At 32.7% G+C, this 72089-nt stretch overlaps 1 protein-coding gene across 1 annotated transcript; it reads left to right on the top strand.

Moving 5' to 3' along the window:
• Positions 1-61373: 61373 nt before the first annotated feature.
• LOC143078633 (uncharacterized) lies at positions 61374-62156 on the top strand. The gene is made up of 2 exons (XM_076253481.1): positions 61374-61992; positions 62024-62156. The coding sequence occupies exons 1-2, from the start codon at positions 61409-61411 to the stop codon at positions 62154-62156; spliced, it is 717 nt and encodes a 238-aa protein (XP_076109596.1). The 5' UTR covers positions 61374-61408.
• The last annotated feature ends 9933 nt before the right edge of the window (positions 62157-72089 follow it).

Below are 72089 nucleotides of genomic sequence, written 5' to 3'. Positions count from 1 at the left end.
GACTCCTTATTCAAAGAGTAAGTAGTTGAGCATAGCAAATCTTTATGTTCATTGATGAACAAATATTTAATGTACGCCTAATATATATAATAAAGTTGGTAACTGCAAATCAAAAACTATTCACACATAAAACAGGTATGTTTATAAAATGATCTCAACGTTAGTAATTGTCTTTTATAATATTTTCAGTTTCCAAGTAATTTGACCGTCCATGTTAAAATACCTTTGTCCAAATTTCGTATATAGAGACACATTTTATATAAAGACAGAACCAACAAAAACTCAGTTACGGCAACATTGTAGAAATTGAATGTGCTTATGTACAGTGGCATCAATCGCCATGCATATTTTAAATAATATCATAAATGTTTAGATTGAAATGATAGTTAAGATAATAAAGTCAGATACCTTGTAGGCTATGCTAAACAGATAGGATTTACAGCATGTTAGAGAGATATAAATATATATATATATGATAATACGATTGTCTTGAAAGATAGACTATTCTCATTAGATTGGATTCACAATATATTTGATATGTATCTCATTTATATACACTATTTATATATATAGTATATATATCATATAGTACTTCATTTTCCACCTTCTGTGTTCAATATAACATCTTTTCCGCAAATGTATTATTTTCTGTTTGGTATTAGATTAATAATGAAGATCTCGTTTGTTTCATGAAGTGATCCGTTTATTTTGCAATTTCCAATCGCAGTCAGCAGGGTTTAAGAAGATTCGTTGTCAACCTGCTAGTCAAAACGCTCTTTGCCACAAAACCAGGTCCAACCAACCATTTTTTTGTATAAAATGTCCTGTACTTAGTCCGGAAAATGGCCATTGTTATATTATAGTTCGTTTCTGTGTGTGTTACATATTAAGGTTGGGTCGTAGTTCTCCTCTTATATTTGATGTGTTTCACTCAGTTTTAGTTTGTAATAAAATTGAGAATGGAAATGGGGAATGTGACAAAGAGACAACAAAGAGGGACGAAAGATACCAAAGGGACAGTCAAACTCATAAATTTAAAACAAACTGACAACGCCATGGCTAAAAATGAAAAAGACAAACAAACAACAGCACACACGACACAACATAGAAAACTAAAGAATAAACAACACGAACCCCACTAAAAAACTAGGGGTGATCTCAGGTGCTCCGGAAGGGTAAGCAGATCCTGATTCACATGCGGCACCCGTCGTGTTGCTTATGTGATAACAAATCCGGTAAATAGTCTAATTATTTTCAACCCGACCATAAAAAAAAACAACAGCAGAAGGTCACCAACATGTCTTCAATGTAGCGAGAAATTTCTGCACCCGGAGGCGTCCTTCAACTGGCCCCTAAACCGGATTTGTTGGTTTTTTTCTCAATCGCTTTATGAATTTCGAACAGCGGTATACTACTGTTGCTTTGATTTTGCAATGTTTTGTTAAAAAATAAACTTTAACCTTTTTGTTTTGGTTAGGAAATGTAATTTTTGCTGTATTTATACCCTTAAACCAGGAAAGTTGTTTTGCATGCAGATGTATACAAATTGCGGTTTTTATCAAACACAAGCATAGGTTGAAGTTTTATTTTAAATTCAGACTTGTTAAAAAAGAATCGCGAAAGATACCTAGGTCAAACTCATAGATTGAAAAATCTACTAATGCCATGGCTAAAATAGAAAAAGACAAGCAGACAAATAATAGTACTCATGCCACAACGTAGAAAACTAAAGATTTAGCAACACGTACCCCACCAAAATTTAGGGATGATCTCAGTTGCTCTGGAAGGGTAAGCAGATCCTGCTCCGCATGTGGCATCTTTCATGTTGCTCATGTTATTACAAACCCGGTAAGTAGTCTAACTTGGTAGGTCACATTCATAAAAAAACAAGAAGGAAATTGTAGTTACGACATAAGGAACATATCTAAAATCATCTGTGAAACAGTTATTCCATAACGGGCAATCAACTCGTGGTGGCGTACGTAAAACTTACGAAGCCATGATTTCAACTTTACCATTTAGAACTCTTAGTTTAATAGCTGCATGCCTTGTGAGCAGCACCTCTCTATCAAGGAATTCATGATAGGAAATACAAGCACGGGAGTATCAATAGGAATGTTGCTACTTAGAAATGGAAAGTTCACAATTGGAAAGCTGAAATTATCTCTTTTGTTGTAAAATTTTGTTTTCAACCGACCCTGATTGTCAATTTCTAGAAGTAAGTCAAGATATGAGTACGACTTAATTGTATCTGTAGTATCCTTTATCTCTAGTTCGATGGGATAGATGCGATTAACAATAGTCACCAAGTTTTGAATTATTTAGTTAGAGAACATCAACTATACAGCGGAAAGTAAAGTTAAAGAATATTGCTAACTTCTTATCTTTTTTCCTAAGAAGTTAATGTATAAATTCAGTCATAATAATACAGAAACAAGTCGGCAAGAAGAGGGACACAATCGGTCCTCCAAACGTAACAAATATGTTGTCTATCAGGAAATCAAGCATCTTGATAATGTCAGTTTCAGAGATTTGTTTTGTTTGATACTTTACAACGAAATTCACAATTGGGAAGCTAAAAACATCTCTTTTTGTTTTCAACCGACCCTCATTGTCAATTCCTAGACGTAAGTCCAGATATGAGTCTGTTAATATACATTTATATATAAAAATATTATGATAAAAATAATGATCGGGTCGGATAGACTATTTTCATAAGATGAAATTCACAACATGGAAAGTATATATTATAATGTCTAATAAGATTGGTTTTACAATATAGAAAATATATATACGATTATCGTGTCAGGTAAACTATTTTTTTCAGATGGAATTCACGACATGGTAAGTATCTTTAATATCATTTTCAATCATCCTTATAACTTGTAATATTAACCCGATGGTGCGAGTGGTCAATATAGGAAAGGAAGATATCAGGGATACTAGCAAATATTCAATACGCACAAAGACGTGGAGACCAGACACTTTAATTCACCTACGGTCGAATATGGTCATATTCAAATGTAATAAGCAATACAAAGATGAACGTGCCCGAAAATATTTATAATATAACTCGATAAATCATACATATTATTTACTAACCGCCTACTTAATTAAAAGATTTGCAAGCAAGGCATTTAAGATGTCAACGGGACTTCCGCAATATGTTACACACCATGCATACATTAACTGTTTACATGACTATAAAACCGAATGTTCTTCCCTATCATTCCCAAGTTACCATAGGAGCAGATTTATCAATTTAGGAAATTTGAAGACCAGGTGAGCGAACAGTTTTATTATAGAATTAATCTAAACATTAAACGGGGCAGTAGTAACTTTGCTAAGTGGTATGAATTAAAATATTATAGACTTTTAAATATATATATATATATATATACATATTTACAACTCGTCTAAACATCAACCAAACAATGATAGATCTGTAAATTTGCTTTCGCAAAAAAAGCACTTTTGATTTTCAGATAACTGCCTTTTAAGACGCGCAGTTTTTATAATTGACAGACAATGTTCACGCACATTGTATATAAATTTAACGAAAAAAAACTCATGCTTCAAATAAAAATTTAATAACAAAATTATAGAAGATCACTTTGAGCGACGATTGTGACGTTTTATTGTTAATGCTTCTTTTGATGCAGCTTAACGGTATACGTTGAAAACGAATGTTAAAAACCTGATCAAAACAAACATTGTGATTAGTCTGTCTGCATTATTCATGATTACATTCAATGAGCAAGTTTTTATTTGTTGACTTGCAACACACACCTGCCACTCGATACAACATACCAAAGTTCTGGCAGGTGTAAGGGAACTGTGAAATATAATGTGACATAGTTTTGAGTTACAAATTTCTAAAATATCATAGCTATAAAGTACTCGAGATACTCAATTCAATAATAGTTTTACGTTTATATTTGAATTGTACTGCTTTTGTTTACGTACAACACAAAACTCGCATGTGTAACATAAAATTTTGTCTGCGGACAAAATATCATATAAAATAGTATCCTTGTTTATGAAATTTTGTCAAGTTCTTCTGCTCAAAGTTTTCATATAAAATACTATCCATTACAATATTTCACTATTAAATTCGGTCCATGCTCATTTGTCTCTGTTAATAACTGTCCATGAAATAATTTATAATTCTAATTATGTCATCACTGATCATGAAGGATTATATACCCCCTCCCCCCCCCCCCCCCCAAAGCGCCTGTTTTGATTTACATTGATTTCCAACGCTCATTGTTGAATAGTTGACCCTTCTCCACATTCATTGCAGTGTTTGAGATACATTTCAGTTTTGATTTGATGGATTTTGAATTCATCTATGAATTGTTTTGTTGATATATTTTTACTGAATGAGATTTTGTTTTTCAGATACTCGTACAACCTGTCCTTGTCAATGATGATGAATCATGTTTTTACATGCATCTTCTTTGTGTTGATGTTTAGTGCAAGTACAGGTAAGCTAATTTGAAAGTGTTATATTTTCGTAGTTTTTTAAAAGTTTTTTTTATTCAATAACAATATTGCACATGTTGTTAACAGATTCCTTAACTGGTACAGCTATTTCAGTGGAAATCCCTGTATATTAGTACCCTAAGACCAGGGTATCCTCAGGTACATATTAGTAGTTTTTCACACTGTATTTACTTTCTTAAAAATTGTTCTAAAATTTTATTTTTGTTTATTTGAAATGTTTTTGTTTTTCATTTTGCGTCAAAAACGTTTCTCTGAGTTCACATTCATCAGGTAGGATCAATGAATTCATTTGAAAAGTTTAGATATACAAACAATTCAAGATTAATGCATAAGACAAAAAAAACCGTAACAAAGAAACTTATCATAGATAACCATGAATGAAATATTACATTTACGCCAGACACGCTTTTCGTCTACAAAAGACTCATCAGTGACGCTCGAATCCAAAAAATGTTACAAAAGCATAACAGGTACGAAGTTTGAAGAGCATTGAGGACCGAAAATTCCTACAAGTTTTGCCAAATACAGTTAAGATATTCTATTCACCTTCACTGAGATAGCTGTGTCAGTGGAGTAATTGTTAACAGCGAGCAATACTGTTGTTGAATAAAAAAAAAAGATATTCTATTCCTGAGGTAGAAAATCCTTAGTATTTCAAACAATTCAAAGTTTTTTGTAACAGTTAATTTATAATTAAGAACATATCAATGATAACTCAAGTCAGCACCGAAATGCTGACTACTGGGCTGGTGATACCCTCGGCGAAATAAATCTCCACCAGCAGTGACATTGACCGGGTGGTTGTAAATAAACTCATCATAGAGAACCAGGATTGTAAAATTATTTTTACGCCACACGCGCCTTTCGTCTACAAAAGACTCATTTGTGACGCTCGAATCCGAAAAATATCATCTAAGGTCAAATTTGCCTGATGGCGTTGAAACCTATGTTTCTTCAACATTTCTTGACTATCAAAGTAAATTTGAGAAAATTTTGTTAAATATTCTGTCAATACCTTAGACAGTATGTAATTGTGCATTAATGTGTTTATTTTTGCATTTTGCGTCTAAATTGTTTTTCTTAATTTACCCACGGCAGTAAAGATCAATAAAATATATATAACACATACACGCCTTTGTGGTCTCAAAAACAAATTGAATATTAGTACTTTATTTTGAATTTGTTGGATAGGTTATACGAACGCTACTCTTTGGGGTTTACAAAACGGTTTCAAACAACAATAACTATTTTGTTCCTAGTGATTAAACAATAATACAAAGTTGTATACTGTCAATTAAATCCTAATTTAAAAATTAAGTTACAAAAGGAGGGCCGCATTGTGACCTTTCCAGTAAACTTCTTATTTTAATGAGGATGAAATATCAAATTACTAGTATATTTAATATATTAGATATAATAAAGATAACGGTAAGTGTTGTTGAATCAATTGAATAGAATTTAGATTGATCTTTACTGAGTTTGACCATTAAACATAAACGGAAAAAGCAAAGTAGCCATAAACATGAACAAAAAACAGCTGACTACTGAATGATTTGTTCTAGAGATTGAGTAATGAATTTGCATCATGAACTGCATGGTTATGGATATATCAACCATTTCTAAATCCATTACACTTTTTTTACAGCTGCATTTATGGCGACATTACCCGGCGGTTATAATACGGCTAATCTTCACCCATGTATCCAATATAGCATAGTGCACTGTCCGGATCTTGATTACAATTCCACGACGGGTGTTTTTACTGCAACTACAAATGGTTCTTACATTGTGTCTGTTACCATGATGACAGGCCTTGTTGCGGGTCACGTTACTCTAAAGAGGAATAAAATAATTTATGTGTGGCTATATACTGGTAAAGAATATGATATGGGAACCCAAGTTATCTGCATATATCTAGTAATTGGAGACACGATTGCGATAGACATCGTCCACCCGACATACACTCTCTTTGATGTCTATAACACGTTCAGTGCAGTTCGAGTGCCTCCTTGATTCAGATGCAACATTAAGTTGTCAAAGATGTTGCATTTCTGCAAAAAAAAAAAGAAAAAGGCAGTGAATACTTTTTAATAAAGTTTACCATTTTGTTATCGTAAGACTTTTTAAAATGAGCAATAAGCTAGCATACGTTTTCAATTTATTGTTTTTTTTGTCTTAAATGTACCTTATACCTAAAGCAAGATAATATTGGAAGTATGTTTATCACACATGTCATATCATCATTCAGTGTAGCATGACTTCAACATGGAGATACGTGTATATCTAAGACGTATATACATTAAGATATGGGGAATGAGTCGATGAGACAAACTAAATACACATCCGATATATGTTGAACAATATAAAATTTGATTGATTAAAAGTTAAATCACAAAAATATCGAAATCGGAGGAGCATTTGAAACGGAGACGTCCATATCAAATGGCAGATTCAAAAGTTCAAACACATCATACGAATAGATAGCAACTGCTAGTTTATAATTGATAGTTGCATTTGAACCAGGTGGAAATACAAAAATTAAATATGGTATACTAACATGCTTATGTGTGAAATAATTGATAAATTTAGTCATTGTTTGTTTTTAAAGCATCTTCACAAGGTAATATTTTGAAGCCAAACGTTTCAATTAATCTTTGCACCTGCATTTTATATTCTTTCACTTGCTTAAAATCGAATCAACATTCTAAAAGACTAGATATAAGTACGTAAAAATATCCGTCCAACAGTATGTGTTAAGACGCTCTTTTTTCAAATAAAAGAAATGGTCGATGGTGTATCAAAAGGAAACGAAAAGATACCAAAGGAACTTAAAATTTTCTGTCTTAAATCATTTGACAATTTTACAAACTGACTACGTCATGGCTTAAAAGTACAATGGTTTTAGATCCAAAAAGAGCGAAATCATACCGCTATTTACTATAAACACAAATAAACCGTATCTGTATGTTTCATATAGTATCTATTTAAGTGGTTCTTTCCAATGACTAATTTGAAGCACATTGTTGGCTAAGGAGCATACCCCTGTTGTTGAAGATTGTGTACTGTGAACATGCATGAGGCATCATTCTACTTTTTCATCATTTTCTTCATTTTTTCGTTTTCCTCATTTTCTTAATTTTTTCATTTTATCATTTAATTCATTTTATTTAATTACATGTATTCGGAAAATACAACTTATGATCTCGTTCTTACCCTGAACCACTAAGCAGACTTATTGGTCCAGTTGTCTTATCAATTGACTCCTGATTGTTTGTTTACAAATGTCTGTTTAAATCAAGTTAACACCTGTCGATAGGGTATGCCTACGATTTTAGAACAGCTGATATGACAACCTTTTACAAACATACTTCTACTAATATCAATTGATCAATTAATTGGTGTTTACAGCCTCTTTGGAACTATTTTTTTATTTCGTGGCGGGCAGTTTTTAATTGCAGTGGAAGTCGGAGTATCAAGGGTGAAACTAACAATAACTCTGTTGGCAATCTAGTCACATGGTCAGACTGGTTCTTCTTTTTTGCAAAATGAGTTATATGTCGACGGAGATTTATATACTGAGTGCCAATGAAAACGCAACACTCTTGTTTTTCAAAAAACATCTTATATTTTTTATTTTATTTATATTAGAACTTTGTATGGTTGGTTAAAAATGACTTTTAAGACAAATGTCGACAACTTGACGGTTGAGTGATTTATGGAACAAATGCGCAGTAAGGGTTATTTTGAACGAACATAAACCATGTTCACCGCTTTTTAACATACACACCATTTTCACGATTTTGTCATTTAAAGCTCGGCTTATGTCATGAGTTTTTCCGCCCTTTTTGTTAAGAAACTTCAATAAACATCTGAGTAAAAGGACTTCTGACAACCATCGACATGCAATTTAGGGCACGATCTAAGGAAGCCTTTCACAGCATACAATTACGAGAAGAATGAATTTGTAGCCTCAATAACCAAAATCATCCACAAATTCAACCAAAATGGATCATTTAATGATAAGCCACATCGATCCTGGGGTACAAAAATTAAAAAAAAAAAAAACGCTTAGCAAGACCGACACATTTGGTCTTTAATATATCCTATTTCGACTCTGCCGGCTGTCCAAAGGTCACGAGAGTTCAATAGTGGTCACGGACGAACCTTTGGAAGAACTTCAGTAAAGCACCATTTGCGTAGAAATTGTTAAAGAGCACCACAGTCTTTCCTTATTCACATCTTAACGGCCGTCTGGCGTAAACATCGAATTCTGTAGACCAAAAATCATTCATAATTTGCCAAAAAACCGTCATTGGTGGTCATATAGACATTGGGCACCCGCCTTGGTCGAAATTCATGTTTTTCGCCGGATTTTGGTACGATCGAGCAAATTTTGCATCAGCTTTGACATGGTTTAGACGATGAAAACCACCACCAATATCATAAAGTCAGCTTGGGTTTGCTTAGCGGGACAAGTGGAATGAAATTTCACGGGATCACATTGAACGTCCGGGATGATCAATTCCCTGGCGCTGTCGAGATTGCGCTGGACCACGGGGTTGTAACATTTTTTGTTAGGACTGTGAGTTGATGATTCGACATTGGATGTTTCGTTTACCTATTGCGCCCGAAAGATGACAATGAAACATTTTTGTTTGATATCGATCTATTGCTAAAATTGTAAATTTTCAAGAACAATTTCTTTTGAAAGATAACCATTTCTAATATAAATTTTATTTTTGAAAAACAAAGTGTTGCGTTTTCATTGGCAATCAGTATAGTTTTCATAGTTTTGATGGTTTTGAATAATTGTCAATGAAAAAACCCTGAATATATTAGGAAGAAAAAATTGTTTATTATCGAATTACTTAACTTCTTTTTCAATATTTATTATTCATACTTATTTACAAATAAACATCCGTTTTTAGAAGCACACAGTTATATTTTAGATGCCAACAATAAAACAGTACAATATTTCAATGCAACACCACACTAGTAACCCGAATTTAACTTGAACGGACAAAAACGTGTTAACGCTATTTAAATGAGATTGATCGTTTATTGATAAAGATTGACAAAAATTAAAAATTATATTTAATTCATATCAATTCATATCAATTCATTTTAACGCCAGTCAAATAGATTTCTCTGCGGTGAATCAATTGAAATCAAGTTGCTGGTTAGTTGCGTTAAACTAATAGGCCACGCCCCCGTTAAACTATTTCAAACATCCATTAATTCGTTTTAAACATGGATGAGACCCGAGCTTTTTACAGGTAAATCACCCAAGCAAAACGACCTCGATGTATCTATCGTTTTTTGTTTCAAACTTTAAATGCGTAGTCTTATTAAGTCACATGCTCCACAATTTAATTAAACGAACGTATAATACACGTGACATTTTCATATATAAGGCATTTAAATAAAAACATTAAAATATATATGCACGCGTGGTTTAAAAATGTCAAACTAGGGAATCTGTTGAAAATAAAATAGTTAGATGGATAACATAAATTTAATTTGCTCAAATGCACTAGATCTTTATCGCACATATATATGTGCGTTTCAAAAATTACTGAATGCTATGAAACCTCATGGCATGTAAGTAACATGTGGTCCTTTGCAACTATTTACGAAACTTTATGTATTCCTGTATATTTACCGTTTCTCTTTTCTCTTTTTATGTTTACTATATTGTACTCGTAAATCAAATGTAGACATGGAAACTACACAGCAATTATTTATTGTGTACATAATTTAAATCGATGTATCTTATATTTCCAGTAAGCAACAAATATTCATTCTCTTGCCGTATATTGATATACGGAAAAGCTTGTAATGAAAAACAAGGTTTTGATGAATTGAATAATAAAATTGATGAAGACAATGTTGACGTATGTTGAATATGATAAACAGAAAGTCATACCCAAAATTATAAATGAAGTAGCAGCCCACTGAACTTTTAAAACTGTGTTAAATTGTAATACCGGTCACTGGCCAAATCGGGCGTTAATTGTGGAAGAGAAGCAAATATCAAACAAAAATATTGTTCTTACGATTCTGTAAAAAGATTATTGTGCTGTCATGCACCCTGACGTACTTGTCATAAATGAACATATATATATATGAGATAAATTTTAGTCTGCGATAACGATGGGTAAGTTGATTTAAGTTTAACGACCTAGACTGGCTATTTATCGGCATACTCTCACGTTTTTTAATGTTTTAAAAGAAAACATATATTTACGTTTTGGGCATTAAATATAAGTCTACTTACCAAATTGAAATGAACATAAACATTGTTAAAAAAAGATGGAAAAGAAACATTCTGCATTGTTGTTTTCATATAATTTTATTTCCTATATATTTGAGCGGAAATTTCTAAGTTAAAACTGATTGTAGTATAGATAAAATATTTCATCTAGGTGCTCTCGTTGAAGTTCGGGTTACATATTAAAATGAATTTCATTGGTCGGAACGTTTGCAAACTTTCAATTCAATACACAATATAGAGTCCAGTTCGGCAAAAAAAATCAAATTAAGACTCTACTTTGTCCGATTAAACAAACAGAATTTAGAAAAATAACACTTTTACGATTCTTTCAACCACGACCAAAATATCTATCTTTTTCTCCGCTGAAAATCATTACTATTGATATTAGAACAAGTCAAAAGTTGCCGGAGCCGGTTGATTTATGATGCATACGAAACTTTAATAATTAATTATACGGTTTGTATTTTTCCAAATAACTACTATATCCGATAAAAATCGAAAAATAAATTATCGGTTAAAACTACCGATTTTTCTATGAGACAAACATTATCCTTATATGAGTCAAATTTGCAATATAGATTCATAAAGGACAAACCATATCCTCATGTTTTTTTTATGCAACACTAGTAAGCATAGTTCGTCTGTTCTCGCTTCAAACCAAGCCATCATAAATACACCAGAGATGACTAAAATGAAAGTCTTTTCGCTCATTGAGATTTTTTGGTAGGTATTAAGCTTCAATTCGACCATTAATTACCGTAAATTTTCGATTTTTGCAAAATTACGAAAAATATGTTATAATCCTTGACCTTCCCGAAGCTTATACTTCGTTTAGTCGATTGTATGAAAGTTTTTTTTAAGAAACCGGTCTTTTACTGCAAAAAAAAAAAAAAAAAATAAAAGCGATTTTTGTTTGAAGTAACGAATCTCATTCTTACAAGAAATGAAAGTTTTCGTGTTTTAGGTTGTGCTGAAGCAAACGTAAAAGTTGAAATAAAAATTACACTCCGAGATTACACTAAAGACATTTCGCTAGCACACATGGGACTAGATTTATTAATTGTTCATTTGCAAGTCAAAATTAATAATCAGGCAAAACAAATGATAAAACTTCCCAATTTAAAATTGAGAAAAAACCGACAGGAAATCAAAGTACAAAGGTACGGCATTTATTTAAAAACAATCTCCATCCAACTTCAAAATGTGAGGTAAATCGATTAGCTTACGCTAGCCAAGCAACCAACAGACAAAATAAATCTTGACTCTCCGATCAAGACTATCTATAGACACGGAATAAAAAATAACGGAAAATAATAGCATGTTAGAAAGGTTACAAACACATTTATACAAACATGAAGCAGCTGTTTTTTTACTGAACTGGTCAGTGGTAATACAAAACTAGGGTTTCAAAAAGATGAAGAAAAAGAAAAAGACATTTAAACATGCTAAAGTTTCTGAAAAAGCAAATCAGACATAGTGTTTAACTGAAATTGAAAAAAAGGATCATGATAGTCTATAATATGTAAACATTTATTTCAGAAAGCCAACAACAAAATGAAAGGAAACTATGTATTGCTTAAAAACATTGACCAGGGCCGTAACAGCCTCATGTTTGAAATTTTAAAACAAAGTCACTGTACAAAGGCTTGTCTTCATATCAAATTGTTTTCACGGCGAATGTCTTGCAAGAAGCAAACTCCCATTACTCCGATGTCGCCCCTGCTTAATTTTGCGTGATCCATGCATTCCCTATTTCCATTCTCAATTTTATGTTTCTGAATTACTTGTCTTTTGTTCATTTACTTCCCTACTAAATGTCTATAGTCTAAGTGTTAATTTTCATTTGTAAATGTCTGGTTTCGCAATAATGCATGTCCACCAATATCCAGACATTGTGCGAAAAAATATAGTTTAGAAGATATTATTCTATGCTGAATACAGAAAACATATAGTCGTTTCTTCATGAAGATTTGAACTCTAACATTAAAGAGAACCAAACTGGCTCTCCTTTTTGAGTATTTCCATCTGGTGGGTTTAACTAGTATTAACATGATTAAGTCGTGTCAACTTACTGTCAAGACAGACGCCTTTATAGAAAAATAAAGGAATATGGGGTAAACATACACGGGACCTAATCGAACACAAAGTCAGAGCTTAACAAAAATACAAATTATCAATGGTCAGCGTTTTTATTCCTGTTCATCTTTATAGTCGCTAGAGGGTCTTCAACGATGAAAGAATCTGAGAGTTCTTAAGTTTCTGACAGCTAGTTCACACTGTTACGTTTGGAGTCTTCCTGTCCGTCATCCCGCAATCTGATAATTTGATTATCTGTCTCAGGACCTGCGCATATATAAAATACTTGCCACTGAACATTGAACCAAGTAAAATCAATACACATCGTTTCATATATAAAAATCAATCTACAGATGATTATGCATTTCTTAGTTGGTTAGATTCCCTTTTGTGGGAGTTGAACACTTTGCGGGACAATTTTCTTCTCATGGGAAGATATATTTTTCCCATGGGAATATTAGTTTTTTCTTCTTTTTTTTTCAGAATTTGTAAAAGTGCTATGAAATATCGAAATGGACTGACAATCATGCACTAGTAACCAATGACTGGAACAATATAACAGGCATTTCAATAAATTAAAAGTATTTCTATCATACTTTTACACTCAAAAGTCTTTTTATATCGTTGAATGATTGATAGAAATTCTACCGTTCAGCGAATGATTTTACAATTTGAATCTTTCACCTTTGTTTTCGGTCAATATCATCGTGCATTTCATGTAATAGTGTTCGCTGAACTGTCACGTATCAGAAACATGCCTTTTGAATTTCAGAATTAAAATTATAATTTTGTTTTAATCTATAATTATACATGGGGAATGACGAATCGTGTTTTAGATTGTTTTCTAATTATAACCTTTTAATTTCGTGAATTTACATCATAATTATTATGAATGTAATTATTCTTTTTCGTCTACGTAACTCGATATGCGTGTTTTTCACCTCTACAAAGATGAGCACGAACTTTTTTTGTTCAAATTTCCTAATCATGCTTATGCAATGTTGTAACTCGTCTACACAAAAATCTTTTATTTCAATTCATTTTTGGTCTTTTCTAGATCTTTTATAGACAGGTAATTTTCAAAGAAAATCCAGAGTTTTCGGCATTTACAAGGACGCGTACGGATGAGGATTAAATATAATCTTTTTGTGATATATTCACTTGTACTTTACCCGTAGGCTGTCTTCGTGTACTGCAATTTATGGTTTACATGTTTAAAGGAATACGAATACTTTATTTCTCATAAAACTTCAATTACTAGTTTTCAAGAACATACATACACATAACTATAAGGTAAAATTAGTACATGCATGTGTAAACGATACAATTAAATTAGCTTGGAGGACTGACTTTCACATTTATAACTTTTACATAGTTTTTCTAATATTACAATATTTGATGAGTTTAACTGTTGATCAGCTTTAAAGATATAAGGGTTTGACTAACAGTAGTTCCTTAAACATTTCCTTCTTTTTCTATAGTTTATATGTTCTACAATTCATAATGTAATGGTACTCATCATCAATGTTGTTTGTGTCACAGAGACGACAGATTCTGTCTTCTCTGTGTAAATCCTGACACCTTCTGGACTCAATCGGCAACTACCACATCTATATCTGCGTAATATATGAATTTAGAAATGTAAAAAGGAGTTTTCTAATTGATAATTCTTTTTGAAAATATGACAGCATTATGTTTTATGCGATTCTGCATAAAAGCAAAGAATTCTTCTTGAAACTGGTCTTTGGGTTTCTGTTTAATACATTTTGACACCCATTTATCACAAACTGTGCACAAGGACGGAAAACAAATATACGTCCTTGCTGTGCACTATAATTCGAAATAGTTGTAAATTGCAATTTTTTTTAATTTCTATTTTTTCCTCACTAGATAGGTGAAAGTATGTATAACATTTATTGTAAATCGCGAAAATGCATTACTAGCATAAATTTATAATTTTAAGTTAGAATTTAGAGTCTCAACTTTTTTCAAAATCTCTGTAATATTACTCATGTATTATTTATGTTTATGTCAAAGGCGTTTGATTGGATAATAGGTAAAGGTAGGCGTGGTTTTTGGTAACTTTCCTCCAATCAACTGCCCCATTCGAGAAACCTGTGTGCGCTGATGCGTGTAAACTGGGTATTGTAACGGTACGTGTCTTACATCAGAACCTATCGTGCGTGACCAATGTTTATTGTATAATTTCTTGTCACGTGGTCAAATTATCTGAAATACAAGTTCTAAAGGTGCACTACAGCAGAATTACAGTTTCAGTTGTTATAATTCAGACACAAATTAATATGGTTATTTTGAAATCTGCTGCATGGTTTATTCCATTGGCAATCATATTCACGAAAAGTTGTAAATCTTGAATATTCTGTAATATCTTTATGAAGCGTGATTGAGAAGTAGATTCACACAGATACTGCAATCATTGTCATCTTTAAAATTTACTTTGCATGCACTAAATATCTAATCCATTTGTTTAGAACAATAAAATATGTTTAAACTACTAAATTTCTAAATGAGATTACATAGGAATAACTTGTGGTGTATTCATGTATACTAGTATGTAATAATAATAAAAAGAAACCAACAGCACTATTTGACGAAGACGAAATAAAGGATTGAATTTTAACGTTCAGTGACATATATTACAATGATGTCGAAACAGAACTTGAACTTGACAATAGGTTTTCATAGAACCGTCGCTTTTCCAAAGTACGCTTAGCTGCGATTTCACAACTTCGGGTTCGCATTATAGTTATACATGTACAGAATAACTAACAATATACAAATTCTGATGATTTCTTCAACTGTTCGAGGACTTTCTAGTTGTAATATAAATCTGTGATTTTTCTATATTCGTACTTTCGACGAAGCAAAGCAGTTCGATCTAGATCTGGACATGTATCATCATTAAACATTTACAATATTCAATAGTTGTACATTTTTTTTGGTACATGTAGAACATGTAGAAAAATCCGTCTTTTCGAATAAAATCTTAATTTACGTACCATTGTAAAATTGAGAATGGAAAATGAGGAATGTGTCAAAGAGACAACAACCCGACCAAAAAAAAAACCAACACTGAGCAGAAGGTCACCAACAGGTCTTCAATGTAGCGAGAAATTCCCGCACCCGGAGGCGTCCTTCAGTTGGCTCCTTAACAAATATATACTATATATATATATATATATATAGTCCAGTAATAATGAACGCCATACTAATTTCCAAATTGTACACAAGAAACCAAAATTAAAATAATACAAGACTAACAAAGGCCAGAGACTCCTGACTTGGAACAGGCGCAAACATGTTTATGATCTCAACCTCCCCCTATACCTCTAGCCAATGTAGAAAAGTAAACGCATAACAATACGCACATTAAGATTCAGTTCAAGAGAAGTCTGAGTCTGAAGTCAGAAGATGCATATACGGACCCTGGATTTAAATCAGATATGATCTGGCGGTTTTTGTCTTTTTTTCAAAATACATATTTTTAATTGTGACTATCTTTAGTTTCGAATCTTTCTTTCATTCTAATTAATTTAGTTTAAATGAAAATAAGGAAATTGGAATTAAAACACTGTTGAAGAGAAACTACATATTCGGGTTAAATTCACCTTAGTTTGTTAATTCAAGTTTGACATCTAACATCTTAATCCGTAATCCACATTTACCCGACAACCTTAAATTGTTTATTGAATTTTATCAATCAAATATCCTCACACAGGAAACTAGACAAAATAAATTATTTGTAATGGTATTTATCAAAACTAAAATGATTGAAAATATCTTTGTAGAATATGAATTTGCCTAATAAGCGAATAATTATAATACATATATTTCAACATCTTCAATAGAGAGATTACTGATAAGATGCCCAAAATATATGTACATGTATACATATTGCGATTAGTGCTATATAGTATGTCAATGATATCGAATGCCCGCTGAGTGTTAAACATGTTTGACACTGCTGGTTTTAATTTTCTGACTCAAGTATAAATTTAAGAAAAGTTAATAGTTTCTGAATATTTTTAGATTCAATATTTTATCATTATTATTATTTTTTAAAGTCTCACCACATACAAACATAAAATGAGAATCACAGAACTAAACAAAACATATGCATTTAAACATTTGCATTGTGTGCATCAATCTTTAAAAAGATAAATGAGACGCGTATAAGACACAATATATAAATATAAACAAATTTTTACTCATTTACATTCAAAATTTACAATGTCCGTATATAACAAATGAAATGAAACATCTTTTTATTTAAGAACAAGTGAAATAAAATACCGTTTCTTTTCAATAAAATATTGTTGATGTTTTTGGCATCTATTGCAGCAACATTGTCGTTATTGAATAAATATATAATTTTTTCGCTATTTGATATTTATAAATTGAAATGTTAAGCCTAATGTATTATTATATGTCTATAATGGGCATTTTAAAAGGAAAGGAATATAAAAAAGAAGATGTGGTATGATTTCCAATTAGACAACAGTCCACAAGAGACCAAAATGACAGAGACATTAACAAATATAGATCACCGTACGGCCTTCAACAATGAGTAATGCCCATACCGCATGGTCAGCTATAAAAGACCCTGATATGACAATGTAAAAACAATTCAAACAAGAAAACGAACCGCCTTATTTATATAATAAACAAAAAATGAATGAAAAATAAATATGTAAAACATAAACAAACGACAACTACTGAATTGCAGGCTCCTGACTTGGGACAGGCGCATACATAAATAATGTGGCGAGGTTAAAATTGTTAGCGGGCTCCCTATCCTCACCCTAGTCTCGGTCAGTGGTATAACAGTACATGTACAACATAATAAAAAAAAGAGGGTTTGGATGGGGTTCAATGATTAGAGAATAATGCCCTTGAAAAATGAAGATTAGAGAATAATGGGCATAAAAAATAAAGATTAGAGAAATGCGTGGTCTAAAAATATAATGAACATTGAATGATCAATAAAAGAAAACGTTAAAAGATACCTGAATTTTATTGCATGATTAATAAAAGAAAATGCTAAACATTATCTGGTAACAGAATTTTCTCTTCTTAAAATTTAAAGAAAATTATCAAAGTTATCATTGTAAAAATATGATAAAAGTGAAAACAAACTTGGTAAACCTTTTTTGGTTTCGTGGTAACAGACTATAGGATTCAGTCAATATGAACTGGTTTCCGATACTTCTACTCGGGCTTTAAATTCAGTGGCGGATCCAGAGGGGGCGTAGAGGGCGTACACCTCCCCTTTTGCTTGGACTTTTTTTTTAAATGATTAATCAGACTAGACTTCGTGAATTAATAGGGAGATACAGCATCTAAAATGTCCAACCCTTACACCTAACCAGCAACTACAAAATATGCATGCCCCACGCCAGGACTGACCGTTTAAAAAGTGCATATTTCACTTATTTTATGTTTTAAGTCCTAAAAAGGGGCAAAAAAAAAATTTCGCCTCGCTCCCCTCGTTACAAAACTACAGCCCCTCTTTCAAAAAGCCTGAATCCGCCCCTGTTTATATCTGACTATGCGGTTGGCTTTAGCTCATTGTTGCATGCCGTACAGTGACCTATAGTTGTTAATTTCTGTGTCATTTGGTCTCTTCGAAGAGTTGTCTCATTGGCATCTTCTTATGTGTAGTCAAAATCACTGGAAAGAACTGATGAAAACTTGGACTTGTTACTTCATAGAACTAGCACTTAAATCGTGCAGAACAATACACACCAACACGTCATTGTTGAGTAACAAATGAAAGCCTTGCTGTTGTTTGGAAATCACCGTTCTCATTCATTTAAAAGAATGATTTTTACTTTTTTTTTTAAAGATTAAAGAAAACTGGGGAAAAATTAGAGAACAATGCGTAAAAAATTACTTTTAAAGAATAGACTTATATTTTTTGAAGATTAGAAAAAAAAGGGGTGAAAATTAAATGTTTACAGAAAAACAGCCCCCCCCCCAATTCAGACCCTCCTACCTCCTATAAGAATCATTTTAAATAGGATGGACAAAAAGATGGAGGGGTAGAGTGCAATATTTGTAACTGGGCGTTAAGCAATCATGAATCATTTAATCTATTCTTTATATTTTCATCTCTTTATTCTGTAATTTAAAGTGCTTATTCCACTATCATCTTTATTTCTGTAAACTTACTTTCATAGCCTCATATATGTACATGTACATGGTATTTGATACAGGAACAATATACCGTCGTATATTACAAAAATTGAGAATGAAAATGAGGAATGTGTAAAAGAGACAAAAACCCGACTATAGAGCAGACAAAAGAGGAAGGCCTAAATTACGGGTCTTTAATGTAGCGAGGAACTCATGCGTATACATACATGCATTATTGTATGCACATGCTTGTTCCAGAGACATATAATACAATTATATGTCTCTGGATAAACATAATTATTTAGAATTAAAAAGTGTTTAGTTATCAATAAGTTCATTTTCAAAATCATTTATACAATTTAAAGAATACAAATCTTAAAGTTTTATTACTTAGAGGTATACTGTCCCCTTCTTTTAACCTACAAGAAAACTTCACGAGAGCCGATGATTAAATATCCACCTTGTTTTTCCGTATATATACTGAGCCAAAAAGGTTTAGCAACACTTTTTTTTTATAATTTTTTTTTTTGTTGTTTTTGGAAAAAAATATTTAAACATCATTGATATAATCCTTAGTTTTACCTGTAACAGTCGTACTTTTTTCCTGCTGATTGATTTCGCGCCATTTCAGCTTTGCACGTGTCAATGATGTTTTACCTTCTGTACCTGTTATTTTAAAATGATATTAAAAAATTCTTTTTCACTAACGTTCAGAAACACACCATTGGTAAGAAAAACACAAACACCGTTGAAAAATTTGCTTGGGACGTCAACCAGGCCACCCCGAAAATGACAGTCAGAAAGGTCTTGAAACGGTTGATGCCGGAATGAGGGTTGTTGACATCATGGCTCGATTTAATGTGCACTAGGCAACAGTTCAGGGACTAACAAACAGATATCGACAAATTACAACTGCATAGGATAGGTCGATATCTCGTAGACAAGAAAAAACTATCGTCAAGGGAGGAGCGCTTCCTTCGCTTTACGTCAACACGTGACAAGTTTTTTTCGGCTAAAAAAGTACTGCATTGACTAAGGGAAGTTGCTGGTGTTTCTGTCAATCCTTCATTGGTGCACTAAGGGCATGGCTGAGAAATTGATTTTGAGAAACACTATACTCATTTAAGCATTTTGACCCTCCCGCGCTCCATACAAAGAAAATCCTAATTAATGTGAGTGATAAACATTCATGTTGCTTCTGACATATCATAATTCCATTTTTGTGTTATTAAAATTATAGGTTTAAATTTTATGATTTTGTAATAAAACAAAATTTCACAATTTTGTTGCTAAACTTTTTTGGCTCAGTTTATATATTAAAATAACTTAAGAAGCAATTCAAAGGATATCCAATTTGTTTCAATATTGCCGAAAACTGAGGCTACTATAAATTTTATACATGTAGTCGTCTCAGCCGAAAACAATACATAATATTGATAATATAAGCAAGTGTGACAAACCAAATTGAATCACAAATTTGTTGTTTGGAATTATTCATGGTTCACTAGTATTCCTTTCACGAATTTGGCTATACTTTTGGACCTTTTGGATTATAACTCTTCGTCTTTTATATTAAATTTGCTTTTGATTTCATATATTTTGGCCTCGAGCATCACTGAAGAGACATGTATTTTCGAAATGCGCATCTAGTACAAGAAAATTGGTACCGTTAATTGTATTCTATATTAACCAGTGACACGTGTCCTAATTTTTAAGAAAAGGGATAGAAAAAGTATGAATCAAAAATATCCGGTTTTTCAAAACTATATTTTGAAAATGCATTGCATAATTTAAACCGATTTAAAGTGTTTAATTTTATTGTATGTTTGTGCGTATACGAAAAAATGATAGAAAGTTAAACTTCAATGTTCATGACTTACAAGTATTATAATATTTCTTGTAAAATTGATAAATGAGCGGTTTTCACAAATACTGAACATTAGAATATATCGTAAACGTCAATTAATGAACAAGCAACCCAACGAGAAAAATATAATTTCAGAGGCATCTACATGTACATGTATAACTAGTTTTGAGTTAGAGAAATCATTCAACATGTTCATTGCCATATGATTCTATTCAGATTTGTGAGTTTTTTCGATTTACGAATAAGTCTATAAGATACAAAAAATTAATTGAAGCAAAAAAAAAAGAAAGAGACATGAAATAACGAATTAACATAAGTTTACAAATACATACCTAGGTGCATTTACCAAAACAACATTTGAACTTATTAATACATTTTTTCATATTATTGTAATTTTATGTTTATGTACCCGATATGGAGTTCTTCTGAAATTCAAAATCACTTGAATGGGTATTTCTGGTGTATATACATGTATCACACTTGCTATCTACATGTACAATATACGGAAATGACACGGCTGGGTATTGTAAAGTTACTGAAGGTAGATTACTGGCAGGTGTATATCCCCGGGCGAAGAATTTACTGATTTGTCAAAACGGTTAGGTGTAACTTGTCATATTGTAAAGTTTTGAATCGCGCTCATCTCTTTTTTTTATTATATGTATTGCGCCAATAAATGAAACTTGACACATTCCCCATTTCCATTCTCAATTTTATTAATTGTGTCATATTTATCTCGAAACTATTAACCTACTTACACGTACATGTAACATTAGAATACCTACTTCAACTGTTGAATAACTTTATAATTACTAAAATTCAAAATTATGTACTTCTCCTTCCGTATGCTATGTTTTTTTGTGTCAATTCTATCTTTCGATCAGGTCCATAGTGCACTTTTTTTGTCAGTCTAAGTGCACCAAGGAGGCCCTTTCAGTTTGTGATTTCTGTACCTACATGAAAATACCTAAAAGGACCTCCTCAGTGCACTAAGAAGAAACATTTGAAAAGAAGTCTATAATATTTGCGCAATTAAATGATTGTTTTATTGGCGCTAATGAATGTTGCAGTTTTTATGATAAAGTTGTGCAAAAAAAGAATTCGCGTAATTAACTTGTGGCGCAAATTAATTTCTTTTTTAGCCAAACTGGATATCGGCCTTCAAAACATTGTGTATACACAAACAAAGCAAGATTTATCTTTTGCGCAGTCTAGCCGGAGAATACAAGTTTTTGCAATTTGTGAAGGATTTTAATTTTAGAATGTAATGAACAAGTAAGAAGATCGTTAAATCGGAAAATGAGCTATGCACGATGAAAGTTTGGTGCGTCGATAAAAATTTCATGGATTCACTTGATAATTGTAAAGTTTCAAGTCTTTAAAAATAACACCCATTTGTAGAACTGATTATTTCGATCCTTCAAAAATGCATGTGTAGAATAATAATAAAAAAAATATATTATTAAGTCTCTTTCATATAGATACTGTAGATTTGTATTTGAACATCGATTGCAAACATAACGTTCAGTGAGAAATATTTCATGTATTCGTACAGAAAACAAATCAACTTCTTTCAGAATACAATTGATTGGTTATTGAAGTAAATGATTTGCGACAGAATCAGTGACACTTGGCCAGAAGCTTACCTCTAAAATAAAGAAATATAAAAAAAGGTAGAGTTATTTTTAATTCTGTATTTTACTCATAAAGGACTTAAGCACTTTTTACAGTCAATGCCGAAAATATGAAATACATCGATTTAAATTATGTACACAATAAATAATTTTTGTGTACATAGTTTTCCGTGTCTACATTTGAATACGAGTACAATATAGAAAACCATCATGTTATATATTTAACTATTTTTTTTTTCAACAGATTCCCAAGTTTTGCATTTTTAAACCGCGTGTGCATATATATTTTAATGTTTTTATTTTAATTCCTTACATATGAACATGATACGTGTATTATTCATTCGTTTCAACGTTTTAAATTGTCACAGTGAAGCATGTGACTTTAATAAGACTATACGCATTTAAAGTTTGAAACAAAAAACGATAGATACATCGAGGTCGTTTTGCTTGGGTGATTTACCTGTAAAAAGCTCGGGTCTCATCCATGTTTAAAACGAATTAATGCATGTTTGAAATAGTTTAACGGGGGCGTGGCCTATTAGTTTAACGCAACTAACCAGCAACTTGATTTCAATTGATTCACCGCAGAGAAATCTATTTGACTGGCGTTAAAATGAATTGATATGAATTGATATGAATTAAATATAATTTTTAATTTTTGTCAATCTTTATCAAATAACGATCAATCTCATTTAAATAGCGTTAACACGTTTTTGTCCGTTCAAGTTAAATTCGGGTTACTAGTGCCAGCTAGATCTACTTGTGTAAATAGTTCGGGGAAATTTCCTTGTACTTGTATGCATATGGTTGCATCATTTATTAATATATATTCATGAACATATGTTTTTTTTTATATTGAATGCATCTTTCGTGTTTGATGCTACATTCGAAATTATTATTAAACTTTCCAAGAACTGATATTCATGATAAAAACTTGATTTATGTTCTCAAGTGTAAGTATATGCCTAGTTGGAACTAGTAAATCAATTGGATGTGTCAGTACATGAAGTAGTTCTTTGTTTAGTCCAATAAAAAGTTTATCAGTATCATAGCTTAAATAAGTTTAATCTGATTCAGTATGATTCACTCAATCAACGTCGAAAAAACCAAATCATATCACATTTTCCGTATCATTCTTTTGAAGACAAAAAAATAGAAAGAATTAATCATTTACTTTAATACCAACAAACTAGATGAAATACAATTTTATAAACAAGAGAGAAAATAAAAGAAGATGACCATCAGTATGCAGAAATACAACCTGTAAAGGTAGCGACATATCAAAAAGACAATTCAAACGTCTCAACCGATGCACTATTATATGCAAAAAGAGATGCTACAACTAGTCAGGAAACTTGCAACAATTTACAACAAAGAGACATGCATAGTTTTTTTCAACCATACACATTTCTTCAACTTCATGGAGTCCAAAATATTTTTAAACGCATCAAAGATCTGTCATCAACATGTTTGAATAAATGAATACAAAAGATTTGTACTGCTTTTGATTTACATAATTCATTCAGATATGATTTTTAAAACTAAAACATCTTTTTTTTTTAAAATAAAATCACTTTCATAATTTTTAATTTGGAGTACTAACATCATCCTGCAGATTGTCTAAACATAAAAACTTACCGAAAATATACATGTGTAAGGATTTCTACAAACTCTTATTGATCTGGAACATTCTGAAGAATTCCCACAATGGAATAACTAAAACTGTTGTTGCCTCAACTAATCTTATATTGGCATCAACGCTCAAGTTCGTCTTTGGAAACATTAATTTATAGATGATATCATTCAAGGTTAAATTATACTTTTGATGAAAAGGCATAGTAAATTATTAAGGATTAGGAATATCAAAAAAACGTTCTATGACGCTTGGTCCAAAACTGTAATATAAAAGCTGAAATATAGCTTCAAAGAATGAGCAATTAAAAAACATAGGTCACCGATAAGGGAAAAAAAATGTTTTTGCCTTAAAACCCAAATTTTGGCGGGAAAATGGTGAAAATGGGTGAAAGTAATTTTGACCCTTTAACAAATACTGATTATAAAGAAAATATTCTAGTAGTCACATGACTACAATGATTTAACATTTCTAATCAATCAGAATATTTAAAAAAATTATATCGAATTAACGACAAATACTTTTGTAATTCGCGTAAAATTATGCGCAGCGAATAGTCCAGAACCACCTTAAGTAACCCTCGAGGTCAAAATAAAGGTGTATATCAGAGAAAAAAAGTGACCGTGAACAAATATTGCAAATATGCGAAACATATTTGATTAGTGGAAAAACAATGAGAAGTGTTTTAATTTCTATTTTGCGGGGGTAATGTAAGCAATGGTTAGGTACACTATTTATTAAATTATTCTCTAGCAATGAATGTAGATTCGATTTGATTGATTTTGTTTTAATGCCACTATTTTCGCACTGCATTTAGGCGGCCAGGTTTTATTGGTAGAGGTAGGCGGAGTGTTTGGAGAAGACCACCAACCTTCGATAGGAAAACTGACAATCCTAGTCAATTAAGAATGGATCGAGTCGAGTGCACCCGCTCGAGCTGCTTACGAACTCACAACCTCAGTGTTGACTGGAAAGTGATTACAGTAGTAATTAATAAGACCACTCGGGCACAGAGGCCCCTAGCAATGTGTGTTTTTAGTGAACTTTCAAAAGACTTTTTGCATAATTATAATTTTAATGCAAGTTATTAACAGAGTACCAACGAAAAAAAAAGATGACAGAAATAAAGTCGAACTTTCGCATTCTGCAAAATTATACCCCCTTTCTCAATATATAAAAACAATATGCTCTAAAGAGCACTTGTCGCCCACCTTGATCCATGTGCATTTTAAACAAAGGACACAGATGGTTTCATGACAAAATTGTGTTTTGTTGAAGTTGATGTGTTTTTATATCTTAGGCCGTGTGCACACCAAACTCCATGTACACCAAACTTGTTAACAACTAGTTTAATATACTGGACATTGGTTTCACATTAAATTTGTTCCCATCTATACACCTTGTTTAATTACCTGTACATAAGATTTGTTCACACTTGTAAACTCGATGTCATTTAAATGTTCGTTACGTAGAACAGGATGCAAACTTTTCGGACAACTATTGTAGCAGTAAGGGAACGACCATTTCACTTTAAATCGGGGGGTATATTCAGAACCCAAATTGGAAAATTAATCTGATTCTACAGATGTATGATAAAATAAATTCTGAATCAAAAGTTTCCCCATACATTTTAATAGTGTTAAATGCGGAAAAACTTCTGACTGAGATAAATAAACAAAATACCCCCTCCCTTTTTGAAGTTAAGTGGTTGCTTCTTTATGAAAGCCATTTTGATTATTTGCAGTAGTTTAAAGATACTCTCGATTTAGCATTAGAAAACGTAGGCTGAAGCAGCGTGCTTACAGACGAAGAAGAAGGATATATTAGGGATCACGATAATTCTATCTTTTCTGTTTGTTCAAGTGATATTACTTCTCCAATGAGTATTTGGCAAAGGGAGGGGGTAATGTTTTTTTTTTTTTTTTTTACTTTTAAGTGTAATTTAACGGATCCGAGATGCAAGACAAATAACACATTTACCTCACACTTTTTAAGTAATGCATTTATGAGTGAATCGTTGTTTGAGTAAAGACCAGTGGCAAATATTTCTGTGTAAGTCAAGTTGATTCGGACAGATGTAAACGTGGAAAAAGTCGGACCAATTATGTATTTCTTATTTTGGACATTTAGACCTGTTTCTAAATTATTCAAATACATGTATTTCTACAAAGAACTTTATTAATAATTGTTATAAATATCAATTTTATTCAAACATCGATCCTTCCTTAAATATACACGTTGAAACTAATGTTTTAAATGATTAGTTTTGTGTACACTTGATCTACACAAGGCCTACATCGAGTATCGACTGCATGTAGACAAAACATGATTTACACTACATGTAAACATTGAGTTTTATCAATGGGAACGTAATTTTGTTTAGTTTACGTGTAAGTTACACTTACACAACACCGAGTTTAGGTCAATATGAACACGGCCTTACTTTACTAAACATTCTTGCTGCTTACAATTATCTCTATCTATAATGAACTTGGCCCAGTATAATAATAGTTGACAAGTATGGTTAACTTTGTCTTAGTAGTTCTAGAGGAGAAGATTTTTGTAAAAGATAACAAAAAATACCAAAAAATTGTTAAAAATTTACTAAAAAGAGCAATAACTCCTTAAGGGTTCAACTGACCATTTTGGTTATGTTGACTTATGTTTACTTATTTGTAGATCTTACTTTGCTGAAAATTATTGATGACTACAGTTTATCTTTATCTATAATAATATTCAAGATAATAACCAAAAATCGCAATATTTCCTTAAAAGTTCAATTCAGGGGCAGCAACCTAACAACGAGATGTCCGATTGAGAGTAGATAGATCTTCAGCTGATACACAATTTAACCCTTGTCAGATTGCTCTAAATGCTTTGGTTTCAGAGATATAAGACAAAATCTACATTTTACCCCTATGTTCTATCTTTAGCCAAAGTGGCTATCTTGGTTGGTTGGTCAGGTCACCTGACACAGTTTTTATACTAGATACTCCAATGATGATTGTGGCCAAGTTTGGTCAAATTTGGTCCAGTAGTTTCATAGGAGAAAAAAAATTGTAAAAGTTAACGAACGACTGAAAAAGGACGAGGCCAGGTGATCTAAAAAGGATTATTGTAAGAACATCTATAATACTAAAATTACGAGGTCCAATTTGTCAGCCGTCATCACGTAAAAACGACGAAACACAGAATACACTTTTATATATAACTTATATAGTACAAAGGTGTAGATTAAAAATTACACCACTCCAGGCCCTTTTGTTTTCCACGTAATTAATATTGCCAATAATTAAGAAGTTCCGGGTCGAGTCCGCTACCGATACCAATAGTATAGTTACCTGTTACCTATTACCTTATCTGTACGTTCCGCATCTGACAGGCGCACCACCAAACGTTGTATTCAGGATTAATATGCTATATATATATACACGGGTCATAACCACAGGGTTGACACTACTAAATTGTCAAATTGTTACCTATTGTTGTATTTTAATCAGTAACACCTTCTAAGATAAACAATACGAATACTAAAAATCTGGACTAAAAATAAGGCGTATAGGTACAGTTTTCAATTTGTTAGTGGGTATGACGTAAAACAGCGAAGCAAATAATTCAACTTTATTTATAACTTATATAGGACAATGCTGTTGATTAAAAAATACTCCATTCCAGGACCTTTTGTTTTCCAAATAATTAATATTATTGTTTCAGTTCGACGGGTTCAAACAGAAAGACTTGAAAGCAGAGAAAAACTGTGTATCTTATAATCGGCATGACTTTATCAGATGACAATACTAATACTAAAATAAGGCTTGCGCATAGTTATATACTTTAATTCAGTGACCCGTGATATCACGGGTGTGTTCTAGTCTCTTTTAAAATGAAAGGCTAATTACTTGCAGACCAACGATACCATTAAGAGTTGACCTTCTGTTCGTGTGAATATGAATCACAGCAAAACATGTATTCCTTACAGAAATGGTATCTAAAATAAACTCAGTAAGTTATTTGAGTTATGGACACTTCATTGATCTTATGCTCATTATTTTGGTAACGTATTAAGTGTGTGAATTTCCGTTTTACTGTTAACAATTTTTAAAAACAGAATGACCCATGATTGTAAGTAAATATGTGTAATAAAAGTAATATACATGTAAACATACATAACATGTTGACATGGATTGAACCAAGCTTGTAATTTTACATCTGAGAAAAAAACCTTAGAAATATCTAAACAAAGTAGGTGCTATGAACTTAAAGGAATGATAAAAAATGTATTTCTTGAAAGAAAATCCTTAGAACTACATTTGTTATTGTATTGTTATAAAAAAAATGAAATCCTGATGGTTATAGACACTACACATTAGCTACTTTTTCAAACAATTTCTTAAAAGACACAAAAAGTCATGCTTTTTGTGGATTAAAGGGTAGTCATATATTCAGGATTTCATGAAATAAATGTTTTTCTATCAAGAGAAACTATCAGAATTCTAAATGTCGAACTAGAAACTGCTGCAATTCATTTTATGATCTTCGTACTTATTTATTTCCATTTCAAATTTAAAAACCTACTAAACAAACTGACAAAAATTGTTATTTGCAGGCTAAACAGTATAAAAGAAAAATCCTTTTTTGATAGTTTGCAAACAGCGTTTAGAAGGCCGATATCCATTTCACTTTGTTCTTGTGCCAATTGGTCTTTATTGTATTTGTTCATTTTTTAAAAGAGGCTTCTTGTAGAAAGAGTCTAGTTTTAAACGACTCTGAATAGACAAAATAAATGAAAGATGTCTAAAAGATCGCCAAACACATAAGTAGGAATTAAACAGACAATGTCATTGACATAAACAGAAACCCGTCGAGAAAAAGACTAAAAAGTCTGAAAAGTTGACCATACATATGTCAACTGTCAACTATTAAAAAGGTTGGTATAAAATTGAACAAATGCTACAGATTTCTGCAAACTGTAACAAATAGTTGTTGACTGTGATAACGCCATAAACCATTGCAACAGTTCGCTAATGACTGTGGATAGCAAATGTTTCCCTAAAAGAGTTTAGGTCAGGCATACATTAACTGTTCAACGAAATAAAGTAACTGTCATAACCCTTATAGTTATGATGGGTTGATTTGACAGTCATTTTCAGATTAACACAGAATTAGACAAGCACTGTCACTGGTATGGGCTTTTTGTTTGTTCAGTAATGTCAGTAACACTCACTTGTTGTTGTGGCCATTGTTAATGGTCTCTAGGTACAAGACAAGTATGCACGAATGACCGTTTGAAACAAATCTGAAGTCCTATTATTTTCCTTGTTCATTTCATTGAGTATTAGTTTCTAGCTATATTTAAAGAATCAAAATGCATAAAGTCTCATTGAACTGCCGTATACATGTATTGTTTACATTTGCTCTAGTAGATGGGATATTGTGCAGAATTAATCCATCCATGGTGTCACCTCAAACTGATAGCAGGCACGACCTGGTCTCGTTATAGAAAATTATGAATGCAACGTCTATATTGTAAAACTGAAGCCATATTAAATATTATTTATCTATTACTTATTATATTTGTAAAGTTCTTTTAGTATGCATAATGTATCAAAGGTCCAAAAATAACATCGTGAATATTTGTGGAATATTAAAAAATAAAAAAAAACATTACTTCTTCCTATAAAAAGTTCTTCTTTATAACTAGTATTTATATGCAGAATCAAACACATCGATTCAAACTACAACGGGCACGTTGTGAAGATGGCTTGAAATTGGGTGTTAAAAAGGTTTGAATATCCAGACACTTTTAAAAGCTGAAATTATTTTTCAATATACCAGTAAAAAAATCTAAGGAGAACTGAAATGCAGGCAACATCCTGTTCTGCATGTGGAATTGAAGATGTTGATGTACGCTCGAAAGGAAAAAAAAGGAACATACACGATTTTCTAGTCAGTGTATACTACCATAAATCTGAAGTGAAGTCACCACAAACAATGATACTTGACCATGTTCATAAGACGTCATCTCAAGTACACGCATTGAAAATTATTCAAATACTAAAATTTGTAAAAGTTGAATGTTCGTGTCTTTACCTCGACATATGTGTAATTTATATTAGTATTTTAGACATTGTACTTTTATGACAAGTTTTGCAGACAAAGAAAATTAATGATCATCATTATTATTCACAAATATGTTACAGAACATGAGAAAAACATACTGTGTACATGTACATGATGTAATTATTTGCATTTGTACATACTTTTTGCATTTTTTTTCCGTGAAAAACATCAAATTAATTCAATGACATTTTAGGTACTTTACCTGTACTTTTATAAGGTACTACCTGAACTATTTCGTATTGTTTGTGTAGATTTTGTAAAATATTGTAATTTGCAAGTATGTATTTGAAATTCCTCAAAAGCACTAATTGTAATTTAGCTATGTTGTGCTGTCTAAAGTCCGACATGAGGACAGATTTCAACGAAATGATATGCTCTGTAATCGGTAAAACAAACCCAGACTTTGAAATCGTTTGAAATACTTTTAAGACACTTTTAATTTAGAAGTTTAGTAACGGTAGTGGTGTCTGGTAAATCTTAACAAGACTTTAATTGATGAACACTATGATGCATCAAATTGAAAAAAATAAAATAATCAAAGAACTTTTTATCAAACTCTCCACGATTACGAAATAAAATTAAACATAATAAAGAGGGATGTAACATGTATGTATTCATCTATATTTTAAATTACTAACACGAAAACAGGTCTGGTTTTAAAGATAATTTGCCTTAGCAAGTGCCGTTTATTTATGTTTTAAGTGATTTTCCCATCCATGTCCAATGGCATGTATTTAAAATTGTGTGCCTATCGAGACATATTTGATAATAAAAGTTACAGACATAAAGGTACAAGAGTTGTGGTGATAATAATGAATATATTTAATAAAGATACCCCACCCACGTCATGCTCATCCGAAATTATATTAAATGGCAATAAGGATTCTGATAGTTATGATACTTTTATCAGATATACAATTGTGATACGATATAACATGGTTAAAACACATATATGCTAGATACGATTTTCATGTCGGATAGACTTTATTTATTAGAAGAAATTCACAACACTCAAAACCATTTTAATACAATATGATAAAAATTACTGCTAAATATGGATATTCAACAAACAAACAAACATTGAACACAAACAAAGAGGCGAAGGCCAAAATATGCGTTTAAATACAATCTAACAATTTTCAAACCAAGTTGTCAATACAAATACCATGTGCCCGAATATAATCAACCACCTACATTATGTTAATAACGAGATCTGCATATTCAGCATTTAAGATATCAACGTGTCATTCGCAATATGTTACACAAACTGAATACATTAACTGTTTACATGACTATAAAACCGACTATGTCCATCACAAGTTCCAACAGGAGCAGATACTATTGAGGAAAATTAAAGACCAGGTAAATAAGAATATTGTAATGAAATTGATCAAAACATAAAATACGTAACATACGCTGTATGAACAGTGGTATGGTTTAAACAGTAATAAATTTCGCACTAAAGATGTAATTAAATAGTATTGCTTCGATTAAAAACAAATTTTTCAATAAAAATATATATACATGTATTCGAAACCCGTTTATAATCGGTTGACCGGGGTTTATTGATATGAACCTCCTTTGGTCTCCAGATTGGCATCAATGCGTTGATAAAAGAATTGTCCTTTTTAATTTAAGGGACACTACACTCCTAAAAACCTCCGTTCAGTATGTGGACGTTTTTTTTATGTATCGCGAAGATGGAACATAAGGAATGTCAAGTTATTTTCAAGTTGAAGAACTGTTTTGATTAGAGTGTCACTAGTTATTCTTGTACATAGATGATGCCTGTAGTGTGTTCTAATTTAAAAGCCAGGGGTATCTTCAATGATGTTATCAATAGAGAATAATACCGATAAAATAAAAAGCAATTTTGTGTTTTACTGCAAAAAGATATACGCTTACATAGTTTTGTCTTTCTTTTGTAACTTACAGAATTGAATATTAAAAGTAAACAATACTTATTCAGTTATGCTATTTAAACATGAATGTGTAGGAAGTGTTCCTACTTCGAACATATTCTTCTACTATATTATGATTAAATTGAATATATGTTTTTAGATTAATTTTGTATTTTACAGATCGATATAAAAACTTATCAACTATCAACTGCAATGATAATGACACATGTTTTCCCATGCATCTTGTTTGTGTTGATGTGCCGTACAAGTAATGGTAAGATGTTATGTCTAAGCACGATTTTTAGTTAAAATACTAAAGTTTTTAAATGGAATCATTTGAAAACTATATTGTTCAACCTTGTATCACCATTACTGGTGATCCAATGAATAAAATATGTCGAAGAATTGTCCCTGTTTCAGATGTTTTTAAAATATAATTATTTGTTTGACTACATCCTACACTAATTTGTAAAATCCTCTACGACAAATAATCTAGATAATCTGTAAAATTTCATCGTCATGCCTTACATATCATGTACTGTGCTACGACACTAGAAAACAACTGACATGGAAAGGCCAACGAAAGATTAATCATTGTAGAGATTAGGTGGTCGAGTAGTCGAGCGCGTGGAACATAGTGTAAGGTAATTTGATGATGGCACGATATCTCAGTGGCATGAGTTTGAATCCCGCAAAATGAAATATCTAGAATTGTTACGAACCATATATATATATGTATAACACAAAAATACAAAGACTCATTAAAGAGCCAAACAAAGGACCAAAAGGAACAATGTATTTTTTCTGAGTTAAATTTTGCCTGAAGGCTTTGTAATCTTTTTTATGATTTGCTGACTTTACAAGTGAAAATAAAAAAAATTAAAAACGAAAATCTCATTATTATAAAGTCTCTAAAACGTTACCGGATTCCGAAATCAATCGATGTTTGTCTGAATTTGTGTGAATGTTGTATAAAAATATGGAAAGTATTAATTTTTCCTAAATTTTCACATTTACTTAAACGTAATATAAACATGAATTATAAACATTTTATAAGAATGAGATAATTCTTCTGGTCGCCAATACAAAGTGTTCCGTTGTACACACGGAATAATTATTGTACATCTTCATAAGCTATGGTTTCACAGTGACCATTAATAAGTAAAAGTGTCATAGAGATAGAGTAATTCCTTTTTTTATATAGAACTGTGTGGATGTTTATATCAATGTGTATGATGTGTATATGTTTTTCATAAATTATTTTGATTTTTTCCAGCCGGATTTACAGCGACATTACCTTTGAATTACAGTCCAATCCCGGTAGGAAGTTATGTCAGATACAACCAAATCCTTTGTAATACTGCAAATGAGTATAATGCGGCTACAGGGTGTTTTACTGTTCAAACGAATGGTACTTACTCGGTTTCCGTTTCTATGATGTCAGGCACGGGAACAGCTCACGTTACTTTAAGGAAGAATGCTGATATTATGGTGTGGCTTTACACTGGTAATCAATACGATATGGCATCACAAACTATCAACTGTGAACTGGTAGTAAATGACACGATATGTGTACGAATGCAGAGTGGATCGAGTCTTTTCAGTGTCTATAACACGTTTACTGCAGTTCGAATCTCTTAGGCTAAAACACGTTATGTTTGGGCATAAAAAATGGAATAAATAAGCAGTAAATGCTATTATATAATAATGACTTTTTTGTTATTTATAGAATTTTTTCAACAAATAATACGCTTCCAAATACATTTGGTGTGTTTGTTATTGTTATAATAGGTATTGCCACTATTATATGGAACGACCTATTGTATGTGTTTTTTGTTATTTTTTCTTCTTTCGTCAAATTGAGGAACGTGTTTTGTTGCAATGCAAGATGTCGCATAGATGTTTTGCATATGCTATCGAACATTAATTGCGCTTTTAAGACTGATCATATTTCGTCAAAGACTTTTTAATGTAAGAGTTGTCTCCCTAAACACTGTTTTCTTTGTGGTTAGAATTCCTCTGTTACCGTTAAGAAAGAGTCAAATCTATTTTACAAAATTGCTCGAAATATCCTCAGGATATTTTGTTTTCCAATTTTGACGAAAGGGACACGACGATTCCATATCAGAGTTATTTCCTTTAATGCGCATTTGAAATAAGTAATATGCATTTGTAACTGGTAAACCATAAGTGAAGGAAACTTAGGATCTGTTGATTTGAGGTTCTTGGTCCAAAGAAAATATATCTCTTTTCAAAGTGCTAGATTTCTTTATTGACAACATATTTATTACGTTTGTAGGATGTGTTTTTCAACAGGATGTCGGCATTCCAATGGAAACCAATTGTGTCCCTCTTGTTGTTGACTTGTTTCTTTATTATTATGAGGCTGACTTCGTACAGGAATTTCTTATGAAGAAAAATAAGAAGTTAGCAATATCCTTTAATTTTACTTTCCGCTATAAACATGATGTTCTCTCACTAAATAATTCAAAATTTGGTGACTATATTGAACTAGAGATAACGGATATAACAGACACAGTTTTGTCTGCCTCCTATCTTGACTTAAATCTAGAAATTGATAATGAGGGTCGGCTGCAAACAAAACCTTACTACAAAAAAGATGATGTTAGATTCCCAATTGTCAACTTTCCATTTCTAAGTAGCAACATTCTAACTGATACGATATTTCCGGGCATGTACTCCCTAATCATGATTTCCTTGATAGAGGGTTGCCCCTCACAAGCAAGCTATTAATCCAAGAGTTCCCAATGATGAAATTGAAATCATTCCTTCGTAAAGTTTACGGGCGCCATCACGAGTTGCTTGACCGTTATGGAATAACCGTTTCACAGATGATATCGAATATACTATTATGTTCCTTATGTCGAAACTACAATCCACTTATCTTTTTACCATGAATGTGACCAACCAAATTAGACTATTTACCGGGTTTATAATAACATGAGCAACAAGACGGGTGCCACTTTCGGAGCAGTATCTGCTTACCTTCCGGAGCACAGGAGATTACCCCCAGTTTTTTTTTTGGGGGGGGGGGGGGGTTCGTGTTGCTTTGTCTTTAGATTTCTATGTTGTGTCTAGTGTACTACTATTTGTCTCTTTGTCTTTCTATATTTTAGCCATGGCATTGTCACTTTATTATCGAATATACTATTACGCCCTCTGGTATCTTTCGTCCCTCTTTAAATAACAATCAAAGAATTTTATAAGTTAGCATGCCGTATTAAAAAAAGCATTCTGGAAAAAGTAGTTAAATACGGGGATACGTGTGTAAACTCCCGCTGTATTTACAGCTTATTGACCGTTATTATGAAGTAATGTGATTTGTAACACTACACGTATTGAAGATAACATTGCATGCATGCATAATTTCACAACTAACTTACAAGCGTCAACAATCTGATAATTTTGAAAAAATGTTTAACAGTGAAAGAAACATTTGGTAACAAATATTTTAGGAGACCGTTTTCGATTTATCTGACTGGTGTTTGTTACTTATTGGATGCGTATAAAACAGTCCCGTGTGAAATACAGGTATCCAGTGGAGGTTCAGAATTGTTTCGAAGAGATTAGAGAAAAGAAAAAATGAATGTTATAAAATAATAATACCACATTCACCAAATAAGCGGGGACTACCAAAATGTTCAGCGGCAAATGTTTCAATAGACTATTTGTTTTTACAATCAGTTTCTTTTTGAATTAGTGTATTAGGAGGATATGACAGTTGTGTTTTTTTTATAACAACCTTCATATGTTGCAACTGAGGAAATTGTTTTACAAATAACCAAACCTATCCTGGACTGTCAGAAGTTTTGTATCCGTGACTTTTACGTCTAAAAATGAATCTCAACGTTTGAAATTAGCTATATGTTTTAATAAGGGTTGTAGCGACAACATTTTACCTGTAACATCCTTTCTGTCGTTTAAACAGTTTATTTATGGACGATTTTAACGTTGTTCGTGTTAGAACAACCTATTACAAATATATGTTACTACTTTACTATCGATGCAACAGTTGTATTATAACTGTGACAACGTTTTCTGTGTTTAAACAGTAACGTTGTGACTGGGACGACATTTTCCAAGTTGGGACAGTTTTAAACCAACTGCTACAACCTGAACATAGTTATATCGGTCATGTAATGACTGTGACATCTATTTCTAGCGTTGTTGCAGTCGATGGTTTTTTTTAAGACCACATTGTTCAAGTAAAAACAGTGGACGTAGCGCGCGGCTGGCGTACACAAATATTTTTTAACCTGTTACCTTTTGATGGCTTATATTAGTTTGTTTCTTTGTCCTATATTTTCTCCCATTTATCTGTTTATTTATTGTAATTCTGTCGTGCAATGTTGTGATTTTAATGTTATAATTAACACTGCCATTAAAGCGGGAGTTTTGGAATGCCACACAACAAGATTCAACCCATCATTTTTTCATAAAATGCCCTGTACCAAGTCAGGAAAATCGCCATTGTTAAATTCTAGTTCGTTTCTGTGTGTGTTACGTTTCGATGGTGTGTCTCTGTTGTGTCGTAGTTCTCGTAATTTTGATACGTTTCCCTCAGTTTTAGTTTGTAACCCGGATTTTTTTTCTCTATCGATTTATGAATTTGAACAGCGGTATACTACTGTTGCCTTTATTTAAGGATGATCTCCGCGATTACTGCTTTTCTTGTTATGAATACTCCGTGGCAACCGTCAAAGAAAACGGCATCTTTTTAGTGATTACTCATGATAATTTCAAAATTTAACATACGCGATCCTTAATCTACATGTGAGAATTGTTCCATCTTAAGTGTTTGAGATATCTGAAATATATTTGTAACCGAATAAAAAGGACAAAAGAAGTATACTGCTGTTCTACAGTCACTAATCATTAAGGCGAAAACAAATGCAGGTCTTAAACCAAACCCTTGTGACATTGTTACATTTATCAACAAAACCTAAATGTTGGCGTTTGAATTCTCTGAAAATGGGAATTTCCTATCACTAGAACTTGGTTAATCGGCGCTACTAAATCTTCTTTATTCTTATTACGGGGTTGAGATGATTGTTCATGTGAGTTATCTATTTGTAGCGCTTCAAATCTATTTGCCGTTGGTACATTGTATTTATAGGTTTCTTGTTGTGCCTCTGTGGAAAGTTGTCTTGGTGGTGAGTTGAAGTCGTTCTCTTTAAATTTGTCAGATATTGTCACTAATTGATTCTTAATGGAATGAAGAGAATCATTTAAGGAATTGTCCTTAAATGAAAGTATATCTTGTTCGATTGTGACGATTGCATGTTCAATATGTTTTAACGAGACTACATTCTGTGTAAGTGTTGTTTGAGGGTTTTGTTTAATTGTTCCCACTGTGTTCACAATCATATTTGTAGATTCCTTTACTTCTTCAGTAAGTAATTTGCTTTGTTCACCAATGAGACCTAAAACTTTCTTGATGTTTGTATTTTTCTCGCAATTCAATATTTTTCTCAGTGATATTTACATTAGTATGACTGAGTTTTTCCAATTCAGATTTCTCTTCATTCAACTCAGTTTTAAGATGTAGAATATCTTTTTCGTAGCTTGCCTTGTGTACATTACTTATTGCCGCAGTAAGTTTTTCCTCCAAGTTTGTAATTAGATTTTGATGGTATTCATCGCCTTTATTTATATTTTCAGGTTTTTGTTTATCTAATGAGGGGAGTAATTTTAGCTCCCACTGTTCTTTGAATTCATGTGGGATTACTGCGCATTTGGAGCATGTGTACTTTCTGTTTGTACTTGTTAGCGTGTACAACTGATACGTTGGCAATTCTGTGCATATGTAATGAGTCCAAGATTTGCAACTGTTACACATTATCAAAAACTTATCAAAAGGAATAGAGCACATAGCTGTGCAGTTTCCATTCTTGTCTGGTAAATTGACATTGTTAATTTTGTTTTTAATGTTATTGACATGTGTAGTTTTTTGCTGTCACCGTGAAGTACGTGATCTTGGGAACTGTCAACTGTTTGAGTTTTATTATTATTTGGGTCACCTTGTGCTGGTATAGATTCAATTTCTTTTACATTTGTATCTTCATCTTTATCAGTTTCACATAATGTATACACTTCATGGTCATATAAGTCACTGATAGTGTCAGTGTTTTCAGTGTTTGAATTGATTTTGTTCGTCTCTGTGCATGTTCCTTCACAGACATGATTATAACTACTAGGTGTTTTTGTTTCATTCTTTTTATACACTGGGATATTTTGGCATGAGTAATATGCGTTGCTCGAGAGGAGGAAGTAGACAGCTTCATCTATTGTTTTAAAGCCTATAAAAACGGCATTGGGGTATTTATGAATGTTCAATTCACAGGCACTCCACTCTGTGAATATGCCAGTTAATGTCCCGTTCGCCACACTATCAAATTCAATATTTGATCTGGGGGCGGCATGTTGTTGATGGTCCCTCTGCAACTCCCCTACGTCTACGGTTATGTACTAAACAAGCCTTGAAAATGTTATATTAATATGGTTGTAAGTGGTGTATAATATTTTCCTTTAAATTGAGTTCTAGGGCATTACATCTGTCAAATTAACTTGAAAATTGCTCCGTGAAAAATTGTCATGTCTTGTCTTGTCTTGTATACAACGTGCCCTCAACGTGTCTCAAACTTATCTGTAGCATTTTCAACGCGCTTGTAGCGTATCTATTACGTGCGTGTAGCGTACCGGTATACGCTTGACAAACGCTTCAGCTGGATGACATTTTTTTTGCTGCTTACAAATTTCCTGGAGTTATATCGTTCACCAAGCCTATACCTTTTCATTTCGACGTACTTCAAACTTTTGCAACGCGCGTTTAACGATTGCTTAGCGTTCCACTGGCTTGCAACTAATACGTCCGACTAGGCCTCGATCGCACTACGATCTGTGAAAAAATGCAATGTTTGATGATCGAAGTACGATCGTGTAGATCGCAGTAAGGTCGTAACACGGTCGTGGTGAGGTCTTCAAGATCGTGATGAGCGTGGCCAACTTTCAACATGTTCAAAACAATCGTGGTGCAGTCGTGGCGGAATCAGGTCGTAGTAGAAGCGTAGTGAGAGCGCACTAAGATCGTAGTAAGATCGCAAAGGTCGCTGTACCATCGTAGCAAGAGCGTAGCAAAAGCTTGATTCTATTCGGAGAGACTGCGCTACGATCTCACAGCAACGTTATTACGTCCTCACTACGACCATCACGTTTTCAACGCGACCCAACTACGCTTCCACTACGACTATACCTCGCTGTTCACGACCATATTCGATTCTAGCACGCCCTTGTCGTCCTCATCACGCTCTTCTTACGACCTGAATACGATCATACTACGACCATCATTCTATATATTAAATCTCTCCAGGTTTTGTTTGTCTGTATGTAAGGACTTCTTGTCCATTTTCTCTAACGGCTCAACCGTGCTTCTCGTTTTTATAAAGATTAGACAATTGGTTTACCCGTTTGAATGGTTTTACACTAGTATTTTTGGGGGCCCTTTATAACTTGCTGTTCGGTTTGAGCCAAGCTAAGGCTCCGTGCTGAAGGCTGTACCTTCGCCTATAATGGTTTACTTTTATAAATTATTACTTGGATGGAGAGTTTTCTCATTGGCACTCATACCACATCTTTCTATATCTATTGACACATCTGTCTCATCTCTGCTATCGTTCACTAAAATATCGTCATTTGAGCTTTATGGACCAGCAATAGGTTGTAATTTAGGTTGGATTGGTCGGTCCGACATCTCTGTTTAATCAGGATTCGTTACTATCAGAGCTCCCTCTGCCTCTACATCAGCCCCTACAACCCCGCCCACGTGTTCTAGTAGATTTTGGGGACAAAAGTGTATTGTTTCCTGGAAATCTACGTATTAATCAGAAATAGAAGAAATGGACCTGTAATGATATGGAACACGATGTTGACGTTATTGCTGAGAACGTAGTAAGATCGCGATATGAACGTAGTATAATCGTATACGTAGTAAGAACGTTCTATTATCGCAGTAGAAGCGTGGTAAGATCGTGTTGCAATCGGATAACTCGTGGTATGATCGTAGTGAGAACGTTATGAGCGTAGAAAGATCTTGATAAGCGTAGTGAGGTCGCAGAATAAGCGCCTCGAGAACGTGGTATTATCGTAGCGGGATCGTTACAAAGAAGCGTAATGAGGACGTAGTAGCATCGTGAAAGCAACGAATATTTACATTTTCAGACCGGTCATACTGCGACCTCACCACGATATGAATTTATTTTAGATCGCGATGAGCGTGGTGCGATCGTGGTCTGGTTGGTCTGGGGCTTAAAGTATACGAACTTTGTCAATTTTCTCTGTACGTCTGGTGCACGCCGGTCTATACACCAATGTGTGACGCCGGCATAAACTATATTTAAAATATTTAGTAAATAAGTAGATTAACAAAATTTTCATAAACTGATTTACATCCTTCATTTCTGACTTTTGCAAGTAAGACTCCTTTCCATAAGTAATTCGATCAACAATCTTCAACTTCGTACTTTATTTTGCCTTTTTAACATTTTTTTATTCGAGCGTCACTGATGAGTCTTTGTAGACGAAACGCGCTTTTAGCGTACATACAAAATTTCAATCCTGGTATCTATGATGAGTTTATATATAATGCAATTATCATCCAAGTTGCGAGTCATCGATGTGCATGAAATTCACACCTGTGACATATTTGCTTGTCTTCTTGCTTTATTGTCTCTCCTATGACATGCTAAATATACAGATAACAATCTTACGGCATAAACATTTTTTTTATTGAGCTTTATATTTTAAATGGTAATTGACCTTAACTGGAGGCTTCATACTGTGTGTGTACAGATGTCTTATATAACGAAGGTATGTCATATGTTTGTTGGCTTTGACCTCATTTATATGTTCAAGCGATTGGTTGAACAAAAAGTTTCTTGTTTTGTTATGTGAATTTCTCACTTACCTATTATTAGACCTACCGAATTAAGACTATACCGCGTTTGTAATAACATGAGCAAAACGATGAGTGCTACATCTTTAAAATGCTTTCTCCAAACACTTGAATTAGAAGACAAAAGTGACGAAATAAACGTTTTATTTAAATTGTGTCAAAATCTGAAAGTACTCTGTAGTCTAAAACTAATGTTTAAAGCGATTCATAATCTTATGAGGTACGATTAGTGGCTTGTATTTTTATTTTTCACCTGACTATATAGCTATCAATGAAAATTAATAATTGCAAATGTCCACAAAATTTGCGCGTAAAAAAGGTAAACAAAATAACTGAAGTCAAAATTATTAATAGAACGACACTATTGAAATGAAAGTTGCTTTTTTTACTATCTATATAAATGTTTTTTTGTGTAGATTGATTGTTTTACCCTATCTCTCCTTTAAAACATATTTAAATGTGTCTAGTTTGAAGTGTTTTTTTCTCTTAAACAAATGATCATTGAATTCTAAATCCTCACTAAAAAACAGCGTACATACGAAATTTCAAAAAGAGAGATTCAAAAAGAGAGGCGAAATATATTACTTGATTTATTTCACTAGACTGGGCGGAGTTAAAACGGTTCGCTCATCATTGACCAGTCCATCTACTGATAGGTGTTTTAGGATAAACTCATCAATGAAGTGTCCAGTTATGGTCATTGTTAATTCGTTTGGTGACACTGATAGGTGATTAGAAATCGGTGATAATTATAACGGCAATCATCCTTATCACACACATCTTCAAATAGACTGTCCTTATGTAAATTAAAACGTAAGCTCCGCCCAATCAGTTGAAATAGTATTGGTAATACCAAAGGGATATTTAATTTAAATCATCAGTCGAACACAAACAGACAATATAATGACAAAAACGACGGAAAGACAAACAACAGTACAAAAACATATGAACGAGGTACTTTTGTACATGTTATAACTTGTATTTTTGCAGTGTACAAATTAATTATAACATGTACAAAGAGTTTGTATATGTTATAACCTGACCGCGCTGAAGTACGTCCATTATTCCATTTTCATTATTCAAAATTCAATAGTGAATAAAGAAATAGTTCACTATTCACTATTCAATGTTAAGTGATGAATAATGAATGATGAAATAGTTTATGTTTCATTATTCAAGTTGAAGCGTTGAATAGTGAAATAAAAAAATTGACTGAGACTATATAGCTATATCCCGTATTTCTAAATTCGTCATTTTGGTGTTATCTAACGAATATTCAAATTTTTATAAGGAAAAAAAAAAACACCTTTTAAATCTTTAATTTTATTTATTAATTTAGTTTCGGAGGATAAACTATTTTTTAACAGAAATTCCTTCCTTAAATGAATGGACAACCTGAATACCAAAACATAAATATCAAAATAAGATACTATACGGGTTTTTTTTACTGGACCTTTGCTATTCTCGATCATCTTATTAAAGTTATCACAAGTTGATTGTGCCACAATGACCATTATAGGGGTATCGGAGGACCTTAAATCCAAAATACGCGTCAAAATTAAGATATAGCTAATTTTGAATAATGAAATGGATATTTTGAATAATGAAATGAACTGCTGTGACTCTTCAGCCCGTAATTACAGATAAACCTTACACCTCATTCAAACGCTTATTAAGCGAGGAACAAAGGGTATATAATCAATATGTTCCACAACACATATTAGAGGAGTACCGACGGACTTAAATATCGAAATACGCGTAAACATTCAGAAATAGCTTATTTTCAATAATGGAACGGACTGCTATAACCCGTCAGTTCCTAATAAAGGAACACATTATACACCAAATTAAAGCTTATTGGTAGAAGAATACACCGAGAATAAACACTATGTGCCGCAATGACCATTAAAGGGGTTACGGAGGACCTTAATTCCAAAATACGCGTGAAAATTAAGAAATAGCCAATTTTGAATAATGAAATGGATATTTTGAATAATGGAATGAACTGCTGTGACCCCTCAGTCAGTAATTACAGATAAACCTTATACATCATTCGAAAGCTTATTAAGAGAGGAACAAAAGGTTTATAGTCAATATGTTCCGCAACGCATATTAGAGGAGTAATGACGGACTTAAATATCGAAATACGCGTGAACATTTTAGAAATAGCTTTTCAATAATGGAACGGACTGCTTAAACCCGTCAGCTCCTAATAAAGGAAAACAATAATCACCAAATTAAAGCTTATTGATAGAGGAATACACTGAGAATAAACAATATGTTCCGCAATGACCATTAGGGGGTTACGAAGGACCTAAATTCCAAAATACGTGTGAAAATTAAGAAATAGCCAATTTTGAATAATGAAACGGATAATTTGAATAATGAAATGAACTGCTGTGACCCTTCAGCCCGTAATTATAAATAAACCTTATACCTTATTCGACAGCTTTTTAAGAGAGGAACAAAAGGTATATAGTCAATATGTACCGCAACGCATATTAGAGGAGTACCGACGGACTTAAATATCGAAATACGCGTGAACATTGAGAAATAGCTTATTTTCAATAATGGAACGGGCTGCCTCAATCCGTCAGCTCGTAATTATGGAAAAAATTAAACACCAAATTCAAGCTTATTGATAGAAGAATACACGGAGAATAAACAATATGTTCAGCAATGGCCACTAGAGGGGTTATAGAGGACCTCAATTCCAAAATACGCGTGAAAATAAAGAAATAGCCAATTTTGAATAATGAAATGGATATTTTGAATAATGGAATGGACTGCTGTGACCTTTCAGCCCGTAATTAAAGATAAACCTTGTACTTTATTCGAAAGCTTATTAAGAGAGGAACAAAATGTATATAGTCAATATGTTTCGCAACGTTTATTAGAGGAGTACTACCGACGGGTTTAGATATTGAAATACACGTGAACATTGAGAAATAGCTTATTTTCAATAATGGAACGGACTGCTTTAACCCGTCAGCTCCTAATTAAGGAAGAAATTATACACCAAATTAAAGCTTATTGATACATGTAGAGGAATACACTGAGAATAAACAATATGTGCTGCAATGACCATTAGAGGGGTTACGGAGGCCCTAAATTCCAAAATAACCGTGAAAATTAAGAAATGCATATTAGAGGAGGTCCTTCGTAACCCCTCTAATGGTCTAATGGTCATTGCGGCTCATGTTGTTAATACTTAGTGCATTCCTGTATCAATAAGTTTGAATTTGGTGTATAATGGTTCCCTTAATTAGGTTCTGACGGGTGCAGCAGTCCATGGCAATATTCAAAATAAGCGATTTCTCAATGTTCACGCGTATTTTGATTTTTAAGTCCGACGGTACTCCTCTTATATGCGTTGCGGAACATATTGACTATATACCTTTTGTTCTTCTCTTAATTGCTTTCGAATGAGGTATAAGAAATATCTGTAATAAGGGGCTGAAGAGTTACAGCAGTCCATTCCATTATTCAAAATACCCATTTCATTATTCAAAATTGGCTATCTCTTATTTTCACGCGTATTTTGGCATTTTGGTCCTCAGTAACCCCTCTAATGGTCCTTGCGGCTCATGTTGTTAATACTTAGTGCATTCCTCTATCAATTAGCTTGAATTTGGTCTATAATGTTTCCCTTAATTAGAAGCTGACGGGTGCAGCAGTCCATTTCATTATTAAAATAAGCGATTTCTCAATGTTAACGCGTACAGATCACTTCTAACCTCGCATTAAATCTGTCAGAATCTGTCAGGGGAACAGTTCTAGGACAGTACGTAGAACTGTCAGCCTGACACCTTTTAGTCAGTTCTAGCTAGAACAGTTCTAACCTAGAACTGATTTGGTCAGTTCTACCCTAGAACAGTTTTAGACAGTTCTAGCTAGAACTGACCAAATATTTGGTCAGTTCTACTTCTAGAACAGTTCTACGGTTAGAACTGATTTCAAATTCTACGGCTACAATTGATTTATAAATTCTACGGCTAGAATTGATTTATAAATTCAACGGCTAAAATTGATTTATAAATTCTACGGCTAGAATTGATTTATAAATTCTACGGCTAAAATTGATTTATAAATTCTACGGCTAGAGTTGTTTTATAAGTTTTAAGAACTCTTTGTCTAAATATAAAGGCTTCAGCAAAATAGCGATTAATATTATATAGAGTTTTGCTATTTATAATTTGTTGCCGGTTTTATTTCAGATTGATAATCGGCAAGAGAACCTGTTTAACCCCGCCATATTCTGCATGTATGTGCCTGTTCCAAGTTAGGAGCCTGTAATTCAGTGATTTTCTTTTGTTGATGTGCCACGGTTTCATAAATTATTTGGTTTTTTTTTTCATTCTTTGTACATAAATTAGGCCGTTAGTATTAGGGGGGGGGGGGGGCATAAATATTTGAATTGTTTTACATTTGTCATTCCGGGAGTCAGGATGGCTAGTTATCACATAACAAAATTATCTGACCTCATTAACAAAATGTAATAATTTTTTTCTCAATCCACAAATGTGATATCTGTTTACAAGTAGTTTTCATACCTCGGATGGACCTGTTTAACAAAAATCTTTTGACCGTATCAATCTAAACTGACATTATTTGCTCTTTCTTTCTGCAAATCTATATATAGCTGCACAGTACTTCAGTTATAATTTTAGGTCAAGAGGGAATGTAATATATACAAGTTACAGCAATATTGGAAAACAATTTTGTTCGCATCAATTTATAGTGCCAGCATGCAGGGGCGAATCCAGCCATTTTTAAAAGGGGGTTTCCAACTATATGCTCCCATTTAAATGCATTGATCGTCCCCCCAAAAAAAGAGGACTCTCTCTCTCTGGATCCGCCAATGAGCATGTCCACCATGTCCTCTTTTTATTTAAAATATCGAATCATAAACAAATATCAGTAGTTTTCATACTTCAGACTGAGTCGTGTAATAAATTCGTTTGACCGCAACAACAAAAACTTACCATATTTGCTTTTGTTTATGTCAATCTATATAGCTGCTCAGTAATTCAGTTATGATTTTAGGTCAAGAGGGACAGTAATATATAAGAACTGCAATATTGGAAATCAATGACCACAATTTTTTTTCCGCATCAATTGAGAGTGCCAGCATTTCCTATTTTTATTCAAAATATCGCATCAGAAACAAATATCAGTAGTTTTCATACCTCAGCCTGACTCATGTAACAAAATTATTTTTCTGACGAAATCAAAACTGACCTTATTTGACAGCATTATCCAAAACTGACCATATTTGACTGCATCAACAAAAACTGACCATATTTGCTTTTGTTTATGTAACTCTTATAGTCGCATAGTAAATCTGTAATATTTCTATGGAAGGCTGGATTGTATAATCATGATAAAACAAATGATAGAAATATTGGAACACAATGCTACCTAATTTCGTTTGCATCAATTTAGAGTGCCAGGATGTCCTCTTTTTATTCAAAATATTGCATCATAAACAAATATCAGTAGTTTTCATACCTCAGACCGACTGGTATAACAAAATTATTTGTTCACATCAACCAAAACTGACCATATTTGCACTTTATTATGTACATGAGGTAAATCCTAATAGCCGCAAAGTAAATCATTTATATTTTTATATTAGGATAGATTGTTTAATATAAATGAAAGCAGTAGTGGAAAACAAAATTATGCTCGCATCAGTTTATAGTGCCAGCATGTCCTCTTTTTAATCAAAATTTTGAATCCTAAACTAATTTCAGTAGTTTTGATATCTCAGACTGACTTATATAACAAAATTATTTGTCCGCATTAACCAAAACTGACCATATGTGACAGCATCAACCAAAACTGACCATATGTGACAGCATCAACCAAAACTGACCATATGTGACAGCATCAACCAAACCTGTACATATTTAAATCTTAATATATATATATACATGTAGCCGCATAGAAAATCAGTTATAGTAACATATATATCACATGGATTGTATAATGCAAATGACAGCAACATGAGCAATATTGGAACACATTGGCTACAAAAAAATTTCCACATCAATTTAGAGTACCAGCAATTTCTCTTTTTATTCAAAATATTGAATTGTAAACAAATTTCTGTAGTTTCGATATATCAGACTGATTCGTTTTAACAAAATTATTTGACCGCATCAACCAAAACTGAACATATTTACACTTTATCATGTAAGTATATATGGCCTCATTCATGTCATTGTAAAACAATAATATTTCTATGTCAGGACGGATCGTATGATAAAAAATGACACCAACTTTGGAACACAGTACACCTTATCACTAATCCTGGCTGACCCCGCCGCTTGAACTTTTGAAGCGTACAACAATCACTTTTCCATTGTGGGGTCAGCACGGTCAGATATTTTGTTTTATGATGTCAAAATTTTACGGGAACCTGTGTGATATCCAGTAATGGCGGACAAATAGCGATAAAGTGTATTTATACCATATCTAAAAATCTATTGCGCCGTTATTTCCTCTCTGTATCCATATTATAAATAATGAGCTGTCACTAAAGTGACTTTTTAAGTTAGTAGTTTGTGATGTATTTTTTTTAAACAAAACTATTTAACGGCATCATCCAGCACTCACATGACTGATTCATATACTTTATTTTAAAATAAAAAGTACATGTATGGGAAGTTCTCTTCTTGGAATAGTTTATTGTTAATATAATTTGAAGGCAAAAAAAAATGCATGATTTTGTTTGTAGCCGAACGTCCAGGGGCAAATGTTTCATTCATATTCAGATCGAGTATATTTTTCTGACGTTCCAGACTCCCAGATATCCTTTATAATCGTTATGGATAAGTCTGGCTAAATTGACGAGATGGTGCAAATGTACAATGTATATATAGTTTTTTACGTTCTACAACACTTTTTTCATTAATATCCCATAATTCATCCACTGTACAATTTTCATTTGAACATTTGTCAAAACAGAATCTTAAATCACGAATGTAAATCTAAGGCAAACAAGGTAAAATAAGATTAAAATTCCATGAATTAAATGCAGAGTTATATTAGGAAGAGACTGTTAAAAACGGGGAACGAAGAAACGTAAACAATGATGTTTCATATGCAATGTTATAAAAATATTTCTCCGATGAGTTGGATAACCTCTCTATCCACTTCGATATTTGTACATGTAACGTTTGATCAGTAAATATAAAAAATCTGCTATTATATAGAAAAGTAATTGGAAGTGATTTTTTTATTCTAAATTCTAAAGTGTCCTTACTGCAGTGATGTCATTTAGAACTGTTCTACAGTGCTGACTGATTTAGTCAGTTTTGCTGACAGTTCTACGGTAAGAACTGATTTAGACAGTTCTACCCTAGAGCTGATCCTGACAGTTCTACCTAGAACTGATTTAGTCAGTTCTACCTAGAACTGATTTAGTCAGTTCTACCTAGATCTGATTCTGACAGTTCTACTTAGAACAGTTCTAGGGTAGAACTGTTCTAGGTAGAACTGTTCTAGGACAGGTTAGAACAGTTCTATGACAGATTATTCTGAAGGTTCTAATGAGAGGTAGAAGTGATCGCCTCTAATATGCGTTGTGGAACACATTGACTAGATACCTTTTGTTCCTCACTTTATAAGCTTTCGAATGAGGTATAAGATATATCTGTAATTAGGGGCTGAAGAGTCACAGCAGTCCATTCCATTATTCAAAATATCCATTTCATTATTCAAAATTGGCTATTTCTTAATTTTCACGCGTATTTTGGCATTAAGGTCAGGTTTAATATGGTGTATAATGTTTGAAATTCCCTTAATTAGGAACTGACGGGTGCAGCAGTATATTCCATCATTAAAAATAAGCGATTTCTGAGTGTTCACGCGTAATTCGATTTTTAAGTCCGTCGGTACTCCTATAATATGCGTTGCGTAACATATCGACTATATACCCTTTATTCCTCTCCAAATAAGCTTTCAAATGAGGTATAAGATATATCTGTGATTAGGGACTGAAGAGTCACAGCAGTCCATTCCATTATTCAAAATTGTCTATTTCTTAGTTTTCACGCGTATTTTGGCATTTAGATCCTCTGTTACCCCTCTAATGGTCATTGCAGCATATATCGTGTATACTCAGTTTATTCCTCTCTCAATAAGGTTGAATTTGGTGTATAATTTTTTCTTTAATTAGGAGCTGACGGGTTGAAGCAGTCCATTTCATTATTCAAAATCAACTATTTCTGAATGTTCACGCGTATTTCGATGTTTTAGTCCTTCGTTCCTCCTTTACTATGCGTTACGGAACATACATGTATCGACTATATATATCTTTCGTTTCTTTCTTAATAAGCTTTCGAATTAGGTATAAGGTATATCTACATTTAGAGGCTAAAGGGTCGCAGCGGGCCATTCCATTATTCAAAATATCCATTTCAGTATTCAAAATTTGCTATTTCTAAATTTTCACGCGTATTTTGTCATTTAGGTCCTCTGTAACTTTTCTAATGGTCATTGCAGCACAAATCGTTTATACTCAGATTATTCTTCTATCAATAAGCTTGTATTTGGTGTATATTTTTTTCCTTAATTAGGAGCTGACGGGTTGAAGCAGTCCTTTCATTATTCAAAATCAACTATTCCTCAATGTTCACGTGTATTTCGATGTTTAAGTCCTTCGCTACTCCTGTACTATGTGTTGCGTAACATATCGACTATATCTCTTTTGTTCCTCTCTTAGAAAGCTTACGAATGAGATATGAGGTATATTTTAATTAGAGGCTAAAGGCTAGGGTCAAAGCAGTCCATTCCATTATTCAAAATATCCATTTCATTATTCAAAACTATTTTGGCATTTAGGTCCTCCGTAACCCCACTAAGGGTCATTGCGGCTTATATCGTTTATATTCAGTTTATTCCTCTATAAATCAGCTTTAATTTGGTGTACACATTGCCTTGATTGAGGGCTGACGGGTTGCAGCAGTCCATTCCATTATTCATGAACACTATGCAGATGCTTGGGGTCAAAGGTCAAACATATAAATAAAATATTTGGTCCTATTATATTTCTACTACCTAAATATATTTTAAATTGTAAATGCTTTTTGTGTATTTATTTCAGAGTCCCATAATATAATGTTTATTTTTATTTAATTTGTCAAAACGTATTTAGTTTAGTTTAAATGAAAATGAAGAACAGAGAATAAAAACCCTGTTAAAGAGAAAATACATATTCGTGTTAATTTCGCCTCAGTTTGTTAATTCAAGTTTGTAATGACATCTAACAACTTAATGCGTAATCCACATTTACCTGGCTGACAACCTTGTTTATTGTATGTTCTCAATGGAATACCTCACTGAGGAAAGTGAGACACACTGTGACATATGTTATTTGTAATGGTATTTATCAAAACTTAAACGATTGAAAATATCTAAGTAGAATATGAATTTGCCAAAATATTTAATTCAGAGATGTTGGTTATATGGGAGGGGTGTCAGATAATAGTTTCAATAGTTCTGCGTCGTTAAAAAAAACATTCCTCTCTATTCTTTTTTAATTATGCCTATTTCATTCGTCCTAAACATGCATGGAATATTTGTCACTGGGTGTTAAGCAACCATAAATCTATTCTAATCTATTCTTTATATTTTCCATCTCTTAATAAAACATTTGATTGTTTCTTTTCAACATTTTTGGATTAAAATTGTAAATCTACTGACCAATGAAATGCTTTGGATTTAGAACGCGGACGTCAACGAGAATACCTAGATCGAAAACACACTATAATCTTTAGACCGTCGAACAGATAGCTAGAATTACAGACTTCTTCTTTTTCTTTTAGTTCAAATAAGGTCAAATACGGAAGAATACGTGTTGCTGCGCATGCGTGATTGACAAAGATATTATTAAATTCATAAATATATGTAATAACAATTTAAATAATTCTATATACAGATCGTGATTAAAAATATGCATTTTATGTACATGTTTTGCTTTGAATTTGTCTATTCAAAACTCGAGAGAATGAGGTATAAGAAATATCTGTAATAAGGGGCTGAAGAGTTACAGCAGTCCATTCCATTATTCAAAATACCCATTTCATTATTCAAAATTGGCTATCTCTTATTTTCACGCGTATTTTGGCATTTTGGTCCTCAGTAACCCCTCTAATGGTCCTTGCGGCTCATGTTGTTAATACTTAGTGCATTCCTCTATCAATTAGCTTGAATTTGGTCTATAATGTTTCCCTTAATTAGAAGCTGACGGGTGCAGCAGTCCATTTCATTATTAAAATAAGCGATTTCTCAATGTTAACGCGTACAGATCACTTCTAACCTCGCATTAAATCTGTCAGAATCTGTCAGGGGAACAGTTCTAGGACAGTACGTAGAACTGTCAGCCTGACACCTTTTAGTCAGTTCTAGCTAGAACAGTTCTAACCTAGAACTGATTTGGTCAGTTCTACCCTAGAACAGTTTTAGACAGTTCTAGCTAGAACTGACCAAATATTTGGTCAGTTCTACTTCTAGAACAGTTCTACGGTTAGAACTGATTTCAAATTCTACGGCTACAATTGATTTATAAATTCTACGGCTAGAATTGATTTATAAATTCAACGGCTAAAATTGATTTATAAATTCTACGGCTAGAATTGATTTATAAATTCTACGGCTAAAATTGATTTATAAATTCTACGGCTAGAGTTGTTTTATAAGTTTTAAGAACTCTTTGTCTAAATATAAAGGCTTCAGCAAAATAGCGATTAATATTATATAGAGTTTTGCTATTTATAATTTGTTGCCGGTTTTATTTCAGATTGATAATCGGCAAGAGAACCTGTTTAACCCCGCCATATTCTGCATGTATGTGCCTGTTCCAAGTTAGGAGCCTGTAATTCAGTGATTTTCTTTTGTTGATGTGCCACGGTTTCATAAATTATTTGGTTTTTTTTTTCATTCTTTGTACATAAATTAGGCCGTTAGTATTAGGGGGGGGGGGCATAAATATTTGAATTGTTTTACATTTGTCATTCCGGGAGTCAGGATGGCTAGTTATCACATAACAAAATTATCTGACCTCATTAACAAAATGTAATAATTTTTTTCTCAATCCACAAATGTGATATCTGTTTACAAGTAGTTTTCATACCTCGGATGGACCTGTTTAACAAAAATCTTTTGACCGTATCAATCTAAACTGACATTATTTGCTCTTTCTTTCTGCAAATCTATATATAGCTGCACAGTACTTCAGTTATAATTTTAGGTCAAGAGGGAATGTAATATATACAAGTTACAGCAATATTGGAAAACAATTTTGTTCGCATCAATTTATAGTGCCAGCATGCAGGGGCGAATCCAGCCATTTTTAAAAGGGGGTTTCCAACTATATGCTCCCATTTAAATGCATTGATCGTCCCCCCAAAAAAAGAGGACTCTCTCTCTCTGGATCCGCCAATGAGCATGTCCACCATGTCCTCTTTTTATTTAAAATATCGAATCATAAACAAATATCAGTAGTTTTCATACTTCAGACTGAGTCGTGTAATAAATTCGTTTGACCGCAACAACAAAAACTTACCATATTTGCTTTTGTTTATGTCAATCTATATAGCTGCTCAGTAATTCAGTTATGATTTTAGGTCAAGAGGGACAGTAGTATATAAGAACTGCAATATTGGAAATCAATGACCACAATTTTTTTTCGGCATCAATTGAGAGTGCCAGCATTTCCTATTTTTATTCAAAATATCGCATCAGAAACAAATATCAGTAGTTTTCATACCTCAGACTGACTCATGTAACAAAATTATTTTTCTGACGAAATCAAAACTGACCTTATTTGACAGCATTATCCAAAACTGACCATATTTGACTGCATCAACAAAAACTGACCATATTTGCTTTTGTTTATGTAACTCTTATAGTCGCATAGTAAATCTGTAATATTTCTATGGAAGGCTGGATTGTATAATCATGATAAAACAAATGATAGAAATATTGGAACACAATGCTACCTAATTTCGTTTGCATCAATTTAGAGTGCCAGGATGTCCTCTTTTTATTCAAAATATTGCATCATAAACAAATATCAGTAGTTTTCATACCTCAGACCGACTGGTATAACAAAATTATTTGTTCACATCAACCAAAACTGACCATATTTGCACTTTATTATGTACATGAGGTAAATCCTAATAGCCGCAAAGTAAATCATTTATATTTTTATATTAGGATAGATTGTTTAATATAAATGAAAGCAGTAGTGGAAAACAAAATTATGCTCGCATCAGTTTATAGTGCCAGCATGTCCTCTTTTTAATCAAAATTTTGAATCCTAAACTAATTTCAGTAGTTTTGATATCTCAGACTGACTTATATAACAAAATTATTTGTCCGCATTAACCAAAACTGACCATATGTGACAGCATCAACCAAAACTGACCATATGTGACAGCATCAACCAAAACTGACCATATGTGACAGCATCAACCAAACCTGTACATATTTAAATCTTAATATATATATACATGTAGCCGCATAGAAAATCAGTTATAGTAACATATATATCACATGGATTGTATAATGCAAATGACAGCAACATGAGCAATATTGGAACACATTGGCTACAAAAAAATTTCCACATCAATTTAGAGTACCAGCAATTTCTCTTTTTATTCAAAATATTGAATTGTAAACAAATTTCTGTAGTTTCGATATATCAGACTGATTCGTTTTAACAAAATTATTTGACCGCATCAACCAAAACTGAACATATTTACACTTTATCATGTAAATATATATGGCCTCATTCATGTCATTGTAAAACAATAATATTTCTATGTCAGGACGGATCGTATGATAAAAAATGACACCAACTTTGGAACACAGTACACCTTATCACTAATCCTGGCTGACCCCGCCGCTTGAACTTTTGAAGCGTACAACAATCACTTTTCCATTGTGGGGTCAGCACGGTCAGATATTTTGTTTTATGATGTCAAAATTTTACGGGAACCTGTGTGATATCCAGTAATGGCGGACAAATAGCGATAAAGTGTATTTATACCATATCTAAAAATCTATTGCGCCGTTATTTCCTCTCTGTATCCATATTATAAATAATGAGCTGTCACTAAAGTGACTTTTTAAGTTTAACTTAGTAGTTTGTGATGTATTTTTTTTAAACAAAACTATTTAACGGCATCATCCAGCACTCACATGACTGATTCATATACTTTATTTTAAAATAAAAAGTACATGTATGGGAAGTTCTCTTCTTGGAATAGTTTATTGTTAATATAATTTGAAGGCAAAAAAAAAATGCATGATTTTGTTTGTAGCCGAACGTCCAGGGGCAAATGTTTCATTCATATTCAGATCGAGTATATTTTTCTGACGTTCCAGACTCCCAGATATCCTTTATAATCGTTATGGATAAGTCTGGCTAAATTGACGAGATGGTGCAAATGTACAATGTATATATAGTTTTTTACGTTCTACAACACTTTTTTCATTAATATCCCATAATTCATCCACTGTACAATTTTCATTTGAACATTTGTCAAAACAGAATCTTAAATCACGAATGTAAATCTAAGGCAAACAAGGTAAAATAAGATTAAAATTCCATGAATTAAATGCAGAGTTATATTAGGAAGAGACTGTTAAAAACGGGGAACGAAGAAACGTAAACAATGATGTTTCATATGCAATGTTATAAAAATATTTCTCCGATGAGTTGGATAACCTCTCTATCCACTTCGATATTTGTACATGTAACGTTTGATCAGTAAATATAAAAAATCTGCTATTATATAGAAAAGTAATTGGAAGTGATTTTTTTATTCTAAATTCTAAAGTGTCCTTACTGCAGTGATGTCATGTAGAACTGTTCTACAGTGCTGACTGATTTAGTCAGTTTTGCTGACAGTTCTACGGTTAGAACTGATTTAGACAGTTCTACCCTAGAGCTGATCCTGACAGTTCTACCTAGAACTGATTTAGTCAGTTCTACCTAGAACTGATTTAGTCAGTTCTACCTAGATCTGATTCTGACAGTTCTACTTAGAACAGTTCTAGGGTAGAACTGTTCTAGGTAGAACTGTTCTAGGACAGGTTAGAACAGTTCTATGACAGATTATTCTGACGGTTCTAATGAGAGGTAGAAGTGATCGCCTCTAATATGCGTTGTGGAACACATTGACTAGATACCTTTTGTTCCTCACTTTATAAGCTTTCGAATGAGGTATAAGATATATCTGTAATTAGGGGCTGAAGAGTCACAGCAGTCCATTCCATTATTCAAAATATCCATTTCATTATTCAAAATTGGCTATTTCTTAATTTTCACGCGTATTTTGGCATTAAGGTCAGGTTTAATATGGTGTATAATGTTTGAAATTCCCTTAATTAGGAACTGACGGGTGCAGCAGTATATTCCATCATTAAAAATAAGCGATTTCTGAGTGTTCACGCGTTATTCGATTTTTAAGTCCGTCGGTACTCCTCTAATATGCGTTGCGTAACATATCGACTATATACCCTTTATTCCTCTCCAAATAAGCTTTCAAATGAGGTATAAGATATATCTGTGATTAGGGACTGAAGAGTCACAGCAGTCCATTCCATTATTCAAAATTGTCTATTTCTTAGTTTTCACGCGTATTTTGGCATTTAGATCCTCTGTTACCCCTCTAATGGTCATTGCAGCATATATCGTGTATACTCAGTTTATTCCTCTCTCAATAAGGTTGAATTTGGTGTATAATTTTTTCTTTAATTAGGAGCTGACGGGTTGAAGCAGTCCATTTCATTATTCAAAATCAACTATTTCTGAATGTTCACGCGTATTTCGATGTTTTAGTCCTTCGTTCCTCCTTTACTATGCGTTACGGAACATACATGTATCGACTATATATATCTTTCGTTTCTTTCTTAATAAGCTTTCGAATTAGGTATAAGGTATATCTACATTTAGAGGCTAAAGGGTCGCAGCGGGCCATTCCATTATTCAAAATATCCATTTCAGTATTCAAAATTTGCTATTTCTAAATTTTCACGCGTATTTTGTCATTTAGGTCCTCTGTAACTTTTCTAATGGTCATTGCAGCACAAATCGTTTATACTCAGATTATTCTTCTATCAATAAGCTTGTATTTGGTGTATATTTTTTTCCTTAATTAGGAGCTGACGGGTTGAAGCAGTCCTTTCATTATTCAAAATCAACTATTCCTCAATGTTCACGTGTATTTCGATGTTTAAGTCCTTCGCTACTCCTGTACTATGTGTTGCGTAACATATCGACTATATCTCTTTTGTTCCTCTCTTAGAAAGCTTACGAATGAGATATGAGGTATATTTTAATTAGAGGCTAAAGGCTAGGGTCAAAGCAGTCCATTCCATTATTCAAAATATCCATTTCATTATTCAAAACTATTTTGGCATTTAGGTCCTCCGTAACCCCACTAAGGGTCATTGCGGCTTATATCGTTTATATTCAGTTTATTCCTCTATAAATCAGCTTTAATTTGGTGTACACATTGCCTTGATTGAGGGCTGACGGGTTGCAGCAGTCCATTCCATTATTCATGAACACTATGCAGATGCTTGGGGTCAAAGGTCAAACATATAAATAAAATATTTGGTCCTATTATATTTCTACTACCTAAATATATTTTAAATTGTAAATGCTTTTTGTGTATTTATTTCAGAGTCCCATAATATAATGTTTATTTTTATTTAATTTGTCAAAACGTATTTAGTTTAGTTTAAATGAAAATGAAGAACAGAGAATAAAAACCCTGTTAAAGAGAAAATACATATTCGTGTTAATTTCGCCTCAGTTTGTTAATTCAAGTTTGTAATGACATCTAACAACTTAATGCGTAATCCACATTTACCTGGCTGACAACCTTGTTTATTGTATGTTCTCAATGGAATACCTCACTGAGGAAAGTGAGACACACTGTGACATATGTTATTTGTAATGGTATTTATCAAAACTTAAACGATTGAAAATATCTAAGTAGAATATGAATTTGCCAAAATATTTAATTCAGAGATGTTGGTTATATGGGAGGGGTGTCAGATAATAGTTTCAATAGTTCTGCGTCGTTAAAAAAAACATTCCTCTCTATTCTTTTTTAATTATGCCTATTTCATTCGTCCTAAACATGCATGGAATATTTGTCACTGGGTGTTAAGCAACCATAAATCTATTCTAATCTATTCTTTATATTTTCCATCTCTTAATAAAACATTTGATTGTTTCTTTTCAACATTTTTGGATTAAAATTGTAAATCTACTGACCAATGAAATGCTTTGGATTTAGAACGCGGACGTCAACGAGAATACCTAGATCGAAAACACACTATAATCTTTAGACCGTCGAACAGATAGCTAGAATTACAGACTTCTTCTTTTTCTTTTAGTTCAAATAAGGTCAAATACGGAAGAATACGTGTTGCTGCGCATGCGTGATTGACAAAGATATTATTAAATTCATAAATATATGTAATAACAATTTAAATAATTCTATATACAGATCGTGATTAAAAATATGCATTTTATGTACATGTTTTGCTTTGAATTTGTCTATTCAAAACTCGAGAGAACAGCTGGTGTTAGCCGATCTCTAAAGCCGGCAACAGTAATGGTAGATATTAAGTTTTTTTTTAATAAAAAACACTATTACATATACATATGTGTCTGTTTTTAAACGAATTTAGACTTAGTGTGTATATGTCTCCGCTGATAATAATTCTATGTTAGACAAACATAATTATTTAGAATCAAAAGTTGTATAGCTATCAATAAGTGCATTTTCAAAATCATTTATTTATTTAGGCTTGATGAAGATTTACATCATTTAACGAATAAATACAAGAAGATGTGGTATGCTTGCCAAAAATTTAGATCACCGTACAGCCTTCAACAAAGAGCAAAACCCAAACCGAAAAAACATTTATAAAATTTCCCAAAATTACAAATATGAATTCAAACAATTCAAACGAGAAAACTATCTGCCTGATTGATGTACAACACTTATAAAAAAATATACACAACAACGACAACCACTGGTCACAGAAAAGAGGGGGTTCCAACCATATGTCCCAATTGAAAAGAATTTCGCCAAACAAACGGGAGTTCTTATCTTCAAAACAATAACTGGGTCCGCCACTGTACAGTCTCCTGGCTAGTATACATGTAGGATAGTCAAAGATAATGGCGTTAAACACATTTTAGTTGTCTGTGAGTTTCTTTATTTATGTTTTATTCCATTTAGTCCTTCAATATATCGATTGATTAATAAAAATATCGAAGCAATTCTTTTAGTTGATCTAATTAAATGTCGGTACGATCTTTTTGATAAAATTGTAAGCCTTTATTGCTATATGGCTGTGTAATTTGGGGATTTACTTTTAAACATATATATATTTTATTTCAAAAAATCATGTACATGACATACACATATAAATACAGTGATACAATATTACAAAGGGATTCGGAAACAATTTGGGAATTTAGTAATAGTGGTGCAATAGAAAGAGTGCATTTGAAGTTTTGTAAACTTTTGTTAAAATTGAAAAAAAACCCAAGCGTTATGGTATAATAGAGATTTCCAATAAAATGACTTTACTCGACATAACCGACCTAACTCAACGTATTTCGTCGAATTGCATTGAAGCATGACGGAGGGGAGCATACACTGAATGCATGTTTTTGTTCTTTGAACACGCATTGTTTCCTGATATAGACTTAATGTTAAAATCAACCCCATCTACTTTTTTTTTAATCTTTAAATATTTTGTCATCAAACTTGGAATGACTTTATTGATACACATATTATAATGGAATAAGTAAGTTAGCAACTTGTAATCAAATACGCCCATCATTTCTTGTCATTTCACTTGACCCATATTGTAGTTCTTCTCAAATTATGAATTTTAAAAAGTACCAAGACAAAATTTAGTATTAAAATATTAGAATAATGAATTCCGAAGCGAGAAGGTTGCCTTTTTATTGTTTTTACAAGTTTTAACGTTTAAAGTAGATTCCAACACATCCAAATGTAAAAGGTGTACTCGACTAAAATTTTTTATAGAAATTATTTGATGTGGGCAGAAGTTCATATCATTGATATATTTATCATATAGTCTTTTTCGTTTTTATTTATACTAATGTATGGGACGAGATTTTTGTCCATATATACCTAAACGTGCATTCGATGATACAGGGGTAGAGGGCATTCCCCCCATTGATCGCTTTAATAATTTTAAAAATCTCATGTTTTCCACAATATCTATACAAATTTTTAGCGTATAATCGTCCAAATTATTTTTGCATCGCTCCGCTCGTCAGTATAAATTCAATTATCGGGAACTACATCCTCTTTCAAATATCTTGGATCCGTCCATAATCACAAATTGTATTGCACGAAAAAAAACCTGAATGATTGTCGTTTGACTTTGGTAAATACTTTTTGAAAACAACAATGTCTGAACATTAGGCATCTCGCATGAGATTTAAAAGTTTAAGACTACATACTGAATTGTTTTTTTCCCGATGATTAAGTAGCTCACTGAACACAGAAATGTGATACTGACGTGTAATCTAATGGACACATGAAAACTACATATAATCTGCTATACAGTTATGACCACAAATGGTCCTACAGACACTCTGTGCTTTTGAAATGACAAAAGGTCTTGCTTTTCTCGACTGTCTTTGAATATTTTATACGTTATTTGTGCTATGTACCAAACAAGGTGTAGTATGATTGCCAATGAGATAACATCTTCACATGAGACCAAATGACACATAAATTAACAGCAATAGGTTACCTACAGACACTCTGTGCTTTTGAAATGACAAAAGGTCTTGCTTTTCTCGACTGTCTTTGAATATTTTATACGTTATTTGTGCTATGTACCAAACAAGGTGTAGTATGATTGCCAATGAGATAACATCTTCACATGAGACCAAATGACACATAAATTAACAGCAATAGGTTACCATACCGCCTTCAACAATGAGCAAAGTTCTAACCGCAAAGTCAGCTATACGATGCCACAAAATGACAAATGTAAAACAACTAAAACGAGAAAACTAACTGCCAAATTAATGTTAAAAAAATAAGGAAAACACAACAACAAACGATAAGCACTAAATTACAGACTCCTGACTTGGGACAAGCACATCCACACTAGGACAACGGTGTAACAGTACAACATAATTGATCAATATTATAAACTGGATAATTATTCTTTATTTGTTAGTTGTAGTTGTTTTTAAGATAGTGTTCAGCAGCTGTGGATACTTTCAGATCGGTACATGGAGTTTATTTGGAAATACTATAAATTCCTGTTTTATGCTTCGTTTCTGTCTCACGATTCACTATTTTAATTGTGACATGATCATTTGATACACCTTTTTATAAATTTTGATAAATGCATATATCTTTTTATACATGCCCAACACTTAGAGTCGCAATTTCATATGCTAGGTAACAAGAGAGCGTAACCACTAAAATGACACTTGTCTTTCTACGAGTAAACCAATACCTGCTCCTACTCGCTTATGCATCATGCTTTGTGGAGAAGCCGAAAAATACAGTCTTAAAGTCATAGATCAGGGGGTCCAACAAAAAGATTGAACCCGTATTAGAGGCTATCCTGCTACTAGTCAATCCCATATACAAGTATATAATTATGAATATAAAATGTTTTTTTTCAGTCGTGTAACACCTTCACTGGTGATCTTGTCGCATAGTTGTCACTTTTATATACATACCTCCAAAGCGAGACAAAAATTTTCGCTAACGCAATCAATATATGTGATGGCTTTAGAATCTACTTCTAATTGGATAAGTAACAGTAAAAGAAAATTACCGTAAAGACTGGAGTGACATCATAGTTGTCTCAAACATGTAACAACTATGTAAATTGGCATTCTCATCCACTTTTAATCAGAGATACTAAGGGACAGGAATTTTTTTAGCCAATAACTATATATATTTATTAATAGTATCGGAAGCACATGTCTGTGTTTGTTTATGTTCAACACGTGTTGATGAGCACATGGTTGCATACCTGGTTTGTTATTGTACGATTTGATTGGCTATTGTATGTCGCAATGCAGGTATCCTACCCGTTTGTACGAGGGTATGATCGTGATTCTCGTGCAGAATCTCATTATAAATAATAGATGTTTTTATAACTAGTTATTCGACGTTCTGTCTTTCAGAGTAGCATACCTCCGTTTCGTTAAACATATAATGACCGAAAACCACTCAGACGACGAGGCTACTTTGCTTTTGCACGAGCCACCAGTACGTTCAGGTGCCAAGTCTAGTTCTGTACCACAGATAAGTGATCAAACTTTCGAACTTTTTACTTCTTATTCTGATAGTAAGATTTCTTCTCTGAAGAACGAGTTAGTCTCCGGGAACGACTCCCTAGCTAAGAAGCTCAAGAAGGAAGTGTCCGTTAAGCTTAAGGGTGAGGGGAATCAGATTCAATATTCCTTCAACTCAGATTTTGTTTCCGAATTGCAGAAACTTCAGAAACGTACATCCGCGGAAGATTCCGTAAGCACCAATTTGATATCGGGCCTTATTCTAAAAATCAACAGGAGGAATAAATTGATTCGGATTGCCAACAAGTCGCCAGCAGGCTGGTCCACAGTCCGAAAATACGAAAGTGATGACCTGACATCAGACTCAGAAGATGAAAAACGTTTGCGGCAAGCAGAAAGCAGGGCCCTCAAGACAATCAAAGAAAAGAAAATCCGTGGAAAACCGTACTCAAAGCCGTCCGCCACTGTTTCTAGACCTGCCAACTCTACTGATACTAGTAACAGTTATTATCAGATTTACAACGCGTACCCAGCAGCCCTTTCCGAGGTTTCGTCGCAGCGAGGCGACCCCATACGACACCTGTGACGAGTGTCATCAAACTGGTCACTTCAAGAGGAACTGCCCAAAAGCTACAAACAAACCAACCTTTGGAACCTTGTCAAAGTGAAAAAATACAAGATGAGTATATTACTTTTGTTAAAAATTTAATGTTATTTGGTCATATTAATGTTCTCTTTCAACATGTTAAATATTTTGATAATATAGATTTTTCAAAAAATCGCTAAAGGAGTAAAATCAAGCTTATTTAAACGTATAGTGTTCAGGAAACACTTTGGGGCCAACAAATTTGTGTTGGACACCATTGAAAAGGGTTATATAATTCCATTTATGAAACAACTCCCTCCAATGAAATTTCGGAATAATAAATCTGCCTTAAAAAATAGTGTGTTTGTAAATGAAGCGGTAACCGAGCTAATTAGCAATGGCTGTATTCTAGAAGTACCATTTCAACCATTCGTGGTCAATCCTCTCAGTGCTGCTACACAAAAGAATGGTAAAAAGCGTTTGATTTTAGATTTAAGTGAATTGAATTTCTATGTTTTGAAAAACAAGGTAAAATTTGAAGATTGGAAAATTGCAATTGAATTCTTCCAAAAAGATCATTTTCTAATTAATAAGTTTGATTTTAAATCAGGATATTTTCATTTGAACATCTGTAAAGAACAACAAACATATCTAGGTTTTCCCTGGAATAACAAGTTCTACTGCTTTTCTGTACTAGCTTTTGGTTAAAGTAGCGCCCCCATATATTCACTAAATATTTGAGACCAATGGTAAAGTATTGGCGAGAAAATGGTGTTAATATTGTTCTTTATCTGGACGATGGATTAGGCATGGATGAAGGTTATCAAAATTGTAAAGATACTTCTGAATTTGTAAAGTCATCACTTAAACTGGCTGGATTTATTGTCAATGAAGAAAAATCAATTTTTGAACCAGTTCAGTGTTTAGAATGGTTAGGGTTGATTTGGGATTCAAAAGATTTTACTTTAAAGGTGCCAGAGCGCAGAATTAATGACACTAAAAATTCTCTTGATACTATACAAAAATCATTTTCAAATTTGAACGCACGTATGCTGGCTCAATTTGCCGGAAGAGTTATATCAATGTCACCAGTTATGGGTAACGTCACAAATTTAATGACGGGGCATATATATTTCGCGATAGAAAACAGAAAAACGTGGGATTCAAAACTATATTTAGTATATGAAAAATGTGTATTAGCTGAATTGAAATTTTGGCAGGAAAATTTGTTGGCGCTTAATGAGAAGCGTTTATTGAATGATTCTTTACCGAGAATTATGGTATATTCAGATGCAAGTAATATAGCTTTAGGTGCATATACTGTTGAATCGAATGAAAAGATTTTTCATTGTATGTTGAATGAAAGTGAGAAAAAATTGAGTTCCACTTGGCGTGAACTCAGGGCTATTCAATTATCGTTGAATTCGTTTGAACCCGATCTGAAATGTAAAATAGTTAAATGGCATACAGACAACCAAAATTGTGTAAATATAATCAATAAAGGCAGCACAAAGTTACATTTACAACATTTAGCTTATGATATTTTTAGAATATGTACAAGGTCGGGTATCACGTTGTGTCCTACTTGGATACCTCGGTGTGAAAATTTCAAAGCTGATTTCATATCTAAAATGGTTGATATTGATGACTGGCAAACCTCGTTTCAGTTTTTTACTTTCATGAATGAAATTTGGGGTCCTTACACAATAGATAGATTTGCTAATTTTCATAATACAAAATTGAAAAGGTTCAACTCAAAATTTTGGAATCCAGGAAGCACTGCTATTGACGCTTTCGCTCAAAATTGGACTTTGGAAAATAATTCGATTGTTCCTCCGATAAGTTTAATGGCTAAAAGCATTAAACACTTCATTCTCTGTAGAGCTGAGGGAACATTGATCGTTCCAAAATGGCCATCATCGACATTTTGGTCTTTGATTTTTTATAGAAGATTGGAATTTCAACCTTACGTTATAGAAGTTCTTGATTTTTCATTAGGTCAAAATATATTTATTCAAGGACAGAATAAAAACTCCATTTTTGGTACCAAGCATTTTAAGTCTGATATACTGGCAATTAAGATGAATGCGACTTAATGATGTTCGAATTTATGTACATATTGTTAACTGTTTACAATATGGGAAATTTGCATTGTAACAAGTTTGGTTCTGACACGGCTATATATGTTGATATAGCAAGGTCTAGTGACTAGTACGATGTACACGAGATATAAAATTATGTATATATATATAAAAAAAAATAAAAAAAATATAATGTTATTTTTTGTTTATTTTATTTATACGTTTTGCAGATGTTTTTAGTACTCTTAGCAAACTTGCAAAATGTCTTCCAGATTATTGTTTAAATTCTAGAGCTGATAATACTAGAAAGAAATACAGGTATGCATTTAATAGCTTTTGTAAAGGGTGTAATTTATTTAATATAAAGCCTTTACCGGCATCAGATTATAATGTCTCATTATATTTGATTCACTTACGAAAAAATTATAACTCTTTTGCAAAGATAGATGAAGCATATTATGCCATTCAATGGACACACAAATTAGCTGGATGTGTAAATCCTTGTGATTCCTTTCTATGTACTTCCGTAAAAGAAGGTACACAACTTTGAAAGGTCAATCGGTCATCACATTGTAAACAAGAAGGAACCAATAACTCCTCATATTCTTAATCAACTGGTTTTGAAATATGGCAATACAAATAGTACTTTAAACCATGGAAGAATAGCATGTATGTGTCTCGTTAGCTATGCAGGATTTTTAAGATTTTCAGAATTAGTTAATTTAAAAAGGTCAGACGTTTCATTTCATTCATTATATATGTCTTTATTCATCGAAAAAAGCAAAATGGACCAACAAAGAGCAGGAACTCATGTTTGTATTTCCAAAACATATTCGGTAACCTGTCCAGTTCAAATGTTAGAGACATACTTGAACCAAGCGAACATTAAAAACGATTCTTTAGAATTCATATTTAGATCAGTTGTATATCGTAAAAAGACTAACACGTACGTGCTAAGGGTTCATACGTCTTTGTCTTATACAAGAGCCAGAGAAATACTGTTAGAGGCTTTAGAATCTTTGGGATTAGACAAATCAAAATTTGGTTTGCATAGTTTAAGAGCAGCTGCCGCTGCTGCTGGTATTCAAGATAGAATATTTAAGAAACACGGTAGATGGTCTTCAGATACAGCAAAAGACGGATATGTGCGTGAACACATTTCTGAAAAAAACTGCTCGTTACTAAGAATCTTAGCTTGTAATTTTCATACCGTTTTTTATTATCTACTTTGTCTTTTCGAAAGTGTGCTACTCACAAGGAGAGCTCATTCCTATAGTATACATGTGTTGAGTTTTATTGACTAAATAATTTATGTTCGGTTTAGCTTGGAGAATTAGAAAATAAATATATTTATTAATAGTATCGGAAGCACATGTCTGTGTTTGTTTATGTTCAACACGTGTTGATGAGCACATGGTTGCATACCTGGTTTGTTATTGTATGATTTGATTGGCTATTGTATGTCGCAATGCAGGTATCCTACCCGTTTGTACGAGGGTAGGATCGTGATTCCCGTGCAGAATCTCATTATAAATAATAGATATTTTTATAACTAGTTATTCGACGTTCTGCCTTTCAGAGTAGCATACCTCCGTTTCGTTATACATATCCCCCACCCCACCCCACCCTTTGGATAGATTTTGACAGTTTAATGATGTGACAAGATAAATTGTAATAATAATGTATTTATTGTATTTTGCAGATTGTTGTTGATTTTGATTTTTAGTGGGATGGAGTCCCGATACGGATTTTTGTTGTATTGAGGAAACTTTTGTGATTTTCTTGGATGAGTTATTAGATGCAGATGGACGTTTGAATGAATATTGAAATATGAATATATGAAATGGTTTGATGTTTGAAGAAAAAATAAAGGTTTAAAGTGTGATACTCACAAGGAGAGCTCATTCCTATAATATACATGTGTTGAGTTTTATTGACTAAATGATTTATGTTCGGTTAAGCTTGGCGAATTAGAACACAATTTCTATAAATTGATAGTTTACTATCCATGTAGTGGTCAATGTTTATATGCAGAAAATTAGTCATCAGTAGGTAATCAAGTATACATTCAAAATTACAATCTATATATCTAATTGGTGTACAAATTTATTTACATACATTATTATCAATTACAATATTCTTTTTTTTCTAATGTTCGTTGACTTTCATTTGAAAGAAAAGTGTATGTCAACTATTAAAATTTAAAGAAGTACAAGACCTGTATTAACTTTTTTTTTTATAAATATACACAACCAGTTGACGTACGTTTTCCCTATTGAAAAAAAAATCAGAGATTGTAAATTAAGGAGATTAAATAACCAGAACGTTTGAAATGATGCTTAATAAAGTATGGTGCAATCCCAGTCATCAGAGTCACATTCTGATTAACACTTTGAGTTATTTTTTTCTGAAATTGGTAAAAAAATCTATCTAAATAATAATAAATACCTACGGAAATTAAATATTATAAAACATTGAAAAAACGAAAAATAAGAAGGCACACCAATCTGATAACGACAAACACAAGCAATACAAATATCAAATAATAAAATTATTCAATTTTTCAAACTATATCGGAAAAACAAAGTCATGGTCAAAACAATGAAAGACAACTCAAATGAATCGTATGATAGGTAAATATACGTATATATACGTGGTCTTATGACACTGAAGTTAAGGCGGGTATCTCAATAATCACGTTATATTTAAGAATCATTATTTATTTCGTTTTTCATCATCTTAGAAATATTTGTTATTGATAAAATTTCTTTTGAATGGGTTTCATTGTTTAGGAGTACTTAGTTAAGACTTTAGAAACGCATTTAACAAAATTATTTGGTTAGCAATAATCGGTCCCGTTACGTGCGTACGTCGAGTTAGGTACGTATGTCATTTTATTGGAAATCTCTATTGAGAACTAGGCGCTTATCTTTTGTCAGTATATGTGGAACACCGTATTGTATCATTTTCAAATATGTGGTTAAATCAGAGTAACTATAGTTTTAATCCAAAATGGTTAAAGTTGAGCATTAAACAGATTTTTTTTACCAATATCAGCAAACTTGGAAATCAGAAATGAAAATTTTTCCAAAAGCATTATGTTAAAAACTGTTTAAAGAAAACTTTGAATTTGAAGAATATCTAGACTCATTACCTTTTATAAAGATAACATTACGTTATGTATGTTTAGAACTTGAAATTATCGGTTACCTATAGAAACCGGTAGATGGCGTAGAATTATTAGACAGGACAGGTACTGTGTACTTTGTAACTCTCAAGAGATAGGTGATGTATTTCACTATATTCTAAACTGTACAGCTCTTACAGAAAGTAGAAGAGCTTTTTTTAATTGAAATTTCTTACTATGTAAGCCGAGTAAATGTTTGAAATTCGGCACTTTAATTATTTAAAAAAATATTCTTGTTTTGAAAAAATTGTGTAAATTAATTAGAAGTATCAATATAGAAGTATGTTCTCCAGGTTGATCACCAATCTCTCATTCTTGTTGCTCGTTTTGTGCAAACCTGTCATGCGCAAAATCTGTATGTTATTATATGTAAAAATATCTTTCTTTGTACCTTTAACTTGGTTTGATAAGAAATAAAGAATCTGAATTCAATAATACAATTAATTTTATTTAGCTTTTTGGATTTTATAACCTAAAATTAAAGGATACGAAAAGATACATGTATATTAAAGTAACTTTTTCAAAGTTCAATTTGATCAATTATTGATTTAAGTCAATTAATCAAACTTATTATCCTGAGGAATAAATTGCATAGTATATTTATCCTTGTCCTTTTATAAATAGAAATAATTTTTTAGCGGCGAAAAAGATATATACTTTTGTTTTGTTGGAAGAATCGTAAAAGTGTTATTTTTCTAAATTCTCTGTGTTTACTCGGACATCGTAGAGTTTAAAATTGATTTTTATTTTACCATATTGGATACATATTATGTATTTAATTGAAACATGAACGCGGACTTCGATGAGCAACACCTGGATTGAAAGTTTGCAAACGTTTTGACAAATGAAATTCATTTTACTGATAAAATATTTTATTCGTACGAAAATAAGTTTTAACTCATGTATATGATGTCCGTAAAGTGTGAACATGCACGAGAATAACGTATCAATTGAGATATGTAAACACATACGATAGGACAGAGGGTATGTTACTGATGAGAAGTTGGAAATTGAGAATTGGGAAGTTGAAATCGTCCCGTTTATCCCAAAGAGTTTCGCGTGAAGTCGTCCATCTGTGTAAATATTGATACAAAAATAAAGGCAAGAAGCTGCCCTTCTAGTATCAGTAGTATCTTTAATTTCAAGTTTACTGGAATATCAGAGATGCAAGTATTGGCTGAAATATGGGGTATTCAATGATAGGACCTCATCAATATATCGGAAAGTAAAATTAAAGAATTTCGCAAGATGCTTTTTCTGTTTGTCTTTTAGAAGGTTTTGAATGAACTCTGCTTTATACGAAAACAAAAACAAATCGGCTAGTAGGGGTGCACAATCAGTACCCATTGGAGTACTGACTGTTTGTTGAAATATGAATCCTCCAAACTCAACAAATATATTGTCGATCAAAAAGTCCAGCATTTTGATAATACCATCTTCAGTATATTTTCTGGTAGATTCAGTGTGGTTCTTCACAAAATATGAATTATTGTAACCCAAAACAAAATTTGTATCTACGATTCCCATTTTTATAGAAAAAAGCTCTGTTTAATGAGAAGTCGATCTTCCAACTGAGCATGGGGAATAGTAGTGTAAAGCGTAGAAAAATCTAAAGTCTTTATGTTGCAGAAAAATTGCAAATATTGTGATCGAAGATTAAGCAGTAGATCTTTCGAATTTTTGAGAATCCACATCTGGTTAACACCACTGGTAGAATGTATCTCATCACAATATTTATGAAGCCCATCTTCAACTGTAGAAAGAATAGTAGAGCATATATCTAGGTGAAGATCTCCCAGTATATGTTCCACGAGACGTTGGGAAGTTGCTGGACTGTTTACGAGGCCAAACGGAAGTCTGTTGAACCCTTAAAAACCAAATGGGCCGACTGTAAACGCTGTTCTAGCCTTTTGTGACTCTTCAACATCCACATGGTGATAACCACTCTTCATGTCTATTACTGTATAGAAGTTGTTCCTCATAAGGCATCAAGAATTTCTTCACTTCTAGGAAGAGCATATGAGTCTTTTATTGTCAGCTGGTTCAAATGTCTATAGTCCACACACATTCTGAGCTTGTTGTCTTTCTTTCTTAACAATACAACATTCGATGACCAAGGCGAATGTGGACGACGAATGATCCCAGCAGTTAAAAGTTGTTGAAGATGAGTTCTAAATTCGTCCAATAAAGCAGGTGGAATACGCCAGTGTCGTTGTTTGAATGATGTTTTATCTATCAGTTCTATTCTATGCTATTCTATACGGCGGTAATAATGGTAATGTAGCCTATGTCAGTATCTGAAGTGCTGAATACATCTCTGAATTGACGAAGTAGTTCTCAAGCTTTACATAGTAGATCATCAGTAAATGTGTCTGGAAATGAAGATTCATTCCATGTATCTTGTTCATAGGTGTCTGGAACATCAATGTCGGTTACTGAAACAGGCTGAATTTCGCAAAGGATGGCGTTTGGCGAAACTGTCACTGTTCTGGTAGTTACATTGCTGATATGTACTGGTATGATGCCGTTGTTTTGATACTGATACGATACTAACGATGGAATTATATCTAAGTTATATGGTAGTGCTGCTCTATCAGTTGACTGTAAGAGTCCATAAACTGGATGATATGGTGGTTCATGGTCCATGTATTTCTGTAAAACGACATCTTTGTTAGGTGGTATACGGATTGTCTTTCTTTCAGCACTCTTGATGATGACAAATCTGTTGCATCTCTTCTGTAGTTCCTTATCTCTAAGTAGGAGACATCTAAACGTAATATACCATGGTGTATGTAGATCTGCTGTTTGTAGAAAGCGTGATCCATATCGTTGCTTTACATCAGTCATAGCTGCTGTCAAAACGTTGGTTCCTAGGAGAAGTGGTACTAGCTGGATGTAGGCACTGTCTGGGACGACTAACAGCAAGCATTGCTGAGGGTACCTGCTAATTGTAAATCTGCTGAGATGTAAACAAGGTATGGCATGTTCTGGCCATCTGCACACTCGATGTTAAGTAACTGGTTGAGTGTCTTGATAGAACTGTCAGCAAGGTATTGTCGATGGAATGACTGGCTAACTGTACTCATTGTAGAACCAGTATCTGGTAGTGCTGATGCTTGAAGTCCATTGATGACTACTGCAACTTCGTTAGGGCTTCCAAGTTATTCTTCTGCATCACCTGATGACTGTTGTTTTTGATACATCTTAGCTTCAGTGTTCATCTGCTGAAAATTACAAGCTTTTCTACTGTGATCAAGTCTAACCCTACAGACAAAGGCATAGTGGCCTGGTTGTCCACATCTATAGCACATAACAGGTTCTCTGGATGGTTAAGATTCATCAGTCGAGGTGGGAGGAGGTTGGTATTCAGCTTCTATTTGGTCCCAGTATGGACGTTGTCTGTTGCGACCTTGGTGACGACAACGTTTTCTTCGTGGTTGATAGTACTCTGGATCATAGGTGTCGTAGGTATTGTAGTGTTGGTCATTCATGGCGTGGTAACATGTCCCTTCGTGCGAGCCATTTGTAGTAGGTGATTTCCAATACTTAGAATAACAACTAACGAGAGCTAAAGGTTATGATGCTTTGTTGTACCAGTGTATAAAAACAAGTCTGAAATAACAACACAACATACTGTGGATACATTAATATTCGTTGGATACCAATCTTAATGGATTTCGTGGGTACAGGGGGACCACGAATTTAAATGTTCAACGAATTACAAATTTTCTAAAGGAATGTATACAGACTTTACCAAAACCTCGAAATTAAATATCCACGAATATGTAAGTTTTCTTCAAATCACGAAAATTGGTACCCACGAAAATAAACGAATCCACAGTATATAAATAACAAGCGATTTCATATAACATAAATATATATACTTTAACGAAATATCACATATTATTAGATACAGAAATATAATAGTAAATAATACATTTAAATAGTTTTAATTCAACTGCAAGTAAAACGTATTGCAAGTAAAAACTGTTCAATGTTTACAAACATTGAAATATACATCGGGTGTCACGTATACTTTTATAAAAGATTGACCTTTATTATAACTGTATAGGAATGTATTTTATGAGAATTTTGTGTTTCTGTGTGTATGTATTCACTACTGGTTTACCTTACAAACGGTATATTATACATTTGATCATCGTAGATTACGGACATTCCGATTTGATTTTCCTCTAAGTTCAGTATTTTTGTGATTTTACTTTTGATATCTGCATTGATTAAAAAAAACTTTTTTTTTTTAAATATAATACTTATGCTAATTAGCTACATGATATCATACAACAATCATAAAGTTGCAAATATAATAATTATAAAGACTTATGATGTCAATATTATTGATTCCTTAAAAGCTCCAAACTAACGGGAGGTAAGTCATGTTTACAATACAATATAAACAATGCCAAACTATAAATAAATAATCTTACCACTTATGGAGTGAGTTGTACTAGTAAGGTTAACGGCACATCAAATAAACATCACACAATCATGTGTCCTATATAATTACACATTACATGGAGTCTTAAAAACAAAATATGAACATAAATACTCGGATTCTAATTATAAAAATATACAATGTAACAAATATTCTTGACTATTTCATATTTGTACTTGATAAAAACTATTTACTACCAAATTTTTACTTTATATAATAAAATAGTAATGTACGCAAACTTACAATTCTACCGTGGCAAAAAAAAAAATATAGATTTTTAAATCATACTAGAAC

This window comes from Mytilus galloprovincialis, chromosome 6 (assembly GCF_965363235.1).
Source record: "Mytilus galloprovincialis chromosome 6, xbMytGall1.hap1.1, whole genome shotgun sequence".
Taxonomy (NCBI): domain Eukaryota; kingdom Metazoa; phylum Mollusca; class Bivalvia; order Mytilida; family Mytilidae; genus Mytilus; species Mytilus galloprovincialis.
Note: the sequence above shows the minus strand (reverse complement) of the source record. Positions and strands in the feature narration are given on the sequence as shown.

Coding starts and splice junctions, on each gene's coding strand:
- LOC143078633 (XM_076253481.1), top strand. CDS start 61,409: ATGACCGAAAACCACTCAGACGACGAGGCTACTTTGCTTTTGCACGAG. Junction 61,993..62,023: donor TCTACTGATACTAGTAACAG/TTATTATCAGAT, acceptor GCGTACCCAGCA/GCCCTTTCCGAGGTTTCGTC.